General features: G+C 36.0%; 3 protein-coding genes across 3 annotated transcripts; 1 reads left to right on the top strand and 2 right to left on the bottom strand.

Annotated features, from left to right (window-relative positions):
• Positions 1-27,981: 27,981 nt before the first annotated feature.
• Positions 27,982-38,475, bottom strand: LOC127121976 (uncharacterized). Its single transcript, XM_051052396.1, has 4 exons — positions 38,299-38,475; positions 37,430-38,136; positions 28,409-28,653; positions 27,982-27,986 (listed from the first exon to the last, which is right to left on the bottom strand). The coding sequence occupies exons 1-4, from the start codon at positions 38,473-38,475 to the stop codon at positions 27,982-27,984; spliced, it is 1,134 nt and encodes a 377-aa protein (XP_050908353.1).
• An 8,861-nt stretch (positions 38,476-47,336) lies between these two features.
• LOC127118200 (uncharacterized) lies at positions 47,337-48,185 on the top strand. Its single transcript, XM_051048356.1, has one exon. The coding sequence runs from the start codon at positions 47,507-47,509 to the stop codon at positions 48,101-48,103; it is 597 nt and encodes a 198-aa protein (XP_050904313.1). The 5' UTR covers positions 47,337-47,506; the 3' UTR covers positions 48,104-48,185.
• Positions 48,186-50,995: 2,810 nt separating this feature from the next.
• Positions 50,996-54,970, bottom strand: LOC127118198 (26S proteasome non-ATPase regulatory subunit 7 homolog A). Its single transcript, XM_051048355.1, has 10 exons — positions 54,597-54,970; positions 54,421-54,513; positions 54,221-54,302; positions 53,598-53,694; positions 53,349-53,424; positions 53,129-53,187; positions 52,854-52,976; positions 52,545-52,602; positions 52,370-52,455; positions 50,996-51,390 (listed from the first exon to the last, which is right to left on the bottom strand). The coding sequence occupies exons 1-10, from the start codon at positions 54,781-54,783 to the stop codon at positions 51,319-51,321; spliced, it is 933 nt and encodes a 310-aa protein (XP_050904312.1). The 5' UTR covers positions 54,784-54,970; the 3' UTR covers positions 50,996-51,318.
• Between the last annotated feature and the right edge of the window lie 17,119 nt (positions 54,971-72,089).

Here is a 72,089-nt window from a genome sequence, read left to right as displayed (position 1 = left end):
CATGTTAAATACACGAGTTCATGAAGTTGCAAAATCACAAATTCGGAGGTTGAAGATGAAGCTCTTCGCACGCTTCAGTGGGAAATTCAAATCCCTCATACAATCATGTTGCATCGCGTGTCCTAGCATTTGGATTCAAATTGTTTTTAATTTCTTTTTATTTCATTTTATTTTATTTTCTTCTAAAATTAATTTTAAATAGCTCCTTTAATATTTTATAGTCCAATTTCTTTTTCATAATTTCATAAAAATATTTTCTATAACATAAAATTTTTGAATAATTTTTAAAATCATTTTTGCATTTAATTCATATTTTCGCTTATTTTTCATTTAGTTTTCTTTAACTATTTTTATTTTATTCATTTTAAAACATTTTTTATCCCAAATTTTGAGGTCAAACTTCTCATATTTTTTCAGACCTCTCACATTTTTATTGAACATTTATTTGATGTTTTGACCCCTCTTTGACTTTATCTCTTTTATTTTGTTTTATTAATCAATTTTATTTCATTTTTAATCATTTTGTTTGATTTTTGATGATCACTTAATGTTTTGAATTGAATTGATTGCTTGGTTGATGATCTCTTCCACATCTCAAATCATTGATAGATGGACTTGAGGTTGATCAACCTTCTTGGATCCAAACTTTTGATAGATGATCATGAATCATTTTCAATACTTTGCATCAATGACAGGTTAACCCTCAATGCGCCATATTTTGAGTCCTTTTATTTGTGGATAGAATTATTCCTATGTGATTGCGTTGATTTTTCTTTTCACTCCTTATACTTTCATCTCTTCTTTTCTTTTTGATCATTGTGTGACATGTTGCTTGAGATTAACTTTGTGTTGATTCTCTAACTTGTTTGACACGTACATTGTTATTGACCGGACTCATATAGGCATGGCTTCTACGTAAGCCTACTTATGATTACTTAACATAGCGCTAAATTATACTGACACAATTAATTGACCATTAACTCCTAAAATTAATTCTTGCTCTTTACATTATTATCATTTAATTCAAGTTATTTAGTTTATATCATTTACTTTTATGTCATTTACTTTTATGTCATTTACTTAATGCACTTTAATTTTATGTCTCATTAATCATCATATCACTTTATACTTTATTCATCTGTTGTTTCTTATCTTGTTTAATTGATTTGCTTGTTAATCTTAATGAATCAAAACGTGATAAATTAACTTGGACTAAATCTTAACCATATGCTTGACTTGGAGTGTTGAAGACCTTTGGGACTTTGGACTTTGACTTAGGTCTAGACCATTTGTTTGACCTGGAGTGACCTTGGACCCATGGACCTTGTGCACTTTGACTTGCTTTGCTCTTGAGTTAGTGTTCTTATTCATATATTTTTATTCATATTCTTTAAGCCTCTTACACTCATCTGCTTAGGTTTATCACACTTTTTACACACACATGGCTTTATCTTGGGCAACCTAACAATGAGACATAGGATAATACACTTTGCACCCATATGACTTTCTATTAGGATACCTAACAATGAGACCTTAGGCTAGTTTTGTATGATCATGCATCTTTGTTTGTTCATCAATCCTTTTCCCTTGATTTGGCTTGATCAAATTCACATTTGATATACTAAATCCCTTCATTTGTTACATCTCTCCATTTGTCTTTGTCAAGTGACCATAAGTCCCTTGGTCACTTGATGGGAGTTGTCTTTGTTACTTTGGAGCCTTAACCTCCCTAAAAGTTCAAGACCCTCAATGGATCATAACTTTCCTCAGCAGTCAATCATCTGACTCATCCCACAAGCATCCTTGAGTCTGCTTCAACAACCTGTCAGTCTTTGACTAGGCTTGCATGCCATAAGCCTTAAGCAATAGAGAATGATGAGAGAGGAGCTTCTCTACACTTGTCTAGAATATCTCTGAGCACGGGAGGAATGACCCAATTTTTTATAATATTTATTTCTATTCATAAACTTTAGTGCAATTCTAGTCAATTCACTATCAAGTCTGTAACTTGCCTCGTGGCCCCTTTTCCCTCATTTTGGTTTAAACACCATTATGATCATCTTTTGGGATACACATCCATGGTCATTCCCCTTTCTTGGTTTAAACACCACAATTTTAGGATACACCTTCATGGTCATTCCCCTTTCTTGGTTTAAACACCACAATTTTTGGATACACCTTCATGGTCATTCCCCTTTCTTAGTTTAAACACCACAATTTTGGGACACACCTTCATGGTCATTCCCCTTTCTTGGTTTAAACACCATAATTTTGGGATATACCTTCATGTTCATTCCTGTAACGCTCCGATTTTATTTAAATTATTTTTCATAATTTAATTATGTGATAGTTGTGGTTGTGTTGTTTTGATGTGTTGTGTACCCTTGGTGTGGGGTAGTTGCCTTAGAAATTAAGGTGTTGGGGAGTGTGTGAGCAAAAGTGTAGAAAGGGTGGTATGGTGAGTAAAACTAATTAATATTATATGAATATTAATTTAATTATTTAATTTGAGTGGATTATTATTATTATTAATAAAATAGTGGTAATATAATAAGTTAATAAAATAATAGGAATTATAATAGAAATAGAAAAGGGAACTGGGATAGAAACTCAGAGAACGTGAATTTTGGGAAAAAAGAGGGGAAGCTGAGAAAGGGAGAAGAAGAGGCTAGGGCTCAAGGGAAAAATTCACCATTGTTGAAGGTCAAGGAAGTTATTGCTAGAAAATTTAAGGTAATGGTGGGGTTCTGATTATCTAAGGATTAACATGATGATGGTGGGTAGATTATGTCATGTAGGTTTTGTGTTTTCTTCTCTATGTTCATGATCATGGTGATATTGTTAATTGTTGAATTGTGTGAATGATGAATTGTTGTTATTAGAATCATGAAATTTGATTGAATTGTTGGTTGTCAATGTTGTGTGAATTGATGTTGTTTCGGGTCAGAGTCGGAACTGAGTTATGAAGGTTTTCGGTGTAAATAAGTTGGGGTTTTGAATTTTGGAAAAGTAATTTTCATGTTAAAATGTGATATAAACAATTTTGGAGAAAAATGGGGTTTTGGGATGATTTTTTGATGATTTCTATTTTGGAAAATTTGCAGAAAAGTGCTTCTGCAATAGTGTAATCGGTTACCAGAATTGGAGTAACCGGTTACACTGCTCAAAAACACGTTTCTGGGTAAAATTTGAGGGGTGTAACCGGTTATAGATTTTTGGTAACCGGTTACCCTGTGTAACAGAGGCCACGCAGGGATGGAATTGAGGGGTGTGATCGGTTAGTAGTTTGAGTGTAACCAGTTACCGTGTGCGTGTTAGCAGTAGGTTGCACTACTGGTGTAGTGTAACCGGTTACTGGTCTTGGGGTAACCGGTTACACTAGGATCAATTTCTTAAAAACTTTAAAAATTCATAACTTATGTTCCGAGTGTCAGATTCGAGTGTCGTTTGAAGCGTCGGAAAGCTTAAAGGCGTGTATTGTCATTTAAAATTGGTTTCAGTACCTGAAAATGAATATTTTTCTGTGTGATGGTGTTGATATCCATTTAAATGTTTATGTGATGGTGTGACATAACCTTAAATGCATTTGCTGATGATTGTTATCTTGTATGTTGATATTATTGAGTTGTATAACATGTGTTTGATACATGATAGCCAATATTGGATGTGTACATTGACTATGGAGGTGGGTCATTATGCATGATGTTGTGGTTGCATGTATTGTATGTTGCATGCATTCATGTTATTGGACAAACGGTCAGTTGTTGGTGAGCCTCAAATCCAATTGTGTGGATTGGGCAGGTAACTGATTTTAGGGGTGATGGAATCAGTGAGACGTTATCAAAGGTGATGGTAAGGAATTGATGACTTTGATCCTAGATGAGGATCGAAGTGATGAATCTGAGTGTTCGCGTATTGGTACCACGTGCATTGAGTCGAGTTGTTTAGTCTCATTGCATTGTATATTGGTTGCATTTGATATTGTGTGGGTGGTTGATTATGTTGTTGTTATGTTGGATGGTTGTTATTATGTGTGAATAGCCATGGTGTGGATTATGTGGAATTGTGTTATTGGAATGGGTGATGTGCATGTGATAATATGATGCTTACTTATTATCATGATTTCCTTTATATAATTATAATATCTCACCCCTTCTGTCTGAATGTTTCCTCCACGTGGATAATGTAATTCCCCAAACTGCTTTCAAGATTATCGACTGAACCCACAAACTAACACGGGTCTTTTCAGCATATTTTATCCCCACTCACATGATTTCTGAGAAACTTCTTAGAATGTCACCCATCCAAATACTACTCCAAGTCAAGCACGCTTAACTATGGAGTTCTTATATTTTAGGCTACCAAAAAGAAGATGCATCTTGTTAGTATGGATAGTACCAATCAATCCTTATAAGCCTTCTTTCAACCATGTAGTCTCATACCTACACAGCCTCATGATCCCTCTCATTCCGATGTGAATTCAATTTTTCCCTAGAAGCTGCTAGGAGTGTCTCATTGCCATGCCTCGTGCACCGACAACCACTCCCTCGCCCTCAGGTGTTACATGTAACCATTATCCTCCTTCTTTGGCCTCAGGTGTTACATGCCCACCAGCTTCTGCTTGGTTCGTCCTTGAACCAAATCGTACTAGGAGAGGTATGGATATGATACCATTTGTAACGCCTCAGACTGCTTTCAGGATTATCGACTGACCCCACAAACCAACACGGGTCTTTTTAGCAGGCTTTATCCTTACTCACACGTTTTTCGAAAAACTTCCCAGAAGGTCACCCATCCAAATACTACTTCAAGTCAAGCACGTTTAACTATGGAGTTCTTATATGTTAGGTTACCGAATATAAGATGCATCTTCTTTTCGGTAGTCTAACCAATAAGAACTCCATAGTTAAGTGTGTTTGACTTGGAGTAGTATTTGGATGGGTGACCTTCTGGGAAGTTTCCTGAAAAGCGTGGGAGTGAGGACAAAATATGCTGAAAAGACTCGTGTTGGTTTGTGGGGTTAGTCGATAATCCTGAAAGCAGTTTGGGGTGTTACACTGTGATCTGGAATTCTTCCTCACATGAGGCCTCCTTTGCCTCCCCACCGATACCGCATTGGTTTCTCCCTCCTTCTTCTTAGAGAAACTCCCTCCATACTTATTTCTTTTAGATGCTTCTTCTTTAGACAAACGACCCTCTCGTACACCCTCTTCTAAATGCATTCCCATGTTCACCATTTCAGTGAAGTCAGTGGGAGCACTGGCAATCATATGCTCGTAATAGAATGAACTCGGAGTCTTAAGGAAGATCTTCGTCATTTCCTTCTCCTCCAATGGTGGAATGATTTGAGCAACAAGCTCTCTCTACCTTTGCGCTTACTCTTTAAACATCTCATTATCCTTCTGAGACATGGACCTTAACTAATCACGATCGGGAGCCATATCTATGTTGTACTTGTACTGCTTGACGAAGGCCTCGCCTAAGTCATTGAAAGTACGGATACTAGCATTGTCTAAACCCATATACCAACGGAGCGCGGCACCGGTCAGACTATCTTGAAAATAGTGGATGAGCAATTGATCATTGTCTGTCTGAGTAGACATCTTGCGGGCGTACATTACAATATGGCTCAAAGGACAAGTATTTCCCTTATACTTCTAAAAGTCAGGACCTTGAATTTGACAGGGATTTTTACATTGGGCACTAAGCATAGTTCAGCAGCACTCTTCCCAAACAGATCTTTACCCCTCAGGGTCTTCAATTCATTTCTCAGCTCTAGAAATTGGTCTTTCATTTCATCCATTTTCTGGTGCACATCAGGGCCCTCAGACGGCTCGGAATGATAAATGGTCTCTTCCACACGCGGCATAATATGCACAACTGGAGGAGGAGGAGACATGATCGGTCTAGATGCTGGCATAGGAGCAAAAGTTGGAGCGTAACCTTTAGGCATAAAATTCAGAGGCATTCCCCACGGGAATCCGACAGGCATAGCTGGTGCAGGCTAGCTGGCAGGAATCACAGTTATTAACGTTGATACGACCTCTGAGATGACAGTCCTTTGAGGAGTTGTAGGAGTTAGCGTCAGTTGACTCTGAGCAGCAATGAATGACTCCATAAGAGCGGTGAGTCTGGCAACTTCTTCCTTGAGTTCTAGGTTCTCTTGTTCCAAATGATTCATTCTTCGTTGATGATTAGCGTGAGTATCGTATTGATGAGTCAACTTGTTTGATACAAAGATGAAGAACAATGAGACATCTGGCTAGAAGGCAAGAAACCTACTATGAAAATGATGCATGAAATGCAATGTTTTTTATTTAATTTTTAGGGAACATACAAAGCCTTACTTGCAAACATCTCATTAATAATAATAACCAATAATAACATTTAGAATTGACCATAAAATCTCTTTTTCATTCATAAAATTTTGGAAGGATTACACTAAGTACAATTTCAAAAACCAAAAAGGATCCCTAACAACTGAATCAGCTGAACTAGCCAAGGGTGTGTACTTCCTTCAAATGCGTCTGATTTTTGACTCATAAGTGGTCTTCATCAGAGCTTTCTCGATGACGAGCTAATCGACAATCTTCTTTCAAGCACCGGAAGGCTGAGGAGTACTAGAGGAAAATAAATCCTCTGGCTCTCTCTCTCTCTCTCTCTCTCTCTCTCTCTCTCTCTCTCTCTCTCTCTCTCTCTCTCTCTCTTCACTACACGCTCTTCAAGAATCTCTTTGAGTGCATCATTGTCTTTCAACTCAAGTTGCAACTCCACCTGCTTTCGATTCAAAGCATGGAACCGTTCTTCCCAAAGGTCCCTCTCTCTTGCTTCATCTTGGCGAGTGCGTCTTCCAACTCCTCTACATCTTGGTTAGGGAGAGTTTATGGCTTAGCCATAACCATATACATAGGTCTTTCATAGGCGTACGACATCTTAAGCTCCAAAGCTCTCTTCTTCACCCAACTAGTGTAAACTTCCAAATGTACACAAGTGTTCCTATGAACATTATGCCAAGCATGCACCATCCTACTCTTCAAATTTTGGGTATATTTACCCTCTTGATAGAAAAAACCTTCTAATTGAATGTTATTAGGTTTATCCTTCAAGGGGAACTCAAGATGACGACGAGCCAAAGCAGGGTTGTAGTTGATTCCTCCTTGTGTACCAATAAGAGGCACATTAGAGAATTCACCACAACTGTCAATAATCTCCAAGCCATCAAATGTGGAATCATACTAAGTAATATCATCATTAGTGAGAGACATAAGCCTCTGAGACCATCGTAGACATTGCCTGTTCTTCAAAAAGACTGGCGTCTACGGCAAGTGCGAAATAAACCACTTGTACAGAAGAGGGATGCAACACACAATGGTTCCACCACCCTTAGAATTCCTTAAATGTATATAGAAATATGTGTCACTCAACAAATTAGAAACAAGATTCCTAATCAAGAAGATTCTAATATTGTCGGTGTTAGGGAACAATGCTAAACCATAAATGAGCAAGACAAAGATGGCTTTAAAAGCATCCATACTACCAACTTGAGCAAAAGCAGTAGCTTTACCAATGAGAAACTCATAAGTTAGCCCTCAGATCCCTCCTTTCTTCGTCATATTAGCATCGATCTCGGATTTCTTCAAATGAAGAACATCAACTATGACTTGGGATTTAGGAATCTCCTCTAATCCACTAAAAGGCGCCTTGTTAGATATGTGCATACCCAAGAGATAGGCATACTCTTCCAACATAGGCATAAGCTGATAATCAGGAAAAGTGAAGCACCGATAGAGGGGATTATAAAACTGAACCAAGACACTCAAGAGTCCTTTCACAACTTCGGTAGATAGCACAGATAAAATCTTCCCATGGCGTTACTTGAAATCCAAGGGATCAACTACAAAGGACGATAACTTCCTTAACTCTTTCAAGTCTGGACATCTGAAACTGTACTTCTTAGTGTCCCTTCGTCCATAATCCATGGTCTGAAAATACTTGCAAATATGACCTTAGTTCCTTGAATTTTATTTCTGCGATGAATGTTATGATGCGCATGTATGCATGAATGCAACAATCACACACAAGGGATCACACACAAGGCAAACACAAACAAAGGTCAAGGGATGGATCAAGTTATCGTCAAGATCAAACATCCATTTTGGTGGATCATAGTTTTCACCTTATCAACACCCAAGTTCTATTGATATTGACGATAACTGATCGGATCAACCGAGAATCAAAGGGCTTGTTATGAGTCACGAGCGTGGATTCAAGTTAAGAACCATACTAAAGGAGTGTACTAAGGATAAAAACTTGTAGATGATGTTCTAAAAAATTCCCTGAGTCGAGATCCCATCTATCGGATACTATAGGTTAGGATGACTGACTCATTAACCCATAGTATTCTCAAGTGAAACTCGTCTGAGTGTAGCATCGCGTAACAACTATTATCAAGTCTACACTTGAACAGTCTCCGCACTACGTCCTAAATATGCCAAGTTTGGTTAAATGTTCTATGGTCCTCAGCTTCTCGGACTCCCAGGTCGGAAAAAGTAATGTCTATCCACGACTTACTCGTGTGACATCAGTAATTCTGAAGGGGTCTCCACTGAGTAGATGGATCTCAAGCCAAATCTTTAAGGACTACTCCGCACGAGTCGAACATGACTATACCATCCTCCTATCTTAATTGCATTCAAGTTCGGGTTAGAACTTATCTCACCATACAGAGATCGCCAAGCACAATAGACAGAGATTATCACAAAATAATATACACAAATATGCAAACATCAATAATCATCAAATATAATACACACAAAAAAGTAGGCTAAGCCCACTGGGGACTACTCCCCAACAGAGTCACCACTTTATTTCTGTAGCGGTAAATTCATGACCATTGAGCTATTGGTTAGCTCAGCGTCAATAAAACTAGAGTCGTCGCTGCGCTTTTATTATTTCCAAAGGAAAAGGGAAAAGTATGAACAAAACCCAAAGATAAGAAGTTTTTAAATCAAAACTAATAAAATGACAGAGATTAGAGGTAAGGGGGTTGGTTACACAGAGGGAAGGTATTAGCACCCAAAGTGTCCTAGGTACTCCTAGGGATCCCTTTTTGTGTGCAAGTATTTTAGTTGAAAAATATGTTTGCTATAAAATAGAATGAGGGGATGAGAAAAGAATTCATTATTTACAATTTTGTATTTGGCAATACCTTCGGTCTTATGCCTACGTACCAACATAAAAATGAGGGATCAAAACCTCGTAGTTCATGGTAAAAATTTCAAAAATTGGTGGATTAATTTTAACAAAAGCTTAAAGATCTTTTGTTATCAATGGGAGAGCACTCAACCAAACATCCACCGATAATGAGGGCTTTATAACATTTAAGAGGGAGGGCTTCAACCTGGATTTAATCAACAAGTATTCCATTATCCCCTAATAAATGGAAAGTCTTACAATCAATATATCATGGAATGGGAGAATTATATCTTAACCAAAGATAACTCAAATATAAATGCTCTTTTTTGAAAAAAGGTTAAAAGGAAAAGGCACAAAATGGCCAAAATGACTAGTTGAGGTTGTTAGTTCTTTTTTTGTCTTTTTGAAAATAGGGTCAATATGATTAAGTTCATTTACAAATTTGATTAAGAAAATATTTTGAAAATTAATGGCATAAGGCCAAGGTTTCTACTCATTAAAACAAATTTAAGTTAAAAACACAAGCAAAGAAGTTTTTAAAATGAGAGAAAGAGATTTTGAAATTAAAGAAGGAGGAGGATATGAAGGGACTATCCTAGACAAGATTTAAAAGTTTATAGTTGAAAATATCTAACCAATGAGAAGCATCCACAAGACAATAGTGTCATATAGAAACCTATTTCCTTTGGATTGTTAAGCAGAAAACAAAGCATAATCATCCAAGCAATTAATCAGAAGACCAATGGTATCAAATAAAGATAACCAAACATCCAAGCAAGCAGTCTTTGATTGTCTTTTAGATGTATCAGATGAAATATCCCTTGAAACATACTCAAAGAGAAAGCATCAAATGATATCAATAAGACCAAAATTGCAATTCAGACAAAGAGAGGAAGTGAATATAATAGATAAATCAAAGGAGTCTCTCTATCTTGTATCAGATGAATGACATTGGTTAAGAAATGGTCTCAAATTAATGGCATTGGCAAAGTTCTTCCATAACTCAAGGATGTTGCATACTCTAAGTCCATGAGGTTAACTCAAAGTCACAGACAGAGGTCCAACAGTCCACCAATATAATTTTTAGGGTTTTTGTTTTTATTAGGCATTTTAAGGTCCTAATACCACAAACAAAACAAATTTACAAGCACAAAATATGGCTCAAATGAGCAAAGTGAATATGAGTGAAACATAAACAATTTGCATGAATGTAAATGAAAATGAATGATAAAGTGTAAGAATTTAAATTGTATTAAATTAAATGGCATAAAAATAAAGTTAATTAAAATATGTTAGTCAATGTTAGTGGAAGAAGAAAATTATTTAAGTCATTCTTTGGAGAACACTCAACCATCCACTCATAAGCATGAAGATATGAACTTAGACATCATTTATGAGAAGGGCTCCAATTTGGATAAAATCAACAAGTATGCCACTAGCTCTCACAAATAGAAAAGAGGTAAAATCTTCACATAATACCATGAGGAATGGGAGACTTACAATCTCACTTACAAAAATGTTATTGCTTTTGGGACAAATTTAGCGCTATGTTAAGCAATCATAATTGGACTTATGTAGAAGTCACAACTATCTGAGGTTGGGCTAAAATAATATTGGGGTTAATACATGCTAGAGACAAGGTATCAATAGCAAGCTCCTAAAGCATACCACACACAAAAATAAGAGGTGATGGATCTATCTCAATCAAGCTCATGTTGATTCATCTGACACAAGGTCATTGATGAGTCAACTAGCATTTTGATCTATGATAAATCATTGGCCAATGAGAGATTGGGGAAGAAATGAGATGAATATGAGAAGATGAAGTGAAAAGGAAACCCCAAATTGATCAAGGGATGAACCTCACTTGATCAATATCATCCATTCATTTTGAGGGATGAAGTTCAAACTTCATCAACCCCCTAAATCCAATGGTATTAATCAAATTGAAGTCCAATTCAACTAAGATTAAGGCCAAATAGAAGTTAAGTCAACACAAAGTCAAAATAAAAGCTCAACAAATAATTAAAGCAATTAAACAATTTAAATCCAATTTTTAAATAAAGAAAAATACATTTTAAAAGGGGAAAAACCTCAAATCCCTTCAAATCACCAAAGAAATGGCCAAGGGATTTATCATAGCTCAAACAAGGTCAAAGGACCATTGACTATTTTTTTTGGCATTTTTTGAAAGTCATAAGTATTTAAAATCAATTAAAAACAAGTCAAAAATCAAGAAATTCACTAAAAATATCAAACTCAATCCAAAAATTAATTTTAATTCAGAAATGGGAAAAGGAAATTATTTGTGAAATTTTGGTGAAAGCCCCGTCTTTTTTGGATTAAAATTTAAATTATAATGAATTAAATGAGAAATTTTTATTTAAAAAATTAAATTGGAAAATTAATTAAATCGGAAAAACAAGGGCCATCAGATCTCCCTCATTAATTGAGGTGGCAGATCTGATGGCCAACGTGCGCTATCCACCATAGTCCACAGTCAATGCGCATGTACAAGTGGTATTCATGTTGGATGGATAAGCTTAAAACGTAGCCACATGATCAGACGGTTTGGACAATGCCAACGCACCACCGAAGCCCTAACTCTGGTCATCTTCTTCGGCCAGTTCACCGGAATAGTCAGGATCAAAGTGTCACCAAAATAAATGGATCATACACTATTTTGAAGAGAAAATCACGAGGAAGTTTGTGAAAAATTTAAGAGGAGAAGTTTGTGAAAATTCACCTTCGGGTAGTGACTTTGAAGCTGGATCTTGATGCAATTTCACTTGGCCTTGCTTCCTCTTGCTTGCAGGAGATGATTAGGATCAAAAGGGATGTGAACCTTGGAATTCTAGTTCACAAACAAAAGTTGAACTAGAAGCTTGATTTCAATGAAATTCTCAAGGTATTCTTTCAATTGTGGCGATAGGATTGCTGGGCAGAGCTTGGAAAAGGATCCTCCTTGAATCTAAGGCAATGGAGTTCAATTTATAGGCAATGTAATATTATTTCTACACCTTTCAAATTTGAATCCAAAAATAATAATTGATGTGCATGGATGCATGGGCATGTGTTCAGGCCCAAATGATCATGTAATCCACTCCAAATTTATGCACAAAAGATGCTGAGATCATAACATGGAACCATGCAAAGTAGTTTAACATTTAAGTTCAAAAGTTTCCAAATTGGGCCATGCAAAGAAACTATGCACAACCCTTTCAATTTTGATACAAATGGAATGACCTTAGACTCTTTGGAAATTTACCATCACGGGGAACAACTTTGATGTTGGGACTTTTTCCATTTGAATCATGTAACATGATGAATTCTTGCCTTGAAGTTGGGGGAATCAAACATACTTGAAAATTTTCAAAGTTAAAAGTCAAATGACCCCTTTTTCCACTTTGAATAACTTTGGCTATGAGTTTCAAATAACTTTAGTTCCTTCTTCAAAGTTGTATCTCTTTCAATCATCTTCAATTTGGTCACAAATTTGACACCATTTGGATCGAGCATGATAGAGTTATGGATTTTAGAAGTTGAGGAAAATTGCTTGTTCAATGATGAGGACCAAAATGGACCTATAATGTTTCCTCATGGCACATGACCTTGCAAGTGTAATTTGACCTTTCTCAAATAAGAAAAGTTGGAGAAGACATTTTTAATTTAATCGTGCAACTTGCATCATATTTATATCATAAATATTTAGGAATTTATGGTTCTTGGAATTTGACCTTCTATCTAGAGCACATACAAAATGACCTATAATATTTCACCATAAAAAATGACTTTCCAAGCAAAATCAGATCTTCATGCCGACATGAAAGATGTTTGGAATGTCATAAATAGTAACATTTCTCTTGGAATCATTTTCATATGACAAAAATTGTACGAGATAGGGTCTAGGGAACCCTAGATTTGACTAGTTAACTTTTCTGGTCAACCTCCTTGAACCAACTTGTAAACTTGAAGTTATTTTGATCTTAGAGGCTCACGAAGGATCATATATGCTTATGATGACTTACAATGTAGTATCCCTTGATATCTTTGACTAAATGTTGAAGAAACTTGTTAAGGAAGGCACACAAGATAACTAGATGAATTAGGGCTTCCTTAACAAACAAGCTTCAAACTCTTGATAAATTCTTGATCAAAATGTAAAATAAAAAGCATGGGACCCATATATGATGCTTTGAACCAATGTGAACCTTTTCTTGTTTGATCTTTTGCATTAAGGGTCTCAAACTCTAGTTGTGAGCTTGATGGGGCACAGGTGGATACACACACTACCTACAAAAGAAACAAAGATACACTAGACATATTTTTGGTATTTTGTTAGTAAACAAAGAAAATACTTGTTGATCTCTCCCAATGCAAACCCAATGAATGGTAGGTGAGGAGGATACCAAGGTATGATCCCAATGCGAATGCCAAGTTATGAGATGGCATGAGGGATCTTAGGGTTCAAAATTGGGGTCTTACAACTTCGTACTCCTTTTTGTCATCATTGTAAAATTTTCTATTTAAACCCACTTCATTCACATTTTCACACTACACGCACAATTCTCCCACACTTTCAAGTTTTCAAACTTTAAACAACCTTCTCTCTCTCTCTCTCTCTCTCTCTCTCTCTCTCTCTCTCTCTCTCTCTCTCTCTCTCTCTCTACAACTGTTCTTCATCTTCATCTTCTTCAAATGGCTGAACATCAAAAGCAACAATCTTTAAGTCCCTCAAAAGCAACTGGAAGTGGCAACACCATTTTGGAATGGATTCCCAAGTTAACCCTTCATACACCAGTCAATGAACTGATGGTGTTATGTGAAACAATTGTCGATTTCAAAAACCTAAAGGAAAACGGTTTTGATTTCACGGAGACCTTGGAACTCCAAGGATGGCAATCCTTCTTTGAGAGACTCATAGGCCCAGTTTACCCTGTATTGGTGAAGCAGTTTTGGGTTCATGCAACTGATGAGAAGGAAACCATCAGTTCCTATGTCATGAATAGGAAGATAGTCATAGCTGAGAAGTCCATAGCAGATCTCATTGCTCATGATGGTAAAGGGAAGAGGATTCACAATGCGAAGATCACTGCAAAGAAAGAAGATGTCATCTCTCCTGTTATCTTAAAGGAAGAAACCAACTTTTCTGATGAAAAAAGTCCTAGTGCTAAGGACTTAACAAGTAACCTAAGAGCTTGGTTCAAGATTATTTTGGATTACATTCACCACAGGCCAAGTACAAACAGCTCTGACTACATCAACACACGTTAGAAATTCATGTTATTCTTTATGGAGAAGGGTGTCAAGATGGGACAACCTTCAATTCTATTTAAGTTCATGAGGGATTCTATCAGAGAATCCAGAACTGGTGGCTCTTCCAAGAAGACAAAGAGCAAATTCATTCCGAATGGCAGATTGATTTTTGATATTCTTATGGAAAGTAGGATGGTGAATGACTTTCTGGTCAGTGGTTTGACAGAAGAACTGGTGAAGGATGCTGGAAAAGTCTTCAAAGGGAAGAATCTGAAGAGTATGCTTCTCATCTCCAAAATTCAAAGACCAGATTTCATTCTGACCAAGGATGGTATCTGTGGTACAAGGAAGCCCATTGATGACTACCCACTCTTCACCAAAGTTGATCCTCCACAGGCTCGGATTGCTTACTTGGAAAGTTGTCTGAAGGATGGACTTGAACCTTTGGTTGATCCTTTTAACATTCTAGAAATTTACCCTGATTTTTATGGAAAGAGAAAGAAGGAGTTTAGAGGAGAAGCATCTTCTAGGGCTCAGAAGAAGAAGAAGATTGTTATCTTTCAGGATGAAGATGAGGTGCCTCTAAGTGAGCGTTAGAAGGCAATGATTCTGAAGGATACTTCTGGAGCCATCCAGTCTTCAAGAGTTTCTGGTAAGCTTCCTTCTGAGAGAACTCCTTTAAATCCTGATTCAATCTCTTCTGAAAGGATCTTACCAATCCCTCTTCCATCTCAATCCTCTGTGTCTGAACCAATCTCAATTCCACCACCATAATCAAACCCACTAATATCAAACACAATCATAGAAATTCCACCACGAATATCAAATCCCATAATAGAAACTCTTGTTACATAAAGTCCCATCACAAAAACTCCTTTAGTTCCAGCTCTTGTTTTAGAACAACAACAGATATCACCACCATCATTTCCTCCACAGTTACAAATTTCATCCATCTCACCAGCACCCAATGTTAATGCTCCCCAACCAACTAATCCAAATTTTACAACACCTAGAACATCTCCTGTAAGAAGTGTTTTTGATGGCACTCCTGAAGGAATGTTCAATTTTGAACCAGAAATCACCTCACCTGAATCACCTCCTGTTATTCAACCAACACATCCTTATATTTGTGGTCCTGACTTTGATGAGTCCAGAATCAACCTCATAATAAAATACCCGAAACTAACAACAAAATCCTCCCTTGACTTTCTTAAGGTTCTGAAGGATTTTGAATCTGAATCTAAAAGACGTTTGGAGAAAGCAATGATTGTCAGTCACTCTTCTACAAATTCTGCTGCAAGTGATTCAGCATGGGAAGCTTATAGAAGTTGGATGAACTCCAAGATTTCCAAGTTGAAGGATCTTGGGTACACTCTTGTTGAAAGAAAAATTTGTTATGGGTCCATGCCCTTAATGGAACTGTGGAAGCAAAGAATTTCCAAACTATGCCTTCCTGCTCCAGAAATCCAGGAAGCCTCTCCAGAAGCTATGGAAAAAGAAAAATTTGCTCTGGAAACAGAGATCGTTCAACACATTGAGTCTACTCCAGAACCTGTTGCTGCTTCTGAACCTCAAGATTATGCTATGGAAGAAGTTGTTAATCAGATAGTCGTCTCATAAGCTTCTACCTCTCAGCCTATCCCTATTGCTCTTCTAAGGACAATCGAGGAGATCAAGGCTGATAATGCTAGGGTTAATGAGCGTCTGGGCAAGCAAGATCTTATGTTTCAACTGATTCTCTCAAGGCTTCCTCCTCCTCCTCCACCTCCTCCCCAGAACCCTTAGTTTTTATTTTTTTTACCTTCTTAAAAAAAATTGTTGTACTCTGCACTTCCTGTTGGAATTTTAATCAATGAAAAGTGTTTTGTTTCTCTTTATTTATTTATTGTCTTTTATCTTTTTGATTGATGACAAAGGGGGAGAAAACATAACGTTCTAAAGGGGAATAATTAAGTGTTTATTTTGATATCTAATTTCCTCAAGTAAAACCCAAATATTGCTTAATGCCTCTGATAATAAATTAAGGTAGAGAAAAACAAGAAAGGGGGTTTGAATTGTTTTCACTGAAAAATAAAAACTTTTATCAACGCTACATACACCAAGGTAATAACAAACAACACAGAAGTTTATCCTAGTTCTCTTGAAAATCAAATCTACTCCAGTCCACCCGGCTAAGGTGATTTCGCCTTCAATAAGGACTTAATCAAATAATCTAGAAAGATTACAACAATCATCTAAGAGTTCAATAATCTCTAAGCCCTCTCAAGTCTACAGACTTCACAAGTCACTTGAGGAATTACCACAACTATTGAGAGTTACAAGAATGTGTTTGTTGCTTCTAGATAAGCAAGATGTACACAATTAAAACAGATGATCAAAGATCACACAATGAGCAATAACTCGTGTGTGACAACTGAATTTTAAAATGATAAGAATTTGGTGTATGATTCAAGGTGTATATTATAATTCTTGTGTGATAGCTTCGTGTATTGATATGATGATAGTGAGGCCTTTTTATATTGCTTGGAGATGATATTGTTGGAGAGAATATTGATGATGATATCTTTGTCAATAATAGGACTTCATGGCATTAACTTTCTTGTCCTTTCCATAGTAGTCTTGGAGTGTATTCAATTTTATCCATATAGAGATTCTACCATACTTAGAATACTTTTTTGTTAAGTTTCTGGTTTTGATTGGTCAGATGACCTATTGGGCGTGAATCAGAGTGCATGGGAATCAGAGTCTTTTGCAGATCTTGTATTCTTCAGATAGTTGCTAGTTGAGTCTTATTCAAATGGTTCTTTGACTGATCTTCAGATAGAGCGTCTTCAGAGTCTACAAATGTACATTCATCAGAATCTTTGTATTCTTCATAGTCTTCAGATTCTGTATGATTTTCTTGAATATGCTTATGTTCATCATCAAATATGATTTATTTAATTCTGAGTCAATTGTTCTAGACTTTGTCAGATATTATTTTATCAAATTCATTTTACGTTAGAGTCCTGCACACTTAGAAAAAATTTAGGGTACCAAATTGTTTCATTCTTTGTTATCATTAAAACTTAGAGATAAATTGCAGAACCAAAATCTTGTTCTAACAATCTCCCCCTTTTTTATGATGACAAAAACTTCAGACTATTGATGAAACAATGATACTTCACAAGATGGAGAGGAAAATAAATTAGATTCAGATACAGTATGACTCCCCCTGAGATTAGCAAGCTCCCCCTAAATCTGATACTTAGAGAGTTTAGAGTTTCTTACTAGAGTTTCTTATGTTGCTTAGCTTGTTTCTCAGATATTAATTTTGATACATCCTGTAAGAAAACTTAGACTACACAATTTATTTTAAAGTATTAGAATGTAAGCAGTGCATTATGAAAGTTAGATATTTATTTCATCAGAAGGTTGTTTATTTATTTCTCCCCCTTTTTTGTCTGACTCAAAAAGAACAAAGTAAGAGAAAAACATGTAGAGCAAAACAAAGTTCATTAGATAGTATGAGGGAAGTACATATAAGAAGGCCTTAGAGGAAAAAGTACTTAGAGCATAAAGAAAAACAAAACAGAAATCCTAGGGTGCCTAAGGGTTTGGAGGAGGCGGCATCCTCTGAAGTAGCCGGGTGAGAAGGTTCTCGATGCTGGAGTTTACTGAATCTTGCTTGTCGAGTCTGGCTCTCACAATTTGTTGTTCCTTCTGAAGTTCTTCTATAGTCTGGATCACCAACGGAGAAATGTCAGATGTCGATGACTCACCTCGAGTCAGAGCAACTTCAGTAGACTTTGCAACTTCAACTGCAGCTATGTGTGTTGTTTCTTCAGCGCCAGCTTTAGCTTTAGCTTCAGCTTCTATAGCAGCAGCCTCAGCGGTAGCTTTTTCCTCAACTTTCTTTCTGGCCTTCTCTTCAGCTTCCAGCCTAGCCTTTTCTTCAGCTTCCTTTTGTGCTTTCTCTTCAGCTTTCTTGACCAAACGTGTCTTTAGTCTTTCCTCGGCTCCTCTAATGTAGTCATTCCTGACTTGTTCAGAGAGTCCTTTCAACTTAAAGACTTCAGATGTCATCCATCTTAGAAATCCATTCCAGTGAGTCCTTCCTTCAGAAGGATTTTCATTTAGACTGGATTGTTCAGATAGCTCTCTGAGCCTCACAGCTGAGCTTTCTGAAAATAAAGCAAATACCTCTTCCAGGTTTGGAAATGTTAGTTATGGTTCAGAGGTTGGATTTATGGGTTCAAATGGAGTTTGAGTGGTTTCAGAGGGTTCAGTGTGAGGTTCAGAGGATGGTAAAGTTATTGAGGGTGCTAAAGGAGGTGCGAAGAGAGAAGGTGAGGGTTCATAGGTTTCTGGGACAAATGAAGTCTGTCCAGAGTTTATTTTGGCTTGAAGTTGGGCTAAAGTGGGAGAGGAAGGTTCAGGAACTTCTGGATGATTAGTGTCAGAAGAAAGGTTATAGTATGGAGGAGATGAGGGAGGTGAAATGGGTTCGTTTAGAAGTAGGGCCTCAGATACAGGAAGTTTATGGTTGTGAGGTCGAATTTTTGTACAGGGTGTGAGGATGTGTTGGTTTCACAGTTATGGGGTTCCAAGGGAGTTGGAATCGAGATAGTGGGTTCAGAGGGAGAATATGTGTGTGTGTGGGGGGGGGTTGAGGTAAGGAAGAAGATATTTTCTTAGACCCAGAAGATAAAGGAGATTCAAAAGGAAACGACTTACTTGGAGCGGAGGAGCTCAGAGGCACAGGCGATGGAGTTGCTGAAGGTTCTCCCAGCTTCAGAGTCTTCTTCTTCTTCTTTAACTTCTCAAAGGGATCTCTTCCTCTTCATGAAATTTGGTGGTTGTTCTATTAGCCAGTCCATAGAGAACTCTAAGATGTCAACATCTTGAGATGCCAGGTCTTGAAGGTAATGATAAATAACCTCTGGGGGATCTATCTTAGAGAAAAGATATAACCCATTTGGTATCTTCCTCTGATCCTTAAGACTCTATCAATGACCCCCATGCTCTTCAGATATTTGGCATTTAGAGGCTTGCCAACACCCACAGTTACATCTTTCATCATGTTGATGGAGATCAGGTGGTCCAGCATCCCACTTTCTATCAGGACGTCAGCGATGAGCCTCCCTAGAAGAATGTGGTTTCTGGGCTTCATGTGGTTTCTTGTATCTTTAACTGAACCCCTCAGATATTTGAAGAGTAATGAGGGCAGATTCAGCTTTAATCCTTTATGAAGGCAATACAGGATGCACTTTTGATATGTGTTTATGTAGTCTGATGAGTTTGAAGATGGACGATGGTGGATGGTTCCCAGAATAATCTTCAACCAGACTCTCAGATTATGGTGAAGTTCCTTATTCTTGGAGGTTTTCCCTTTTGGGTTCTGGTTGAATATAGTGGGGACTATCTCCTGGGACATGTATTTTTCTCTAGGGTTGATGTTGTTGATCCTTCTGCCCCTAATCTTTTCCATGTCCATAAGCTTGGCTATGGACTTATGTGTGATGACCATCTTTACCCTCAAGAGGTAGGAGACAATGCAGTGGTCATCACGGTCTGTAAATATCCAGAATTCCTTAACAAGGAAGGTGTAAATTGGACCGTAGAGTCTCTTGAAGTAATTTCCCCAACCTTGTTTCTCTAGTTCTTCAGTAAGATCAATGTCGTTATGCTTCAAGTTGTTAAAATACTCTAGCGATTCACATAAAACTTTCAGCTTCTCAAATGGTGTGGCAAGGTTTATGTGAGGTGGATTGTCAAGAACGTGGGGTTCTTTGTAGTAGTTTGTGTGGCAGCTTGTTGTAGAGATTCAGCATGTTGTTCAGTAGCGTTCATTTGCTGAGAATAATTGTAAACCTGTTGTTGTTGAGAATCCATTTGGAATTTGAAGAAAATGAAGATTGTTGTTGTTGATGAAGGTTGTTGAAGTTGCAGAGATTTTTTTAGTGAAAAGGGTTTGAATAGGTTATGAGTGAAAAGTGTGGAAAATATATATACATAACCAATTTTCATGCAAAAAGACAGCGTAATAAAAGAGTGGGGAACACATATAATAATTATTCCAGAAATTTGAGTTGACACACTTGCAGAGTGTTAAATGCAGCTAATGATGGTTGTTTAATCTCAAGAATATGCACACTGCTCGAGAAGATCTCAACAGTTTGGCTCTTGAGTTCTGAGCTAAATAGTTGTCTAGAAGATCCAAGGCCACACGTTTTAGAAACCACATGGTGATGTTTCTGACATCAAGAATACCAGAAGGTTTCTGATTCAGAAGGATTCAAATCCAGATAACATCTAACTGGTAGAAGTATTGGAACCAGAACCAGATGACCAACAATTGATTAAGTCATGGCTTATTTTAGCAAATCAAAAGAGAAGCACGAGTTCAGAATCATTCTAGGCAATCTTCCATGTTTAAATGTTTCAGAATGAAGGAAAACCTATCTTCAGCCAAGGGTTTTGTGAAGATATCAGCCCATTGCTGGTCTGTATCTATGAATTTTAAACTTATTACCCCTTTCTGAACATAGTCTCTAATAAAATGATGTTTAATTTCTATGTGCTTTGCTCTTGAATGCAAAATAGGATTCTTACTTAAACATATGGCAGCAATATTCTCAGAAAAGATAGGGATGTTAATCTCATATATCTGAAAGTCCTTAAGCTGATTCTTCATCCAGAGCATCTGAGTGCTGCATAATGAAGCTGAAATGTATTTTGCTTATGCAGTTGAGAGTGCAATGGTTGATTTTCTTTTGCTAGCCCATGAAATGAGGTTTCTCACCAGAAACTGACAGTTCCCAAATGTGATTTTGCATTCCAGTCTGTATTCAGTGTAATCTGCATCACAATACCCAGAAAACCTATACTCTGATGTTTTCTTGTACCTCAGGCCCAAGTTAGGTGTTTCTTTCAAATACCTTAGGATTCTCTTAACAGCAATTAAGTGAGATTCCCTTGGATCTAACTGGAATCTGGCACAGAAACACACACTGAATAATATATCTGGACACATAGCAGTCAGATAGAGAAGAGAACATATCATACAACGATAGAGTTTCTGACAAACCTTTTGACTTACCTCTTCTTTCTCCATATTACAAGTGGGGTGCATGGGAGTCTTTGATGGTTTGCTTTCTGACATTTCAAATTTCTTTAGAATGTTTTTTATGTATTTGCTTTAATATACGTAAGTAGCGTCTGATGTTTGATTGATTTGAATCCCCATAAAGAACTTTAGTTCTTGCATCAGACTCATTTCGAATTCAGCCTGCATTAGCTCAGAAAATTCTTGATAGACATAGGAGTTAGCAGAACCAAAAATCATGTCATCAAAGTATATCTGACAGATCATAAGGACGTTTCTGATGTTTTTACAGAAGAGAGTGGAATCGACTTTTCCTCTGATAAAATCATTTTCCAAAAGAAAATAATTTAGTCTTTCATACCAAGCTCTGGGAGCTTGTTTCATACCATAAAGAGATTTTTTCGTTTTAAAAACATGTTATGGACATTTTGAGTTTTCAAAACCCGAAGGATGATGAACATACACCTCTTCAGAAATATATCCATTCAAAAATGCACTTTTGGCATCCATATGATATAATTTGATGGAGTAATTTATAGTAAAAGATACAAGTAGACGAATGAATTCTAACTTGGAAACTAGAGCAAAGGTTTCATTGTAGTCAATACCTGCTTGTTGACTGTAACCTTGTGCCACCAGTCGTGCTTTGTTTCTAACCACTTCACCTTTTTCATTGAGTGTGTTTCTCTAAACCCATTTGGTTCTAATCACGTGGGTTCCCTTGGGTCTTGGTACAAGATCCCAGACATTGTTCTTTGTAAATTGATCAAGTTTTTCTTTCATTTCCAGAATCCATTCTTTGTCTTGAAGAGCTCCTTCATAGGATGTTGGCTCTATCAGAGATACTAGTCTCAGAAGTGTTTCTTCAGAAACTTTGAATGTTGATCTTGTTCTGACAGGTTCATTCTTGTTTCCCATAATCAATTCTTCAGAAACATTTTGTCTATTTCTTGATCTTTTCTGATTGATTGTGACATCAGGTGCTTCTAACGTTTTCTGCTTCTTCAGATTCTTTAGTCTTTTCGTTAGAACCTACAAGTTTTATCTCCAAATCTGCAAAATTCCCAACTAGCTTTGACATTTCAGAGTCAAGCTTGAAGGTTGAGAAAAACAAGAAAGGGGGTTTGAATTGTTTTGGAAATAAAAACTTTTTCAGAAATCAAAACACACACAGAATTTTATATTGGTTCGCTTGAAATTCAAAGTTACTCCAGTCCACCCGGCCAAGGTGATTTCGCCTTCAAAAAGGACTTAATCCACTAATCTTGAAAGATTACACAACCAATCGTCTAAGAGAATAATCTCTTAGCCCTCTCAAGTATTCAGACTGCGCAGAGTCACTTGAGGAAATAGTTTAAGCAAAAGTAAATTGTAATGTAAAGTGCTTCTAACAAAAAGCGTGTATTACAGAAAATATGAGAGCAATAGTTTTTCACGTAAGAGCAGCAGCTCGTGAAAAAAAGAGAGAATGAATGAGATTTTTGTGTGTCTCAGGTGTGTTCTCTAGTGAGGTAATTTGTCCTTTATATAGTCGTTGTGAAGGATCGTTGGAGTGATGACAGAATCTTGGTCATTGAAGAATAATTAATGTCATTACTCTCTTTGTTTCTTTCTAAAACCATTTTGTCCGCCTCATTATTCCTTTCTTTAAATATTTTCTTTCCATAATGAGATTCTTTTCGGTTACGCGTTCTGGACTGGTGAGTCTGTGCCAAAGTCTTGATATATCAGAGTTTGTCTTCAGAGGATGATTATGTCTGACTTCATCAGAGCTTCTCAGTGCTCTAGAATTCTTAAGTATCAGAGTCTAGATTCAGTAATCTTTTAACGGAGCTTCTGACTTCTAAGTGTTAAGCTGGTATTTGCGTTGGTCAGAGTCAGAACCTTCTAAACGTATCCTTTCTGAGTGGCATCTGATCATCAAATATTTTGTATCTGATTATGGTCAGAATCCTGCGTAAGTGTTCAGAGTCCTGCACACTAAGAAAAAATCTCGTTAGAGTACCATTTTTGTTTCATCCTTTGTTATCATCAAAATCTTAGAGATATATTGTAGAACCAACTTCGTTCTTACAAAGCTTATCATCAAATCTGACATGTATTGATTCTTCCATAATTTGTGTTTTTGTATTGTATACTTTATAGCCTTTAGAGCGTTATGAGTATCCCAGCATAATACACTTTTGTGCTTTATAGTCAAACTTGTTCAGATTATCTTTAGTATTTAGGATAAAACAAGAACATCCAAAAGGATGAAAATACAAAATGTTGTGTTTTCTTCCCTTACATAGTCCATAAGGAGTCTTCTCCAGAATAGGTCTAATAGAGATTCTATTCTGAATATAACATGTTGTATTCACAGCTTCAACCCATAAGTGCTTAGCTACATTTGCTTCATTGATCATGATTCTGGCTATTTCTTGGAGAGTCCTATTCTTCCTTTCTACAACTCCATTTTATTATGGAGTTCTAGGATAGTATAAATCATGGGATATTCCATTATAGTCAAAAATCTCTTCAAAAAATTTGTTTTCAAATTCGCCATCATGATCACTTCTGACTCTGATGATTTTAGAGTCAAATTCATTTTGCATTTTTGAGCAGAAACTAGTGAACACAGAATGTGACTCATTCTTGTGTCTTAAGAATTTTACCCAAGTCCAATGATTATAATCATCAACAATGACAAGTCCATACTTCTTACCAACAGGTCCAAACAAGTCAATGTGTAGAAGTTCTAGAGGCTTAGAGGTAGAAACAACATTTTTATTTTTGAAAGTTGTTTTAGAAAAAATTTCTTTCTGACATGCCTCACAGAGAGCATCTAAGGAAAACTTCAGCTTAGGTAGACCTCTGACTAACTCAAGTTTGATTAGCTGAGAAGTCCTCCTCATGCTAATGTGACCCAAGCGTCTATGCCACACCCATTGCTCTTCATTTACAGACATTAAACATTTTACATTTTGATCTTTTAGATCTGAAAGCTTAATTTTGTAAATGTTGTTCTTCCTCTTACCAGTGAAAAGGACTGTGTCATTTTTTTGATTAATAGCTTTGCACGTTTTTTGATTAAAGATTATATCATAACCGTTATCAGTTAATTAACTTATGGATAACAAGTTACGCATTAATCCTTCAACATAAAGGAAATCAGGAATAGTGGGAAGAGATTCATTACCAACTATTCCAGATCCTCTGATTCTTCCTTTCTTATTTCCTATGAAGCCTCTGAAGCCAGCGTCTTTAAGTTCCAAGCTTTGGAACATATGCTTTCTTCCCGTCATGTGTCGCGAGCATCCAGAGTCCAGGTACCATGATTGGTGTTTTAACTATGTTGCACAGGATATCTGCAACATATACTATTTTATCTTTTGGTACCCATAATCTTTTGGCTACTTTATGATTAGTTTTCCCAGATTTTCTGGAAACTTTGGGTTTTCTAGCATTATTAAACTTTTGTGTATGTGCATGTGTGTAATGATAAGAAAAAGGAGATTAGGTTTGTCTTCTGCATAAGGTATTAACTCATCTTCATCAGAATCATATCCAATTCCTCTTTTCTTATTGTGACTAACATCATAAATTATAGAAGCCATTTTGCTTCTTTCAAGCCCATTGTTCAGAAATTTCTGAAAAGTTTTTTCATATTTATATATGATGGTGTCAGAAGTTGTAGAGCTTTGGAAAAAGTTTCTTCAAGTTTTAAACATTTTTTGGTTGAAAATTCATTTTCTTTTTCAAGGATAAAATTGTTTTCTTTAAGCTCAGATACTTCTTTTTCAAGCTTATCACACTCTTCAACAGTTTCTTCATGAACCCTTTTTAGGTTCTTGAATTTCTATCGAAGCTTCTGATAAGAGCTTAGAGATTCTGATAAACAGGCTTCCAGATCAAACGAGAAAAATCAGAAAATACCTCCTTAGAGTTATATTCCTTTTCGGATAAGCTTTCAGATATGGTAGCCATGAATACAACATTTGCATGTTCCTCCTCAGAGTCAGATTCTAAAGTGTCAGATTCTGAGTCATCCCAGGTTGCCATGAGTCCCTTCTTAGTTTTGAAGGAGTTTTTATTGAATCCTTCTTTTTTGGAACTGTCTTTCTTGAGCTTTGGACATTCATTTTTGTAGTGTCCAGGTTCTTTACATTCATAACAGGTTACCTCTTTGTTTGGTCAGCCTCTAGAAGTTGACTCTAGATGATCTCCCTTCTGTCTGGATCTTCTGAAGTTGTTATTTCTTTTTCTCCAGAGTTGTTTGATTCTTCTAGATGAGAGAGATAACTCTTCTTCATCATCAGGGTCTTCCTTTTCAGAGTCGTCGTCTTCTTCTTCTTCATCTTGAAAGGCTTTATTCCTTTTTGGCTTTCTTCTTTCTGATCTAGACTTCAGAGCCATCGATTTGCTTTTATGTTGAGGTTCATCTTCCTCTATCTCTATCTCATGACTCCTGAGGGAGTTGATTAGTTCTTCAAGGCTTATGTTGTTTAAATCCTTGGATAACTTTAAAGCAATAACCATAGGCCTCCACTTCTTTGGAAGACTTATGATTATCTTTTTGTCATGATATGCATTTGTGTATCCATTGTCCAGAACCTTGAGTTCTGCAACTAAAGTTTGGAATCTAGAAAACATTATCTCAACAGCTTCATCATCTTCCATTTTTAGAGGTTCGTATTTTTGGATTAAGGCTAGAGCCTTAGTCTCTTTGAATTTATTATTGCGTTCGTGAGTCATCTTGAAGGAATCAAAGATTTATTTACCTGTTTCCCTGTTGGTGATCTTTTCGTACTCATTATCGGATATTGCATTCAACTGAATAGTTTTGGATTTGTGGGGATTCTTGAAGTCACGCTTCTGATCATCATTCTTTTTTCTTTTTGCAATGACGATACCAAGAGCAGATATGGGTGGTTCATAACCATTTGTTACAATGTCCCATATGTCAGCATCGTAGCCTAGGAAGAAGCTTTCAATTTTGTCCTTCCAATAATCAAATTTCTCTCCATCTAATAATGGAGGTTTAGCGTTGTAGTTATCTCTTCCGTTGGTGTTAGCCATGATGTTTTTCTCACGCTGGATCTCTCTACACTGTTAAGTGTTTGATCCAAAAGTCAATAACAGAGCCTAAACTCTGATACCAATTGAAGGTAGAGAAAAACAAGAAAGGAGGCTTTGAATTGTTTTCACTGAAAAATAAAAACTTTTATCAACGCTACACACACCAAGGTAATAACAAACAACACAGAAGTTTATCCCGGTTCGCTTGAAAATCAAAGCTACTCCAGTCCACCCGGCCAAGGTGACTTCGCCTTCAATAAGGACTTAATCCAATAATCTAGAAAGATTACAACAATCGTCTAAGAGTTCAACAATCTCTTAGCCCTCTCAAGTCTAGAGACTTCACAAGTCACTTGAGGAATTACCGTAACTATTGAGAATTACAAGAATGTGTTTGGTGCTTATAGATAAACAAGATGAACACAACTAAAATAGATGATCAAAGATTACACAATGAGCAACAACTCGTGTGTGACAACTGAGTTTTACAATGAAAAGAATTTGGTGTATGATTCAAGGTGTATATTATAATTCTTGTGTGATAGCTTCGTGTATTGGTATGCTGATAGTGAGGCTTTTTTATATTGCTTGGAGATGATACCGTTGGAGAGAATATTGATGATGATATCTTTGTCAATAATAGGACTTCATGACATTAACTTTCTTATCCTTTCCATAGCAGTCTTGGAGTGTCTTCAATTTTATCCATATAGATATTCATACCATACTTAGAATACTTCTTTGTTAAGTTTCTGATTTTGATTGGTCAGATGATTTGTTGGGCGTGAATCAGATTGAGCGGAAATCAGAGTCTTTTCACAGATCTTGTATTCTTTAGATAGTTGCTAGTTGAGTCTTCTTCAGATGGTTCTTTGACTGATCTTCAGATAAAGCGTCTTCAGAGTCTACAAATGTACATTTATTAGAGTCTTTGGATTTTGTATGATTTTCTTGGATATGCGTATGTTCAGTGACAGATATGATTTATTTAATTCTGAGTCAGTTGTTCTAGAATTTGTCAGATATTGTTTTATCAGATTCATATTATGTTAGAGTCCTGCACACTTAGAAAATTTATTAGGGTACCAAATTTTTTCATTCTTTGTTATCATTAAAACTTAGAGATAAATTGCATAACCAAAATCTTGTTCTAACAATCTCCCCCTTTTTGATAATGACAAAAGCTTCAGACTATTGATGAAACAATGATACTTTACAAGATGGAGAGGAAAATAAATTAGATCCAGATATAGTATGACGCCCCCTAAGATTAGCAAGCTCTCCTTAAATCTGATACTTAGAGAGTTTAGAGTTTCTTACCAGAGCTTCTTGTGTTGCTTAGCCTGTTTCTCAGATATTAATTTTGATACATCCTGTAAGAAAACTTAGACTGCATAATTTATTTTAAAGTATTAGAATGTAAGCAGTGCATTATCAGAGTTAGATATTTATTTCATCAGAAGGCAGTTTATTTACTTCTCCCCCTTTTTTTGTGAGACTCAAAAAGAACAAAGTAAGAGAAAAACATGTAGAGATAAACAAAGTTCATTAGATAGTATGAGAGAAGTACATATAATAAGGCCTTAGAGGAAAAAGTACTTAGAGCACAAAGAAATACAAAATAGAAAGCCTATGGTGCCTAAGGGTTTGGAGGAGGAGGCATCCTCTGAAGTAGCCGGGTGAGAAGGTTCTAGATGCTGGAGTTGACTGAATCTTGCTTGTCGAGTTTGGATCCCACAAGTTGTTGTTCCTTTTGAAGTTCTTCCAAAGTCTAGAGCACCAACAGATAAATGTCAGATGTCGATGACTCACCTCGAGTCAGAGCAACTTCAGTAGACTTTGCAGGTTCCTCTACAGGTATGTGTGCTGCTTCTTCAGCGTCAGCTTTAGCTTCTACAGCAGCAGCCTCAGCGGCAACTTTTTCCTCAGCTTCCTTTCTGGCCTTCTCTTCAGCTTCCAGCCTAGCCTTTTCTTCAGCTTCCTTTTGTGCTTTCTCTTCATCTTCCTTGACCAGATGTGCCTCTAGTCTTTCCTCAGCTCCTCTGATGTAGTCATTCCTGACTTATTTAGAGAGTCCCTTCAACTTAAATACTTCATATGTCATCCATCTGAGAAATCCATTCAAGTGAGCCCTTACTTCAGAAGGGGTGTCATTTAGACTGGATTGTTTAGATAGCTCTCTGAGCCTCACAGTTGAGCTTTCTGAGAATATAGCAAATACCTCTTCCAGGGTTGGAAAGGTTGGTTGAGGTTCGGAGGTTGAATTTATGGGTTCAGATGGAGTTTAAGTGGTTTCAGAGGGTTCAGTGTGAGGTTCAGAGGATGGTAGAGTGATTGAGGGTGCCGAAGGAGGTGCGGAGAGAGAAGGTGAGGGTTCATAGGTTTCTGGGACAGATAAAGTCTGTTCAGAGTTTGTTTTAGCTTGAAGTTGGGATAAATTAAGAGAGGAAGGGTCAGGAACTTCTGGTTGATCAGTGGCAGAAGAAAGGTTATGGTATGGAGGAGATGAGGAAGGTGAAATGGGTTCGTTTAGAAGTAAGGCCTCAGATACGGGAAGTGTTGTAGTAGTGAGGTCAAATTTTTGTAGAGGGGGTGAGGACGTGTTGATTTCAAAGTTATGGGGTTCTGAGGGAGTTGGAATGGAGATAATGGGTTCAAAAGTAGAATATGTGGGGGTGGTTGAGGTAAGGAATAATATATTTGTTTATACCCGGAAGATAAAGGAGCTTCAGAAGGAAAATACTTACTTGGAGCGGAGGAGCTCAGAGGCACAAGCGATGGAATTGCCTAAGGTTCTCCCAGCTTCAGAGTCTTATTCTTCTTCTTTAACTTCTCAAAGGGCTCTCTCTTCCTCTTCATGAAATTTGGTGGTTGTTGTGGTAGCCAGTCCATAGAGAACTCTGAGATGTCAACACCTTGAGATGCCAGGTCTTGAAGGTAATGAGCAATAACCTCTGGGGGATCTATCTTAGAGAAAAGATACAACCCAATTGGTATCTTACTTTCAAAGCTTCCCAGGAGGTGTCCAACATTGGTTTGACTAAGACTCTGCCAATGACCCCCATGCTCTTCAGATTTTTGGCATTCAGAGGCTTGCCAACATCCACGGTTACATATTTCATCATGTTGGTGGAGATCATGTGGTCCACCATCCCACTTTCTATCAGGACGTCAGAGATTAGCCTCCCTAGAAGAATGTAGTTTATGGGCTTCATGTGGTTTCTTGTATCTCTGACTGAATCCCTCAGATATTTGAAGAGTAATGAGGGAAGATTCAGCTTTAATCCTTTCTGAAGACAATACAGGATACACTTCTGATATGTGTTTATGTAGTCTGATGGGTTTGAAGCTAGACGATAGTGGATGGTTCCCAGAATAATCTTCAACCATACCCTCAGATTCTGGTGAATCTCCTTGTTCTTAGAGGTTTTCCCTTCTGGATTCTGATTGAATATAGTAGGGGCTATCTCCTGGGACATGTATTTTACTCTAGGGTTGATGTTGTAGATCCTTCTGCCCCCAGTCTTTTCCATGTTCAGAAGCTTGGCTATGGACTTATCTGTGATGACCATTTTTACCCCCAGGACGTAGGAGAAAATGTAATGGTCATCGCAGTATACAAATCTCCATAATTCCTTAACAACGAAGCCGTAGACTGGACCGTAGAGTCTCTTGAATTAATTTCCCCATCCTTGTTTCTCTAGTTATTCAGTGAGATCAAATGTCGTTATGCTTCAAGTTGTCAAAATCCACTAGTGATTCTATTAAAACTTTCAGCTTCTCAAATGGCGTGGCAAGGTTTATGTGAGGGGGGCGGTCAAGAACAAGGGGTTCTTTGTAGGCAGTTTGGAATTTAGAAAAAATTATCTCAACAGCTTCATCATCTTCCATTTTGAAGGCTTCATATTTTTGTATTTAGGTCAGAGCCTTAGTCTCTTTGACTTGATTATTGGCTTCATGAGTCATCTTTAAGGAATCAAAGATTACTTTACCTGTTTCCCTGTTTGTGATCTTTTCGTACTCATTGTAGGATATTGCATTCAACAAAATAGTCCTGGCTTTGTGGGGATTCTTGAAGTCACGCTTCTGATCATCATTCATTTTGCTTCTTGAAATGATGATACCAAGAGCAGATATGGGTGGTTCATAACGATTTGTTACAATGTCCCATAGGTCAGCGTCGTAGCCTAGGAAGAAGCTTTCAATTTTGTCCTTCCAATAATCAAATTTCTCTCCATCAAACACTAGAGGTTTAGCATTGTAGCTATCTCTTTCATTGGTGTTAGCCCTGATGTTTTTCTCACGTTGGATCTCTTTACACTATTAAGTGTTTGATCCAAAAATCAATAATAGAGTCTAAGCTCCGATACCAATTGAAGGTAGAGAAAAACAAGAAAGGGGGGTTTGAATTATTTTCACTAAAAAATAAAAACTTTTATCAATGCTACACACACCAAGGTAATAACAAAAAACACAGAAGTTTATCCTTGTTCGCTTGGAAATCAAAGCTACTCCAGTCCACTCGGCCAAGGTGATTTCGCCTTCAATAAGGACTTAATCCAATAATCTAGAAAGATTACAACAATCGTCTAAGAGTTCAACAATCTCTTAGCCCTCTCAAGTCTATAGACTTCACAAGTCCCTTGAGGAATTACCACAACTATTGAGAATTACAAGAATGTGTTTGGTGCTTCTAGATAAGCAAGATGAACATAATTAAACAGATAATCAAAGATCACACAATGAGCAACAACTCGTGTGTGACAACTGAATTTTACAATTACAAGAATTTGGTGTATGATTCAAGGTGTATATTAGAATTCTTGTGTGATAGCTTCGTGTATTGGTATGATGATAGTAAGGCCTTTTTATATTGCTTGGAGACGATACCGTTGGAGAGAATATTGATGATGATATATTTGTCAATAATGGGACTTCATGACATAAACTTTCTTGTCCTTTTCATAGCAGTCTTGGAGTGAATTCAATTTTATCCATATAGAGATTCATACCATACTTAGAATACTTCTTTGTTAAGTTTCTAATTTTGATTCGTCAAATGATCTGTTGGGCGTGAATCGAGTGAGCGAAAATCAGAGTCTTTTCGCAGATCTTGTATTCTTCAGATAGTTGCTAGTTGAGTCTTCTTCGGATGGTTCTTTGACTGATCTTCAGATAGAGCGTCTTCAGAGTCTACAGATGTACATTCATCAGAGTCTTTGGATTCTTCATAGTCTTCGGATTCTGTATGATTTTCTTGGATATGCTTATGTTCATCGTCAGATATGATTTATTTAATTTTGAGTCAGTTGTTCTTGACTTTGTCAAATATTGTTTTATCAGATTCATTTTATGTTAGAGTCCTGCACACTAAGAAAATTTATTAGGGTACCAAAATGTTTCATTCTTTGTTATCATCAAAACTTAGAGATAAATTCCAGAACCAAAATCTTGATCTAACAAGAAATACTTCAGGAAAAAAAGTTTGTTAAGTGTTTTGCAGGGTTATTTCTCAAGAATCAGAATGGTTCTGAATATGCTCTTTATGAAAAATAATGGATTTGAAATTCAGATAAGAGAGACCTTTTGAAGGTTTTGAAGAAGAGTTTCTGAAGAAAAGATTCTGAGGTAAAGCCTATCATAATGATGATGTTATCAACCAGTTCTCTGGACAACATCAACTAACTCCTGAAGATAAACCAGATTTTGACTGAATATTCACTCTAGTACTTCAAAAGGTAAATCAGGAAAGTCTTCTTTCATTCTGATTTTATCTTTATAGGATTATACATCTCAAGGGGAGCTTTGTGCTTCTGTAAGATGTATTATTCTATGATTACCATGTACAAAATTGTTCATCAAAATACATGTTTTGTCATCATCAAAAATGGGGAGATCGTTAGAACAAGATTTGGTTCTGCATCTATACCTTGAGTTTTGATGATAACAATAGTGTATTTGTGTGAGAACAATTTTGGTATCCTAATGGTTTGTTATTGTGTAGCTTTAACAACCAGTTCTAATTCTAATCATATGATATGCAACATCATCAGTTTCTAAACTTTGCTTTCCAAATCCGCTTCTGCGCCTACTATTAGAAGTTCTAAAAGACATCAATATCATTGCTGCAATGTTCTTTCTGCTTCTATGTTATTTCACTCATGAGAAGCTTCTGAGGAGACACGATGTTGTTGTTGCAATGTTCTCTTAGTTCTTGCTTCTGGATGTGACTCTAATCACCTAACTTCTGAAGAATGGCAAGCTTCTAAAGTTGTGTTATGTAGCTGAAGATTCTGAAGATCTCAAGATAGATGATTGAAGTTATCAAGATTCTGACTGAGGATTTTGAAGACTCTGAAGATACTAAAGACCTCAAGCCAGACTACTGACGTCGTCAAGGTTCTGACCCAAGGTTATGAAGTTTCTGAATCCAGCTCTTTGTTTCTTCATTTCATGCTTCATCAAGTTTTTATCAGAAGCCAATGAATTTGAAGATAAGATCAAAATGGGAACGTGATCAAATAGTATATGATACAAAATGAACAACCTTTCCACTACCTAATTCTGTGGACAAGGACAGTATTATACATCACATTTGTCACTATTTTGTGGGTGAAAGGACAGTACGCATTATCATTCCTTTCCCATCCAATAGTGGACATCCGCTCAAGAAGCTTTCCCTATTTTTACCTCCAACAGTCACATGCTTATGTTATATAAGCATGCACTGGAGACTCGAAGAAAAGGATGGCACACACACTTTTGACAAGCTATATTTCTTTGAGAAAATTTACCGTTCTTTGTATACAGTTTTCTTTAAGTGTTTGATTTTCATTTGTGTAAGTCTGCTTGTATAAAAGCATCTTGTAACACATATAAAATATTTTTCAAACTATTTGTTTGATTCCTTAAGAAGGTTATCCTTGAGAAGATAAAGAAAGTTGTTCTTTGTGATTCCTTGAGGAGACTAAGATTTAGTTGGATCCTTGAGAAGACAAATAAGGTTATTATTTGTGTTTATTGTAATTTGTTGATTATAGTGAATTAAGTCCTTGTGTATAAGGAAAATCACCTTGGCAGGTGGACTGAATTAACTTTGAGTTTCAAGCGAACCAAGATAAAAATCCTTGTGTTTTTATCTCTTCATTATTAACTTGTTAGTGGTATTTTTGTTTTGGAAAAAGCCTTTGCTTGTAAAACCCAATTCAAACCCCCCATTTCTTGTGTTTTTCACACCTTTAACCTTTTGTTAGGAATTCCCCTTCTTTTTTCTATTACTAAGGAGTCGTTGCTACCTTTGGTGTGAGAAAGAACCATATCCCCAGCGAAGTCATCCTTCACCCTCATCTTCTTCTTAACTTTTTGTTGAGAAGTTTCTCATTGTCTTTCGCATGAGAAGTCACATTTACCTTTAGGTGCTTTCTTGGCCTTTTGTTGTGATTGTCTCATATGCCTCGTGCATGAGAAAACTATCATACCCTTTGGCAAGTATCCTCTACCTTTTGTAACAGGAAGCTTAACCATTTCTCAGACAGCTTGCTTGCCTTTCGCAAGAATGTCTCTTTGCCTTTTACAGAAGATTTCAGTCTTAGTTATATACCCTATGTTACTTGTCTTTTGCAAGTACAGATGTTTACTTCGTGGAATCCTGCAGGAATATCTCAATCACCACTGCATGTCAAAACTTGTTAGTGGAGACAGAAAAAGAAAAAAGAGGAAAAAGAGAGGAAAAAAATAAAAGAAAAAGAGAAAGACAAAAAAAATTACGCACTACATAGAATTAGCATATTACATATGTCATACATATCTAACCTCTCATAAATACCCATTTACCAAATAACATTTCAATCCCCGATAGTTGCCTTGTACAAAGATCAGTTTGTTCATCCCATATACCAGTGAAGAAATTCATTGAAACCTATCTTCAGATTATAGTCATTTAATTCAGGGGCAAATTTTCCGATATTTTAGTATTTAATTCCCTCCTACCTTGAGTGTCTGGAAGCCATTGCTATCCATACATTCAGGTCCGAGAAAATTAAATATGGGCAACTGTCATACCCCAAAATTCACCCTACCCTTCACAATGTTCATCTAGGTTACTAACCCTAATCATTTGCATATCCTTATAAGCATTCATTTCATCTGCATAAGCATGGTTCAACACAAGAGGACAAGTGACTTGGATTCATGGCTTTGTGCTTACACCTAGTGAAAACTAGGGTTCATCAGCAACTTGAGGTGGATCAATCAATCAAACCCTAATTTGAGGGTAGCTCTTGATGCTTATGTATTGTGTCCATCATTAGTGATTCAACTTTGGCTTCTTAGTGAAGCAAACCCCTAATTCTTGGAATATGGTTGTAAGCATCATTAAGATCATTTCAAATCCCTAAAACCCTTGTTTCTGATTATGGCATTATCATTTATGGTGTGTGCATTCAAGGATTGAGGATTAATTTTATTCATCTGGTCCATTATGGATGGTTCATGTGCTTGGAAGATTCATGGTCTTGATTCCTTGATTCAAGATCTTCTGCTTGGTTGGTTTTCATTGGTTCAATATTATGCAATAGCGCAAGTCATTTGATTTAGGGGCATTATGGTCCATATTCAATTGTCAATAAAAAATACGCATTTCTACATGCGTTGACTTTTGGTCAATTGTTGACTTTTTGGTCAACCAATTGACCAAAGTCAATCATCTACCTTTAAGTTCTTAATCACAAAACCATGTTCATTATAAAGTCCATTTTCAATCTTGATTCATTTTTACATTTTAAGCAACTTTGAACCATGTTCATTTCAAACCATAACCCATGATTCATTTTTTACATCAAAACCATTTCCATATTATGTCCGTTTTCGAATCAAGTTCATACATAATTTCAAACCACATTTCAATTACATTAAACCAACATATTCCTACATTCCAATTCCAATTACATAAACCATTCAAACTTTCCCTTTTATGTCCAACACAAATTTATTCTATTTCAATTACATATTATTTTCATTTAACCAAATTAAAATTACAATCAAGCTACATTGATCCGAATCCCAAACTCACATATTCAAGTTCAACATTTGGAGGGTAATCTTTTTCATTACTTGGAAGAAACAAGTATCATTACAAGCCAATTTTTTTGACATATGATGGTTCGTTATAGACTTTTTTCCCGCCCTGCCCCTTTCCTGAAATCTTTTTCCCAATATACCCCAGTCTGGAAAAAAAATCTCAATCTACCCCCTTTTTCCTAGTAAACTCGTCACTCCAATGGACGAGGGCCTGAAGGCCCAATTCGTGTAGTTAGGGCTTGGCCAATGAATGGCCGAGGGCATGAAGAAGCAATTTTTTTTTATTTTTTAATATTATAAATAATTTATTAAATAGTAATAATAATTAATATAATTGATTTTTAATTATTAATTCTATATTTAATTAATATAATTGATTTATTTAAAAATAATAATAACTTTTTATAAAAAAATATTTAAAATAAAATGTAAATAATAATAGTTTTTCATGATAATAAAAAAATTGTGATATTATTTTTTTTTAAATATTAATAATAAAAATGATTAATTTTTAGAATATTAATAATAGAAATAATTTGTGTCTTATATATTAATAATAAAATTGATATGTTTCCCTCCAAAATGTCAATAATTTTTTGGGAATGATATCTTTCCCGCCAAAATTTTTTTGTGTTTGTACTGTCTCGGTCAATGATTGGCCGAGTATTCAAGTATTAATTTTTGTATAAATAGCAGAACTTGTAGAAATGTAACTCAGATCACCAAATCCTTTCTTTAGGTCATAATGTTTGTTTGTGGTCTTGTATTTTATGGACACGGTGAAAAAATGAGTGTTTGCCTTGATCCGCAATGGAAATTCAGAACACTGATTTCAGCCATCCACACTGGCTTCCGACAGTTGGGCGGGCGTCGTATGAAGGTGAGGAAAGTAGAGTATCGTTGTCCATACATAACGTTGACTGATGCAAGCCCCGATGGTACGTACATGTATTACCTGGATCGTATAGAAAATGATGAAGATGTCCAGTGTATGTTTTCGGCACATAGTGGTGAAGTTAATAGAGGAGTTGAAGGTCCACTTGTGTTGGTTGTTGTTGTTGATTAGTTTTTTAATTACCAGTTGTGTTGGTTGTTGTTGTTGTTTAGTTAATGTGGTCGTACTTTGTAACCATAACCCTTTGATTAACAAATGTATTTCATAAATGTTTGTTCCCAAAAGACATTAGAAATACACAATGGTTTATATATATAACGTGCATAGTAGTTAATAAATAAATAAAAAAACATAATCATCAGAACGGATATTTAAAACGACAACATAATCATCTGGAAGGTCGTTGGGATGGTCCTGCAACATTAGGACATTTCCTACGCATGTGTCCTATTTCACGGCAAATTCCACACCTTCTCTTTTCCTTCTCAACGTCGTCCATCTCGGTTCTAATCCTGGTGCTGTTTGGGCGCCCTTTCTTCCTCCTTCTCATAGAGTCGTCGTGGCAAAGAGTAAATCCTTCATATTATGGCCAATTCTCCTCATGGGGAAGTCCTAGGAAACTCTCCTGATAGACCTTGAAGACGTTAAGAATTTTGAAGACGTCTGGAATGTGAATGGAATAGTCCTGGCGTATGCTCGAACATGCTGCGATTACATGGGAGCAAGGTAAGTGAAATGCCTGAAATTTCCCACAGTCACAGTGTTGTTTCCTCAGATCAACACTGAACGTTCTGATTGGTCGATCATCGTTATGATTAATCTTCTCTTGGACCATGAAATAAAATCTCTCTCGATCGAACTGCATGACGTTGTGCGTGTTAGCTTTGATGACTTCCTCAGCCATCCCCTTGTTGCAGTTATCAGTGAAAACCTGCCCATAGGCTAACATTTTTGTCCACTGATGGCCTCTTCTACCAAATAGTGATCCTAAACGATAGTACGTAGATTTGACCAATGCAGTGATTGGAAGGTTTCGGGTTTCTTTTAGCACCGAGTTCATTGCTTCTGCTAGGTTAGTTGTCATGTGACCCCAGCGTTGCCCTCTGTCAAATGCCCTAGCCCACTTCTCGCGAGGGATGTTGTCTATCCATGATAAAGCTTCGTTGTTTGTTCTTCGGATTTCCCTCCGATAGTAGTTAAATGTTGCCTCTGTTAACGCATAACCCATGTTAACAACTATTTTCCGCAGATCCTTGTCTTTAATCTCCCGCATGAAGTTTTGCGCGATATGTCTAATGCAATAGACGTGTGATGAAGAAGGAAACTGCCATCCATTTTCCGGGTTGTTGTATGCACTCTTTATCAATTCATGCCTGTCTGATATTAGGCATAGATTTGCTTGGGGGGTAACATGCATTCTCAAATTCTTAAGAAAGAAACTCCAGGATTCCTTTGTCTCACTTTCAACCAATGCGAACGCTATCGGAAATATGTTCCCGTTCCCATCCTGTGCCACAGCCATCAGCAGAGTCCATATGTACTTGCCATACAACCAAGTTCCATCAACCTGCACAATTGGTTTACAATACGCGAAACCACGTATACATGGTCTAAACGCCCAAAACAGATGATGAAATATCCTTTGGTCACCCAAGTATGAACCATCATTTGAAATCACTGGTAGGGATTGTAATTCTATAATGGTACATGGTAGATATGTTTTCATTACCAGTATCCACTGCGGAAGATCGTTGTAAGATGTCTCCCAATTTCCATACAGCGACTCAATTGCCTTACACTTTGCAATCCATGCCTTTTTGTATGATATGATATATCGGTATTTCTCAACGACATGAGCGATGATAACCTTCACCTTAAGAGAAGCGTCCCGATTTACAAGCTCCATTATGCTCTTGCTAATCATTTCTGAACTGAGTTTTGTATGGTCTTGTGACATGGAAGTGGTTGTGCACGTATGAGGCCCACTAGACTTACCAACTCTCCACCTTGAGTTGCCCTTGCGCAAAGAGACCCTGCATTTGAAATTGCATGTTGAATTTCTACATTTGATGACAAAACGTACATTGTCAGATTTAACCACAGAAAAATCTAGACTACGTTTTATATGTCAATGTTGCAACGCCAAAACACACTCTTCTTTATCTTCATACTCGATGCCCTCCTCTATTTCGTCAGAATTGTGAGTTGGTATGAAACTGCCGAAAATGGAGATTGGTTCAGCATCATCCAAACTTATGTTTTGCATGTGCGCAGGTGGGTTGTACAAACTAATTGGTTGCGCTCTTAGTGCAATGGCCGATGTGTCGAATATGTCCCCATTGCCATCGTCATCGCTAACACCAAATAGATCTTCAAATCGAACCTCCTCAAGATCATCCTCACTATTCTCGCCCACCTCTTCATTTGGTATGAAAGGTTCATTATTTTGAGTCGGCTCTTCGTCAATGGCTTGACTCATTCCATAGTCGTGTGACTGTACAGATTGCGTTGGATAACCGTGATTTTCGTTGTGAGTCGGTTGTTCCTCAACATCTTCATTGTCACTCAGTTGTTCTTCAAGATTATCGACTAGACGAACATATATCTCAATGCTGGGTAATTGAGATAATGTTACATGACATTGAAACATCAACCTGACATCTTCGCCGGTCTTAATCGGTGTCATTATGTGAAAGACGGTATTATCATCTCCATTAAATAATGGTTGACGATAAATGATGTCTTCAACATAACGTTGCAACTTCTTTTCAATACGGTCTTTTAAATGATGAAAGTCGGAGTTGATGTGGATTTTGAACATAGTTAAATTCGTATTGCTACTTTTTACTTTTAATTGCTACTTTTTTAATGCCAGATAAGAGTCACAATTTGTTGCATTCTTCTTGGTTACCTTTAGTAGGAGACCTTGAAAAATGTAATGCATACAGTTGGGGTTCTGCTTGTTTGGCGACGCTATATAGACATATGTGCAAGGCGGCCCATAGAGGAGTAAAGAGAATAGGAGGATGTGTTGTATTACTAACTGTATGGGCATTCACACACATACCCTTGTTAGCCCCGGTTAGTAACGAGGTTCCATCACATCCTTATGCATTAAGGTAATGATTTTCATTTAAATGCAATTTATATTTATCAAAATTATTTATACGTCACTTTAACGTATTTTTTTTAATATGCAAGATGGTGCAAACGAGGTATGAATTATGGAAATAATCCTCGTCATCATCTACGAGGGTACCGTGTTGCAATAGAACACATGGAAGAAAACGATGTAAGAATGCTTAATTATAATATTAAACTTATTTAAATTTATTTTATACATTCTAATATTAATAATAATATTAAACTTATTTAAATTTATTTTTTATACATTCTAATATTAATTATAATATTAAACTTATTTAAATTTATTTTATACATTCTAATAGTTATATTTCTTTTAACAGTTTATTTGGAGGCCGTACATACAATATCCAGTGCCTGATTATAATGACAGTCGTGTCTGGAGTGCAACAACATATATCATATGTTTCTATACCGTTGAGATGCATCAGACGGATCGAGTCAAACTCCAATTTGGATTTGAACAACAAATACCGTCTCCGCCAAGATGTCTAAGTGAACACCATAACATGACTATGGTCCAAGCTTGGGACACGCATTGGCAAGATTTAAATAAAGAAGAGTTGAAAGAATGGAAAAGAAGAAGGCATTTGGTGTTACAAGGAAACTCGGTAATTGGTGAGTCTAAGTCGGGTAGAGAATACATGAATTGGTTTTTATCAATTCCTTTTATGCACGTTGCTCCAACACAATTTTTTAATGATCCCCGTCAACGTGTAGCTTCTTCAACCCAACACACAACATCACCCCCACAACAACATAACCAACCATCATCCTCAGCTCAACAAACATACCAACACATCCAGACCACCCAACAATACACCATTTATTCCACCTCAACCCAACACCATAATCCTCAAACTCCATTCCCTCAAACAAACTACTTTTACAACCAACAATATCAACAACAAACCAACCTACGCCCACCCATACAATACACTCCAATTCCTCAACCCAACTTTGAATACTCAAACCCTCATTCTCAACCCCAACCTTCTAACACCACATACGCACATCCCACTCCCACATACAACCCTGATGATGTGTATTATCCTCCTATCCAACACACCCGACCCGAAACCTACACACAAACCACACATTCACTACCCAACTTTGACCTCATCGATGACCATTTAATGAGTATGCCTTCTTTTGGCGTTCAAGAACTCGACGTTATGGATATGCCTCCAAACACATCACAACAACATCAAAGTCAACAACATCAACAACAACAACAACAAGACGCCCTTGATGAATTGTCTTCCGACTCATCTCCGTCTCCCGTAAGACAAAGACAAGAAGACTTGGGCAAGGGAAAACGCAAAAAAGTTGGCACAAGATGTGGAACAGGCGGTCACTATAAATAAAATGTATTGCTTCCATTATATCAATAAAATGTATTTCTTCCATTGTAATTCTTAAAAAAACCAATTATTTCTATTATTAATATTCTAAAAATTAATCATTTTTATTATTAATATTTTAAAAATAATAATATCACAATTTTTTTTATTATCATGAAAAACTATTATTATTTACATTTTATTTTTTAAAAAAATTATAAAAAAATTATTTTTTTTTTTAAATAAATCAATTATATTAATTAAATATAGAATTAATAATTAAAAATCAATTATATTAATTATTATTACTATTTAATAAATTATTTATAATATTAAAAAAAATTATTTCTTCATGCCCTCGGCCATTCATTGGCCGAGCCCTAACTACACGAATTGGGCCTTCAGGCCCTCGTCCATTGGAGTGACGAGTTTCCTAGGAAAAAGGGGGTAGATTAGGAAAAAAATTCAGATTAGGGTATATTGGAAAAAAGATTTCAGACTAGGGTATATTGGGAAAAAGATTTCAGGAAAGGGACATTTGCAGAAGAAAAAAAAAAGTCTTCATTATACTGGCAATAAAAATTTTGTGAAATGATTCTTAGTACTAGCACCTCAAGGAGAAGTGATTCTGCTGTGAATTGAAACGACAGTCAATACAGGTTTCAATTGTTGCATTAATTGTCGCTGTTAAGGTCACCGTTCAAGAATCAAGATTGGCTTCAGTGGAAACGTCATTCGCGTGTGGTAGAGTAAGCTGTGACTGATGGATCATAAATGGCACCACCCAATCCGAAAGTTAAAGCGGCTTTCGCCGCAATGTCGAACCTTGGCATTCATGAATCTAAAGTGAAACCAGTATTGAAGAAACTGTTTTCAGCGTTTCAAATTCAAGAAACATGGCCTCTTCGAGTAGCAGCACACAACCACAAGTTCATCCCCAAACTCTTCACATTCAGGCACAAGATTAAGCTTTACAAACACAATAACAGTTACAGAACAAGCAGTGAAATGGATTTTCCAAATTCTCTTCTACTTACAACTGTTGTGGATTTCAGCCTCGGTGATTTTCGTCACCAGGTACGAAGGGTGGTGTTTCACTCTCCGCTGCCGCCGGCGATGAACCCCGACGCGCCGGAGGTTAATTTTACGGCGATGAAATTTTGAACAAAAGAGAGAAGGAGGCGCGAACGCGATGAAAGGAAATACCATCTGATGATGAGTTTGTTATTAACCTACTTTGTTTCATCTCATGTACTTTGGGCCTCTGAGCCCATACAAATGCGTTCCACCTTCTCTTCACACCATTTTTTTGCCAACTTCACACTCCCTAGGGCCAAGGCTGAAAGCCAATTGGCCCTGCCATTAGGCCTCCCTGCGCACTTTCCTCTTCGCACCCTGGTTGGTCTTGTTTTAATTATTTTGTTTGCTTTTTCTTTTCTTTTGATTTTGTTTCTTTTAATTGCTTATTAATTCTTAATTTTTCGCTTCTCTATTGCATTTTATTGAATTTTAATATCATTTTATTTGTTTGCAGTTTATTTTATTATGGAGAATTGCTTTAAAATTTGATGTTAATTTTCTTCTTTTTTTTGCAGTTTCGATTGATCATTGACTATTAATATCTAACCATTGACTTGTATTTTCTTTCACCTTGTTTTGATGGCTTGATTGATAAGTATTCCACACTTCAAATCATTTATAGATGGATATTTTGGTTGATTTAATATTTTTTGATTCAAACTTATTGATAAATGATCATTGGGTCATTTTCGATACTTTGAATCATTGATAGGTTGTCCCTTAATACGCCATATTTTGAGTCATTTGGTTTGTGGATAGATAATCTCAAGTAATCGATTTTTTTTTAAATTGACTTCTAACATCTAACTTCTAATATTTACATTACGCATCTAACTTTTAACATTTAAATTCTTGCAATTTATTTCTTTACTTTGTGTATTATAATTCTCATTCTTCATCATTATTGTTTTATTTTGTTATTCAAACTAAACTAAACAAAAACATGCTAAAATGGAAAAGACTAAAAAGATCTAATTTGAGGATTATTGGACTATGGACTTTATGTTTGACCTTAGCATTGGATATGGAGTTTATTATGGACTTTGTGTATGACCTAAGCTTGGAGACTTAGAATAGTTGTTTGTACCCTTGAACTTGGACTTTTGTGATTGAACTATGCAACTTGGAGTATTGTGGACTTGTAATCTTTTATTACAAGAGAACGTTCATGGCACTGCCTTAGGGAGACATGCTTTGTAATTCCATTATCCAATTGTTAGCTTAGGACATAATGCACACAAGGCTTTATCTTGGGCTACCTTACAACGAGACCATTTATTTCTCGCACAAATCCCTTGTATTTTTCATGTATCCCTCTCCCCACTTTGGTGTACATTTTACTCATTTTCCTTTGCCTTGTTGCTTGTTAGCCAACCTTAGGATATAGGATCATCATTATTTCATAAACAATAAACAAACCCTTGATCCAACATCAAGCGGTATTTTCTCAAATCAAATTCAAAACACAATAAGATACGATTAGGATGAGAATGGATGAGAATGGAGTTTTCCTACACTCATTTTGAGTATTTTGAACACAAGACGGTTGGCTTGATAGTTTGAGATATTCACATTTACCCATAGTATTTAGTGTAATCTGAAGTCATGAACAATCTCTTTTCAAAATATAAAATCAATATCAACTCATCAAACCTTTTGTTTGAGCCTTATAGCATCACTCTGAAAACCCCTTTTCAAGGTATAAAATCAACAAAACAAACAAATATTTTGTACCTCGAACTACGAGCTCTGATTTCTCACTTCAACAGGTGAGCATACGTAGGCACGAGGATCCAAATCCTTGGAGAGCACACTAATAAAAAATCAATTTCCACTCTGTAAACCCTAAGCAAGTAAGATAATGACACTCATTCAAGCATAGACATCTTAGATGGTTCCCATCGAGTATGATGGATGTGAGAGGTGCTAATACCTTCCCCTTGCATAACTGACTTCCGAACCTGTTCTTGGTTGCGATAACCATTCTTTTGGGATATTCTCGATATTTTCCATTTCCTTTGGAATAAATAAAGTCTGATGGCGACTCTGTATTTTTCGCGTAGCGACAATCATTTGTTGTTGTTTTACTTCATCTACTTCTTCAACAACTTTACCATAAAAATGTGTAGCTAAATCACTCTATTTATGGGATTAAATGTAATATATTATAACTCTTTTGTATCGTTCATGATCATTTGATTATATATATTTTTTGGTTATGCATTCAGATTCATACGTATTCTTGAGTTTAATACTTGTTATAACATGGTCAATTATAACCTAATATATGTATTTGAATTGCTATTGAGAAGTACCTTTTAAATCTAGAGAGAGAATACTCATATACGTATTAAATAATAAACTCTATAAATAGATTTAGCCTCAATATTCACATAAAGTGTTGATTCAAGATACAATTGTATTATTTAATTTGACCGAGAGATTATCAATTAAATAATAAATTGATTTCCCCTTGGACCAAGTAATCGTTATTGGAGGCCTACTTGCTCGGCTAAATTATGGGAAAAAAAGAAGAATTTACCCTTCTCTTAATAAGAGGAACAATTGCTTTTGTGAAATACTTATAGTGTCTTGATACATAGTTTGACACGTCCATACATGATCTAGGAGTTAAGATTGTTGATTTGGGTTGTATGATCCATGCCCTAAAAGTGTTGGGTTGGGTTGGACCGCTCACGTGCTCGCCACGTGAAACCACCTCGTGTCGTGTGATTCATAATCCCTCAAACAAGAAAGTCTAAGATTTGATATAATTAATACTCAGAGACATTAATTCCCTATCTTTTAAAAATATAATAGAGAAAAAAAATATTTTTTTTAAGTATGCCTTTTATTTTCTTAGTACGGTGAGAAAAAGAAAAAAAAAAAAAAAACAAAACAAAATTGTAAGCAAATGAAAAGCTTAAATTATCAAGAGTTATGAGAATGGAGTAATTTAAATTTCAATATCAATAGCTTAAGTGACATTACTAATCGCGTTTTAACATCTTGAGATACGTGATTTTACAGTTTGACTTCAATCAATTTAGGGCCTGTTTGAATCACTTCTCAAAAACTGTTTTTTAATTTTTAAAAAATAAAAACTAAAAAATTTGTTTGATCAACTATTTTTAACATAGTAGTTTTGAAAATTAGTTTTATTTTTTAATTTTAAAAACTGAAAAAGTAAAATTGATAAATATAGTTTCAATTTTCATTTTCAATTTTTGCTTAAAGAAAATCCAAAAAGTCAAAACTTACGGAAATCTGTAAATTTTTATTAATGATATTTTGGTAATTTTTTGATTTTTTTATTTATAACTTCAAAAGGATATTAATATTGTATGAGATTTTAAGGAAAAAAATCCATAATAATAACAATTATGATTTGTATAAATGTTTAGCATAAAACCATTACCAATAAATATTAATGGTTGATCATTTTAATTTTATTCATGCATTCAAGTTCTAATTTTTTTCTTTAAATAACTTAATTCTTCCAATTTTTTATATTTTCATTAATGAAATTATATATATATATATATATATATATATATATATATAATATATATAATATATATATATATATATATATATATATATATATATATATATATATATATTAATTTTAAAATATTTTATATATACATCCAACTAAATTACATCAAATAAATATACTAAAAATTAGTCTAATAATGTATCACTAGCATGTATTTTGATTCCATTAAAAAGTTTTAGATAATAAGAACATACAAATTATATATATGGTAAATTTATTTAAGATTATTTAAAAAAAAGTACGCCTCAAAAACCTAACCAAAAATATCTAAAATATATAACTGATAAAAGTATTTTACCAGAGGAAAATATGTATCATAAAAATAATTATTTGAAACTTTCAAAAACAAATATTTAAAATTAATAAATTTATAGTTATGATTTTTATTGAGTTTTAAAATATATGGAATTTTTCTATTTGAGACAACAAAAATATAAGAATATATTCTTTTTATCAATAAAAATTAGGCTTAAATGCATTTTTGCTCTTCTTACTTTCAAAAAAATAAAATTTTGATCCCTCAGTTTAAAATTTGTATTTTGGTCCCCGACTTTGAATTTTTTTTAGTGTTTTGATGTGGAAGTGTTTAAGTGGATAAATTTTAGATGTCATATCAACAAAATTACTCTTAAAGTATGACGTCAATATTAAACTTATCAATCTAAGCACGATCACATTGACAAAATTGTGTCTCAAATGGAGTATGAGACTCAAACTCAAAAGCACAATAAAATTAAGACACCAAAAATATAATTTTAAAAATAGAGGAATTAAAACTTTTTATTTGAAAATAAAATGACCAATATTACATTTAAACATTATTTTTGTTAAATTATTATTCAATATATTAACATTTTAGTGAAAGACGGTGGTATAAGAAGTAGACATTCTGAGAGGATATTGATAGATTCATCAAGATAGTTATAAGTAGAATGACTCAACGATAAACTAGAGTGTTGGATCTTCGAGAAGAGACTGAAGCTGAATTTCTTGTTCAGAAAGAAGTTCGGGGTGAAGGAACCCACAAATATGAGTGACCTCCTCACTCAAGTCAAACCCTATATCAACTATGAAGATAAGTTCTTAGCTTAAGATGTTGGAAGCAGTCACACATATGAAGAAAGAATCAGAGTTTTTGGAAGCATCACTATAGGAAGGCATGAAGACAATAGGCGCCACGTGGGCGGAAGTAGAGAAGGGTATTGAGGACCCCGATCCAGATTTTCAAAGTATACTCAGTTGAACATGTTCAGAGAAAACATTCTACAAGAGTGCGCTAAGGCCTAGTTAAAGAACGTCAGAGGTAAGATATCCCAATAACGTAAAGTAGTTAGCACAAATCGATAAATTAAAATTTAATTATTAATTATAAAAAAAAATATTTTCAATATATATATTTGTTAATAAAAATGTTCTTAAAAAATAGACTACAAAGAGATTTTTTATTTTCTTATCTCTAAAACTGTTTTTGAAAATTTGCTTACCAAATGAATTTCTTATTTTCTCATTTCTAAAATAGTTTTGAAAAGTTAAATTATCAAACAAATTTTTTATTTATTCTCTTCTTAAAAAGACTTTTCTAAAACAATTGTATAAAATAATTTTTAAAAAGTAAAAAATAAAACTCATTCAAACGAGCCCTTAGTATTTTGAATTTTAAGATTTTCCTATTAGTGGGTATTGCACCACTTTTTGTTTCTTTTCCATTAACTTTTCAAGCTTAAGTTTTCACCTTTACAACCTCGTAATCAGGGTCTTGTTAAACGTGACTTATCAACAATTTATCTAGTTGGATATTGAGTTTAATCAATATGAAGAAGAAGGGTTTAATCTTGAAGCACCCAATCGCTCTTGTAACCATTCTGGTAACTGTCTGCTGCATTTTCATCGTTATTGTAACTTTTTTCAAGCTTCCTGAGGTTCAAAACAAGAGTAATCAGAAAATGGGGTTTTACCCAATTACCAGATCTAGAAAAGTATCCGTTCAAGATCTTAACTTGGGCAAGTTTGGTGAAATGATGATTGAAATGTTACCTCAAGATCTTGCTTTCACTGTTTTTGTTCCGTCCGAGGAAGCTTTTAGGCGTGATCTGCATTTGAGTGTGAATGATAGTTTGAAACAAGACAAGTTTAATGATACTTATGCAATTGTGAGTCGTGTGTTGGGTTTTTCTGCTGTTCCTCGTACAGTTTGGTCGGTTGATTTAAGGTTTGGTGAGGTTGTGAATTATGAGTCTTTGTCTGGGTTTTCTTTGTATGTTTCGAAAGATGTTGATGGGATGGTGATTGTTAATAGGATTAGGTCTGAAATTGTGGATGTTAGAAAAAAGGGGATTGTTGTTCATGTTTTGGATGGGGTTATTATGGATGCTGATTTTGAACAATCGGTTTCATCTGAGGAGGATTGAGTGTATTCAAGTTTTAACATTTCACTATTGTACATACATGATGCAAAGACATTTTTATCACATTGCCCCTTTTTTGAAATAATATTCCCAATATACCCCATTTTGAAAATAATTTATCAGAATACCCCACTTTATTTCTTTGACTCGCCCATTCAAAGGACGAGTTGCTGAAGAACGAAATATGAAGGTATTGACTCGTCCATTGGTTGGACGAGTATTAACATAAATATTTTTAGGTTTTTTTTTTTTGTTTTTTAAATTAATTTAATAAATCTAATTAATTAATTTTGTTTTTAAATATAATATTATGTCTCATTATTATAAGTAATTATAAATACAATTATTACCATTAATTATAATTATAAAATCAATTTTTTAATTTAATAAGGCATAATATTACAACAATTTTTATAATTATTTTGTTTATGTAATAAATAATAATAATTATATTAAAAAACAAAATTAATTCATTTAAAAACAATTATTATAATATCAATGAAATTATTATTACTTATTATAATTAATTATATGCCTCATTATATTATTTATAGTTTTATTATTAAAACAATTTTTTAATTTACAAAAATATAATTATTTAAAAAAATAATTTTTATTATTTAAATATAAAAATAATTAAGAAACTATTTAATAATAATCTTAATAATATAATTAAATTATAATATGAAATTTTTACTAGAGTGCCCCATTTTTGAAATAATTGTTTTTAAATAAATTAAACTATAACCCATTTTAATTGTAATAGTTAAATAATAATTGTAACATAATTGTATTAAAAAACAAAATTAATTCATTCAAAAACAATTATTATAATATCAATAAAATTATTATTACTTATTATAATTAATTATATGCCTCATTATAAAATTTATAGTTTTATTATTAAAACATTTTTTTAATATACAAAAATATTATTATTTAAAAAAATAATTTTGATTATTTAAATATAAAAATAATTTAAAAACTATTTAATAATAATCCTAATAATATAATTAAATTATAATATGGAATTTTTACTAGAGTGCCCCATTTTTGAAATAATTGTTTTTAAATAAATTAAACTATAACCCATTTTAATTGTAATAGTTAAATAATAATTGTAACATAATTGTATTTTAAAAAAATTAATTTATTTAAAAACAATTATTATAATATCAATAAAATTATTATTACTTATTATAATTAATTATAAGCCTCATTATAATATTTATAATTTTATTATTAAAACAATTTTTTAATTTACAAAAATATTATTATATAGAAAAATAATTTTTATTATTTAAATATAAAAATAATTAAAAAACTATTTAATAATAATCCTAATAATATAATTAAATTATAATATGGAATTTTTACTAGAGTGTCCCATTTTTGAAATAATTGTTTTTAAATAAATTAAACTATAACCCATTTTAATTGTAATAGTTAAATAATAATGGTAACATAAAAATTCCTCTATTTGTAGCACGATAGATATCTATATATGGAATTTAATTTAAAATTAAATTAAAACAAAATGAATTATAATAACAATTATTCTGAAATTAATTTAAAATGAATTAATTGTAAAACAATTGTTTTTAATTGAATTAATTTTGTTTTTAAATACAATTATTATTACTTATTACAAAAACAAAATAATTGTAAAACTTGTTGTAATATTATGTCTCATTAAATTTTAAAAAAAATGTTTTAATAATTATAATTAATTGTAATAATTGTATTTATAATTAATTGTATTTAAAATTGTATTTAAAAATTAATTTTGTTTTAATTTTATGTCTCATTAATTCAAAATTGTGGTAATATTATGTCTTTAAATTAATTAATTTTGTTTACAATTAATTAATTCCAAATTGTGGTAATATTATGTTTTTAAATTATTACCAAAATTATTAAAAACAATCTTATGAAATAATAATTGTTTTTAAATGAATTAATTTTGTTTTTTAATACAATTATTATTACTTATTACAGAAACAAAATAATTATAAAAATTGTTGTAATATTATGCCTTATTAAATTAAAAAATTGATTTAATAATTGTAATTAATGGTAATAATTGTATTTATAATTACTTATAATAATGAGACATAATATTATATTTAAAAACAAAATTAATTAATTAGATTTATTTAATTAATTTAAAAAACAAAAAAAAAAATAATCTTCATTCCCTCGGCCATTCATTGGCCGAGTTCATGACCGAGTTCATGAAAGAAAAAATATTTATGTTAGTACTCGTCCAATCAATGGACGAGTCAATACCTTCATATTTCGTTCTTCAACTCGTCCTTTGAATGGGCGAGTCAAAGAAAAAAAGTGGGGTATTCTGGGAAATTATTTTCAAAATGGGATATATTGGGAATATTGTTTCAAAAAAGGGGTAATGTGATAAAAAAGTCTGATGCAAAAGTTTATGCATTATCGTTTTGTTCCTTGATCCTTAGGCGATTAAAAGTAGTAAAAGCAAATGGTTTTCATTTTTTTTCCTGTAGATGTAATTTACTTCATGGGTAATGTTAGTGTTCTGTTCACTCCATGCTTAGCTCTTATATATACATTACAAAAATCGATGCTTTTCAGCTCATGTTACATCTATATAGGACTAGTTTTCATAAATCCTTATTCCGTGAATTAACTCATGATCAAAGTTATCAATCAAGAGCTAATGAAGTAACACCACGTTCCTATTTGACATTAAAAAGGTTAATGAAGTGCAAACTTGATTTTTAAACCAAATCAAAGAATCATTGTGATAATCTGGATCTCCAAAATCAATTTTATTTCATTAGTTATTTTTTCTGCTAAAGTATTAAAATTAGTGTGGAGTTGTAGTTATCAGTTCAGCAGATAGGGATCAACAAAACTATGGAAATAAAAATCAAGTCTGATGTGATACATTTGTGAAAATAGTAAAATTAGGAATTTTCTTTTAACAGTTGAGTGAAGCTACCGGATAATCAGAGACAAAAAGGAGCAATAGAATTAAAATACATAGTAAACCACAGGCAGAAACAACAACATCCCCTAGGGTTAAAAGATCATTTGCCATATAACATGTATTTGATTAACCCATGCAGGAATACGCAAGAGAGTCCAGAAAGACGTTGTCTTGGTCCAAGCAGGAATTAAAGGACTGCTTGTATTAAATAACTGTGCCTTATGAACTCCAAGTATCACAACCCTCTCAAATCTCAACTTCCTGCTGTACTTGGTACAGGCTCTGATTTTGAGTCTTCTTCCCTTTCATGTTCTTTGTTGAGCATCTAAAATGATAATTCAGATGTTAAGAAACATAAATCACATTAATCAAGGAACAATTCCAAACAAATCAACACAAATTACTTAACTAAACCTCAAGGAACAAAGCATGGTAAAACCCCTAATAAATATGAATATTTTTGTAACTGAAAATGTTGAAAACAACTGTTTATATACATGACAGATATATAATGTAAATACTAAATAGAATTCAATCCTATCACAATTCCTAAAGATACTAACAAATTAATTAGAATAAATATGATGATAACCGAGAGAATCTTATCTTTAATGAAATGACAATCGACTTCTATATGTTTTATCCTCTCGTGAAAAACAGGATTGGAAGTGGTGTAAAGTTGATTGATTATCGCACACAAGTTCCATTTGACCACAACAACCACAACCAAGCAAGCTCACTTGTAGCATGAGCCACCATATTAAAAAATCTTGGAATTTGTGGTAGTCTAACTCAACCTTTAAAAACCCATCTGCGTGAGGAGTGTCCCACTTATAACTATATGTTCAAGCCATATATTTCTGTTTGAGGTATTTGGGACTCAAAATGCACCCCCTCATGCGCAACATTAATGGGCTTGGTACAAGAATATAAATGGTGGGTGGTCCAGTAGCAAAACCTAATAGCATATGACCCAACAGATCTTAAAGTAGACTCTGATACGATACCATATTGAATATGAATATTTCTCGTGTTAATGAAAAAGGTTGAAAACTATTTATATACATGAAATATAATCTAAATAGGACTATAATCATATCATAATTCCTACTAAAGATACTAACAAATCAATTATAATAAACATCAATATCTCAACAAACCCTAAACAAGGACTATAAATTGATTTTTGATCTATATCTAAACTTGTTACTGTAGCAATATAATAACAACCCTCAAGTATAAATCCAAAATCAGAACACAACAATGACAAATACTATCAGCATTTTTCAGGAGTGTAATCTAACCTTGTTGTTAATCAAGTTGTGGAGTGCAATTACACTTCTGATGAGGGACGATAGGTATATTACTAGCATCATATCATTAGTTTTCACTGCACAATGAAGATAAGGATCAACAATCCAAAAGGGAGATCGTATAACACTATTACATTCAAAGTTAACATTAATTAAAATTCTTAACCTGCAAAAGCCTTGATCAAATCAGTGACATTAAGATTTGGCAGCAGGTTGAATACGTCCTAACAAAATAAAATGCAATATGTCAACCGCAACAACAGAGTAAGCCCACCAAAAAAACACTATAGGAAGCAAAAATCTGATCATTTCAAGTGATTTTTTTGAAGTCGCTAAAGTCATGTGACTGATTTAAAATCCAGTTTTGAATTAAACTAAGTGAAGCTGAAAGGCAAAGAACATAAATCAACCTAAATTCCTGGACCATTTGATAACAGCCAGAGAATCAGTGGTTACAACGATTATGGAAACCAACCTGCAAATGGTAAAGGATCTCATGGTTTAAGGGAAGCTTTCCATCAATGACAAGGTCAAGGTAACTTCTTATCTCTTTGAGTCTTGCATCCAAACCCTTCAAGGCTGTGAGTTTTGCACTTACCTACATGATAAACAACATTGTCGGTGTTTATCCTCAAAAAAAATTATCTAACATACTTGTCTAGAAAGACACCACAGAGGGGCAGAACAGGACAACAAAACCAAACCCAACTAGAAATTAATCAATGTATAACAAGTATGAACAAAAGGCACCTCTGTTGCAAGGGTGCTAATGGTTGTATCCTTTACATCTCTAAGCAAGTGCTCAACTCCTGCACAAAAGTAATAAGAATATAAACTTATAGGATAAATGTTTAAACTATGAGAACCTAGTGGATAGGATTCAAAGAAATTCAGCATTAATTAAAAATTATTAAAAAGATACAAAAGAAGGCAAAAAGAATATGCAGCAGCTCTGCATTCCATGACATACCTATTTCCTCAACTTCATGAGCAGCAATTTCAGATTGCACATGCACAAAGACCTTTTGGCTTTTCTGAGTGGCATTCTACATTCAAAACATACCATCAATCAGTTCCTACATCTAAAGATTAAATTTTAAGCAAACCTTAACTCCTTCCACCACATAAATCAGAATGGTTGCCATACTCACAAGACGCAATATTAATAAAATCCGTAGTACATATTTTCAAGAAAGATAAAAGGGTATTTCGGTCCAACCTCTTTAACCTCTTCAACAGCATAGTAAGCTTTAGTAGGAATTCCTAGCTCCTTAGGTTCGACATCAATTATAACCAAAACAGGATTTGGAACATAGCTGCAACAATCCATAAATTGATATGAATATTAATAAAAAAGTCTACAAACAACATCTATAACTTTTTTCTTGATCATGCTCACAACCAATTATTAACTTAGTTTAAAAGAAAATGTCATGTAGATGATCTTAATTACTCATTTGAATATAACTATGCTACAGTAGATACCCGTGAGAACTTGGATGAGATGGTAAAGGATCGCTTCCAACTTAACCAGAGGTATGGGATTCGAACCCGGCTCTGGACACGCGGCAGTGTTAAATTCTTAGGATAGCTATATCGCCATTTTGATCCTCTGAGTCTCAAGGGATTAGCCTCAGCAGTTGCTCGCAAAGCATACCCGGTTTCTACCCCGAAGAAAGAAAAAAAACTACGTAGTATGCTAGCGGAGAGGGACCTCACTCAATAAAACTGTACTACTCATAGAGTCGTAACTATAGAAAAAGGAAAATACACTGAATCATAAGCTCCTAATTGCAGCAACAAACACAAAAATGAAACCCATTTTAGGGTTAAGAAACATACTCATTGAATAAACCATGAATGTCAAGGTCATTTTCTCGCAGTTTTGGTCCAGTACTATACCACCCTACAACGTGCTCCTTAGCTGGAAAAAAATGTTAGAAGAAATCAATAATAATTATTGTGAATATTTAAATTTAACTACAATAAGAAAATTAACAACAAAAAAGGGGAAATAGTTGAAGTAACGAAATCTTGTATACCATTGATTCTCTTAAACATGGAGAACATTGATTCATGATAGTTATGATCGAGAAACCAAATGCTAGGATCCTTTTCGTCTTCTTCAAAAGGCACTGTTGAAAGAAAACAATTGAGAATCCACTAACAATTGAGTTTGTTATTGTAATGTAATGAAAATTGAAATTGAAAAACGAACCGGCGTAGCTGTTGGTGATATCAACGGTGCCTTTGAAGGAGGAACCGAGCAAGACGCCGACGACGCGTTTGCGAGTGTCTTTGGCGACTCTGTTGTAGTTATCGACTATGCTAAGCAAAACTAAAGGGTGAACTACGACTTTTTCTATGGCTCTCCATGAAATTTGTTGCGTTTTTATCACATCCATTGTTGTTGTTGTTGTGATTTTTCAGTGCTTGAAACCCTAATTTTTGTTCTCTAGGAATTGAGGAATGAAAAATAGAAATTCTTTAGTGTGTTTGTTTGTTTCTTCTTCCTGATTCCGATCTCACCTAAACCCTCTCTACTGAAACTAGAACTCCGTCGGTTTTCGTTTTGGGCTCTATACTGTCTCAACGGTGTCTATGGCCCAACCGATTAGCCCAAATTATATTGGACCCGTGAATAGAAAATAGATTATCTATTTTAAGGGGATTCTCTTTACATCCCCATGTTTTTCTTAAAAAAACATGTAAAACCTCGTAATTGTTGCTTTTCAAAAGGAAGCTTTCAGATGCACCGTGTTTGAAACGTGTGTTTTGTATGACGAGTTAAGGTTTTAGACTTGTATTCTCTATTCGGTCTGTCTCACCCCATTTTTGTATGGATTTTGTGCATGTCGGTCCCGTCCGACTCTATTTTTTGGCGTGGATAAGCTAAGGTTTCTGGTTCGCCACCTCTACTATGCATGTCCCCTCCCTTTTTTTTAATGGTTGAATTTAGCTAGTCAGTGGACGTAGAGGTGCCCTTAGAATGGTCACTATCAGTCGATAGTGTCTCTAACATAAAAGGAAGTGACCCTAAAATAGTCTTAGAAGGGCATGGCGACATACTGATCGAACAAACATTGAAGTTTAAATTAAAAGTCAGTAACTGCATGGTTCTCGCCCTAGAAATTGGTGCCTTCAGGCTAAAGGAAAAAAGCGAATCCTAGTTAGTCCCCAACCAAGTCGACGAAAAGTATTATACCAAAGAGCCATAACTCATAAGATATCTCCATAAGATACAAAATATATCAACATATTTTACATCATTTGAAGTAGAAGATGTTCCCGGGGAAAAACTTTAGAGGAAACCTTATGCCCAAACTCGCCAGTTCGAAGACGTTGGGGTTTAATCGGATAGTAATATAAGAGAACATCGTCACCCCTAGTATTGAGGTGGGAGAAATCTACACCCTAGAAGTCACCCCCGAGTCAAGTTGAATGTCTCCCATATTGTGCTACCTACAAGAGAATGAACTCCCTCAAGACAAAGGCAGAGCAAAGAATGTTTGGAAGCATGTTGCAAAGTACATTCTTCTCGCTGAAAATTTTTATAAGATAGGAAGAGCCTCCCTAATGCTATGATATTTATGGGAGCATAAGACCGCCTTAGTCTTCGTTGAGGTCCACCAAGGGCCTGTAGCAGTCATATTGACAATAGAGCTCTCGTCACAAGCTACTTATGGCGGGATATTATTGTCCCATCTTGCTTAAAGATAGTGTGGCTTTCGTTAAGAAGTGTGATCAATGTCAGAGACACGCTGACCTTCATCGCGCTCCGACGAAACTTCTTCATTCCATGACATCGCCTTGACCTTTTAACCAATAGGGGTGCACATCTGAGGCCCATTCCCCCTATTAAAGTTTTTTTATTATAGGAGTCGATTACTTCACAAAGTGGATAGAGGCAGGAGTTGTCGCCAAAATCATAACAGAAATAGTTTGTCATTTCTACTGGCAGAAGATCATTTGCATTTTTGAACTGCCCCGCATTATCTTCTATGTCAATGGAACCTGCAGTGTTATATTTACAGATGTCCTAAACCCGGACACCTTCGCCGAGAAGTCATGTCGCCCGAGGAATGACCTAGAGTCCCGCCTCGTAGTATTCTTGACGTACGAGTCAAGAAAGAGTGAGTCTTCATTAACTCTTAAGAGATACAGTGTTAATAACCTACCTTGATAAGAAGGGAATGATTAACGCCACTAAGGGGGACTCAAAACCCTATGTCCTAGAGACCTCTACGAATACATCTCTTTCCAATGATAAAGGACATAGCATAAGTAACTCATATTCTCTACACCCTAAAGAGCGCAAAACTCATTATAATCTTAATATACAACCATAGATGATTACACGTTTGCTACCAAACAACATCGGGCATCATCAGAGTCTCTCACCTTACATGAAAGAGTCTCCTAAATCACCTCAAAACACCACCGTACATGGCTTCCTGTCGTCATATGCACAAGCCCTTATTATCAAATCATGTTATAAACCTACTAAGGCGTTTGAGTCTTTCTGTCCTTGCAGTGGAACATGCACACATGTACTTTTTAGTCAGTACAATGGCGCCCACCATGGGGCCCCAGTAAAACTAACATGTGCCACACCATATATCACCACCATCACCCTTCGTGATGTAACCCTTCAATCCTAAATTAGCTACATTCAACTATGGTCAATAGAATAGCTTCATCCCCTACGCCAGTAATAGCGGTGATACCGACGCCCTGGTGGAGATGTGTGCGCCATGGACGAATTACACCATAATAACTAGACTTTGAAAGACAACGTCGACATATCAAACAACGCTAACAAGATATCAACCTCATAGAGGAAATGGAAATGTTAGACCCCTAACCATTCTTAGACAAAATATGGGGGGCGCATGTCCCTAAATGTTTCAAACCTCTTTCCTTGGCCAAGTTAGATGGGCATAATAATCTCTACGAACACATAGCTTCCATCAATACACATATGGTCATTATAGGAGCACCTGACTCCCTAAAGTGTAAGTTATTATCTGACAATTTTAAGGATTTCGCCCTCGTATGGTATATGGGTTTACCTCGTGCTTCTATCAACAACTATTAAAAACTGGTAAAGAAACTAGTACGCCAATTTTCTGCCAGCCACCACAGAAAGATGTCCACTACTAGTTTGTTTAACATACACCAGAGTACACCTGAGTCATTGAGGGACTATCTTACCCGCTTCAATAAGGACACCATCAGGTTCGTACCTCAAAACCAAGAAATGATCGTGGGAGCGTTCCAAAATGGAATCGAGGTGGGACACTTCAAAGGTTCTCTCGCCAAAAAGCCAGTGTTATCGTTGGCAGAAGTGGTCACCAGAGGAAATGTTACATAAAGAGCGAGGAAAGAAATGCTGAAAAGAATGCAAATGGCATCAAGGAGCGTGTTCCCAATGTTGAGAGCTCGCACCATCAGAGAAAGAGCAATTATACCTCGCTCATAAAGGAAGAATCAACATTCAAAGTGGTAGGTAAGGCAACAGAGAACTTCACACCTTTGAACACTAGCCATGAGAAAATCTAGCAGAAAATATTTCACTTGAATACATCCTTACGCCGCTTGCTCCTAAGGCGGATGTGATGGGTTCTGAACCAGGAAGATGGTGCAAGTTCCATAAGGTAAAGAGATATCACAATGAGGACTAGTATCATCTCAAAAATGAAATTTAGAGATTAATACATGAGGGGCACCTCGAGAAATATGTAAAGGGTGACTCTTTCATCTCATTAGACAAATATAGCTCGCGTGGGCGAGACGATGTTAGGAACCTCGGGACAACAAAGCCAAAGACTTACACCTATGTGAGGACAACAAAGTCATACATCACACATTCAACACTATAGAAGGAGGGTTCGTCGGGGGCGAGGAAACTAGCTCTGCCAGGATAAGGTACGTTTGTAAGATCTTAAATATAGAAAACCTTCCAGAAGCCAAGACAAAAGGCGAGCTCCCCACACTAGAAGCCACAATCACCTTCTCGGAGAAATATGTAGTTGGCATCCACCATCATAACGAATACCCCATGGTCATAGCCATCAAATGTGAAGACTAGCAGATTAAAAAGGTTCTCGTCGACCAAGGGAGCTCTGCAGACATATTATACTGGGAGGCATTTGAAAGACTTTGCCTCAATCCAGAAGACTTAAATCCCTTTAAGGGATCACTTGTTAGATTCTCAGGAGAACATATGTTTGGACTTGATACCTCACACACAATAGGGGGTGATTTGTGTGGTTTAGAAAAACGCAGTTTTGAAAAAACTTCGAGAAATAAAATGAAAGTTTAAATTATTTTTTTAAAACTTAGCTGTGAAAAGTAAAATGTGGAAAATAATTTGCGAAAATAAAAAGAGTAAAGGGAAGAAGGAGAACACCAAGAATTTTACATGTTCAGTTAAAAACGACTTAGTCTTGTCTCCAATAATTGATCTTGAGAGTTTCCAATAAATAACGAGAGCTTTTAGTAGGAAAGACTCACGAACCCCCTTATACAAGGAATGGTGGTTGATCTTCAACCAAGAAATACAAAACGATAGATATGGTTGTTTGCGTCTTTTCTTCATAATTATCTTAGGAGTGAAGTGTCCAATCTTCCTTCCCAGTGGTGGATTGAAGTGGTTAGTCTTCTTTCCATAAGCAAGAACCTTGGAGCAATTAGTCTTCAAGATCCTAAATCTTTGAGCTCAAAAACTTGGTTTTACACGGGATAACGAATAACCAGTGAGATTTTAACACATGGATCATCCCAAACATGTGAAGCTTTTAATATAGGGTTGAGCTTTAACCTATCTTGGTTTTAATATCGAGCTGACCAAGAACATAGGAGATTTTAACATGGGTTAATCTCCAACCTAAACTAGGACTGAATCACATAATCCCAAACAAAAGCTTTTTACGGGTTTAGCTTATAACCCAAACAAATCCCTAAATGGATAATATTCAACCAAGACATATACAAAATATTCCAATGGTGAATTTACAATTCTACCTGTTCCAAAATTGCAAATACATCATCACTCACAAAAGGACGGTTTTCACAAAAGCACTTAGGCTAAAACATTAGTGAGAGAAAATTAAAAAAAAGTTTAGAGAGAGTGTGAGATATGAAAGTGTCAAAATATGATTCTAGATGGTTTGGAATGAGAAATGGAACCTTTACTTATATGCATGAGGTTGGCTCAAAAAGAAATTTCCATTTAATGTATTTTAAGACAATCTAATTGATTAGAGCCTTTATCTAATTGATTAAATGGTTCAAATAATCATTTGTAAGTTCTCAAAAGGAAAGTTAAGATATCTAACTGTTGCACAAAATCAAGGCACCTTTAAAATAGCTTGGGCCTTAAGTTTACACATTTCTAATCGATTGGACAAATGTTCTAACCGAATAGAAAAGTTAAAAAAAATTCCTATAGCTATTTTGATTGCTCCTAATTCATCTGTCACAACTTCCAGGTGTTTTTCAAAATATTTTCTTTTGGAAAGAATTTTAAAAATAGTTTAGTATGTGTGTGATTTAGTCATATGCTTTTACGACAAATTCCTTTTGCCTTACAATCGTTCACTCATTACTAAATTTGGAGATCACCATATTACTTCAAGACTTTGTCGGATATTACTCTTTATGTTGACACATGCTAGAGTGGCTTGAGATGAGACTTTAGTTGTAATATTTTTTTGCCATTATCGAATAGTCAAGTTTATCAAACCCTAAAGATAGGTTTGCATATTTATCCATTTAATCATTCATGCTTGACTTATCATTAGTTATCATCTTCAAAAGTTGATGTCCTTATTAAAATCACATCACCTATAAAACAAGGTTTCACACATATACATCTAAAGGGATACATCACCTTGAGGATCACCTTTGGAGAAGAAGATCAGGCTAAAGAAATAGAGGTTAGGTATCTGGTTATCGATCCCCCCTCTTCATATAATATTATTATAGGGTGACCAGTGTAACACCCTTCTAAAATACCCCAAATATTTAATTAAATTAACAAGTATATATCAGAGTGGATATGCAATTAAGGGTGTCACACAATCACTTCACACCATTCACCAAAATTCTGGTCATGCTCAATTATTATTCAAAATAAAACATTGCATAATTCGCAGCGGATAGAAATCAAATCAATCATGCAAAACATGTAACACATTACATGTAAACTGGTTCAACAACCAACAATAAAACAATTAAAACATCCCATCCCGATGTTACATCTACCAGAGCATGACCCACTAAGGAACTATACTAGACTCCAAGCACTAGCTTCTACTCAATCACTGCTCGTTACCTGAAAAATAGTTGTAAGGGTGAGTTCCTCAATCGATATAATAAGAATTATAAAATATCATGTAATGTTAAGTAAATAACACATTTCATCACCCTAATCATATCACAACTTCAGCAACGACAACATCAACTCATGATCATACACATACTCAACACAACCACAAAACACACGTATAATATTGGAATACATCCATTCATATTATACGCCATACATACATTATGCAATGAGACTCCATGCATGCGGTACCGACTATTCGTGAACATATAGTTCAACTTCACCGACCAAATCCAGGTACGGCTACCAAGCTCACTAGTCCCACTCATTTGAGACCTAGTGACTCACATCACTAATTCCTCACCATGGGAATTAGCTACCACCCCAAGGGCCATGCTATGCACGCTAAATCACCTAGCATGCAAACATCAACAACAGTCCAAAATGACTAACATCACTAATTCCTCACCATGGGAATTAGCTACCACCATAAAGGCCACATTATGCTATGCCAACTCACCTAGCATGCAACATCAACAACAATCCACAATGGACATATGCTCACACTCTAAGCCATAAAACAGTCCATCCACAATTACATACATAATATATACATTCACAACATTATGCATATTTTCACACATCATCAGCATATTTATCACATAATCATATCATGTCATGCCAAATAATTCAATCACAGTATTAGCACACTCTGCTAATACCTATCCTACTCAAAACAACGGGAAATAATCCCTACTAGATCACACACCGATATAGGCCAATCACCAATTATGTTCACAACATTAAAATATCAATTTTTCCAATTTCCAACAGTGTTAACCGGTTAACGCCCTGGGTTAACCGGTTAACGCAACATAGAACACGCTTTCTGGCAAAACTCAACAGTGTTAACCGGTTAACGCCCTGGGTTAACCGGTTAACGCAAACAGAACAACAATTTTCACAAATCACAACAGTGTTAACCGGTTAACACCCTGGGTTAACCGGTTAACGCAAGACAGAAAGTTGTTCCTACGCTAACACGAAGCAGAATGCAGAATTCTCCGCATTTTCCGCCGTTGGAGGACTTCCGGACCTCCGATTTCAATTCCGTAAAAAGCTACACTTTCGGGAAATCAAGACTCATCCAATTACAGAGTCAATTTCAGCTTTAACACAACTTATCCAACACAATTTTTCCGCATTCAACATCCCAATTAGGGTCAAATCAATGGCTTATTACTACCCATCACATGTTAACCCATAATACCCATTAAACGACGATAAACCCCCCTTACCTGAGTTAATCCGGCGAATCTTTAAGCTTCAAGCTTTTCTCTTCTCCAACCTCCTTCCTCTTGCTCTGTCTCTTTGCCCTTTTCCTCTTTTCAGCCGCTTCTCTGCTTTTCACGTGAAACCCTTTCTTTACCAAATGGGACTCTTTTTCTTATTTCCAACTTATATATATTTTCCAATAATTATTATTCCAATAATTATAATAATAATAATCCAATAATTCCAATTATTTAATTAAATTAATAAATATAATATTAACTTAAATTAAATAATTATCTTATTTTTATCGGGGTGTTACAACTCTCCCCCACTAAAAGAGTTTTCGTCCTCGAAAACATGCCTCAAGCGAATAACTCCGGATAAAACTCCTTCATCTGACTCTCAAGTTCCCAAGTCACATTGCCACCTGCTGGTCCTCCCCAAGCTACCTTTACCAAAGCAATCTCTTTACCCCGCAACTGCTTCAACTCTCGATCCTCGATCCTCATAGGTGATGTTTCAACAGTCAGGTTATCTCTCACCTGTACATCATCTATTTGGACTACATGCGACAGATCAGGAATGTACCTCCTCAACTGAGACACATGAAAAACCTCATGCAAATTCGCAAGTGACGGCGGTAAAGCGATACGATAGGCTACCTCCCCTATCCTCTCCAAAATCTGATAAGGACCAATAAATCGAGGTGTCAACTTCTTCGACTTCAAAGCTCGACCAACCCCAGTTATCGGAGTAACACGAAGAAACACATGATCTCCCTCTTGAAACTCAAGTGACTTCCTCCTCTTGTCGTGATAACTCTTCTGACGACTCTGAGCAATCCTCATCTTCTCCTGAATCATCTTAATCTTTTCCGTAGTTTGTTGAACAATCTCCGGTCCAACCACAGCACTCTCACCGGACTCATACCAACATAAAGGTGTCCGACATCTCCTACCATACAAAGCTTCAAACGGTGCCATACCAATGCTCGAATGAAAACTATTGTTGTAGGTAAACTCAATCAAAGGTAAATAACTATCCCAAGCACCTCCCTTTTCCAAAACACAAGCCCTCAAAAGATCCTCCAGTGACTGAATCGTCCTCTCAGTCTGACCATCAGTCTGCGGATGATATGCAGAACTCAATCTCAGCTTAGTTCCCAAAGCCCTCTGCAAACCTTCCCAGAACTTCGATGTAAATCTAGGATCTCTGTCCGAAACAATACTCGATGGAATACCATGCAAACTTACGATTTTCTCAATATACAACTCAGTTAATCTCTCTAACGGATAATCCATTCTGATCGGAATGAAATGAGCCGATTTTGTCAATCTGTCAACAATCACCCAAATGGCTTCAAAATTCTTACTTGTCCTCGGTAAACCAGAAACAAAATCCATAATGATACTGTCCCACTTCCACTCTGGAATAGCCAACGGTTGCATTAGCCCAGACGGCTTCTGATGTTCAATCTTTGACTTCTGACAAGTCAAACAAGAATAAACAAAACTCGCAATTTCTTTTTTTCATTCCCGGCCACCAAAATAACCTTTTCAAATCATGATACATCTTCGTAGCTCCAGGATGAATACTCAGGCCACTACGATGTCCTTCCTCAAGAATACTCTTCTTAAGTTCGATAACATCCGGAATACACACCCGATTACCAAATTTCAAAACACCATTCTCATCAACTCTGAATTCACCACCTTGACCTTGATTCACTAGAGTCAACTTATCAACCAAAAGCACATCGGATTTCTGACCCCCTCTAATCTCATCCAGAATACCACTCGTTAACTTCAACATTCCCAATTTAACACTATTGTGAGTACTCTCACACACCAAACTCAAGTCTCTAAACTGCTCAATTAAATCCAATTCCTTAACCATTAACATAGACATATGCAATAATTTCCGACTCAATGCATCAGCCACTACGTTTGCTTTACCCGGATGGTAATTCAAACCAAAGTCATAATCCTTCAGAAACTCTAACCATCTCCTCTGTCTCATATTCAGCTCTTTCTGATCAAACAGATACTTTAAACTTTTATGGTCACTGAAAACCTCAAATCTTGACCCGTACAAGTAATGCCTCCATAACTTCAGAACAAACACCACAGCTGACAACTCTAAATCGTGCGTCGGATAGTTCCTCTCATGAACCTTCAGTTGTCTCGAAGCATAAGCTACAACCTGCTTATTCTGCATCAACACACCACCCAAACCCAACAATGAAGCATCACAGAAAACCTCAAATAGTTCTGACGGACTCGGTAATATCAGAACAGGAGCATTTTGCTGAACACACTCGCACCAACCAACTGATCCATCAAATCATCAATCCTCGGCAAAGGATACCGATTCTTGATCGTCACTTTATTCAGTTGCCTGTAGTCCACACACAACCTCATAGTACCCTCTTTCTTCTTAACCAATAACACTGGTGCACCCCACGGTGACACACTCGGACGAATAAATTTCTTATCCAACAGATCTTCCAACTGACTCTTCAATTCAGTTAACTCAACAGCAGACATACGGTACGGAGCCATCGATATCGGCCTAGTACCAGGTACCAAATCAATCGAGAACTCAACTTCACGCTCTGGCGGTAATTCATTCACTTCTTCAGGAAACACATCAGGAAAATCACACACCACGGCTAGATCGCAAATCACCAATTTATCTTTAGCCTCCAAAGTCGCTAACAACATAAACAACTCTGCCCCATCTGTTACTTCCTCATTCACCTGCCTTGCTGATAGAAACAAACTCCTTTCTTCCCCAATCTCAGGAAAGATCACAGTCTTATCAAAACAGTTGATATAAACTCGGTTAAACACCAACCAGTTCATACCCAGGATAACATCAATCTGCACTAATGGAAGACACACTAGGTCCATCCCAAAGTCTCTACCAAAAATACTCAAAGGACAATTTAAACAAACTGAAGTAGTAGTTACTGAACCCTTCGCAGGAGTATCAATCACCGTACTTCCATGCATCTCAGATATCTCTAACTTAAGTTTCACAGCACAATCCAAAGATATAAAGGAATGAGTCGCACCTGTGTCAATAATAGCTACAAGAGGAAAGCCATTAATATAACACGTACCTCGGATCAAACGATCATCTGCAGAAGTCTCAGAACCCGATAAAGCAAAGACCTTGCCTCCCGACTGGTTCTCTCTCTTCGGCTTAGGACACTGTGGACTGATATGACCCACCTCTCCACAGTTGAAACAAGTCACAGTCTTCAACCGGCACTCTGCAGCCAAGTGACCACCTTTTCCGCACTTGAAACACTTCTTCTCATTACTGGTACATTCATGGACACGATGTCCAGCCTGACCACATCTGTAACACTTAGCAGGAACACTAGAGTCTCCCCCACTAGACCTCTTCATCCCACTCTGTCTCTGAAAACCTTTGCCAACTGCATACGGTTTTCCACGGTCATTCTGATTCTTGCCTTTCCTATCAACCCTCTGCTGATAGCTTTCCGCTCTGGCCTTGGTATCCTGTTCAAAAAATTCTGCAACAGTCAACCAAATTAGAAAACACTCTAATCTGCTGATACCCAATAGCCTGCTTGATCTCGGGACGTAACCCGTTCTCAAACTTCACACATTTTGAAAATTCTCCAGTAGCCTCATCATAGGGAGTGTAATACTTCGACAGCTCTGTGAACTTAGCAGCATACTCAGTAACAGACCGATTGCCCTGCTTCAATTCTAAGAACTCTATCTCTCTCCTTCCTCTGATATCCTCTGGAAAGTACTTCCTCAGGAATCTCTCTCTGAACACCGCCCAAGTGATCTCAGCACTCCCAGCAGCTTCCAACTCAGTGCGGGCAGCAACCCACCAATCATCCGCTTCCTCTGACAGCATATGCGTACCGAACCTGACCTTCTGGTTATCGGCACACCCCGTCACTCGGAAGATCCTCTCTATCTCCTTCAACCACTTCTGAGCACCATCTGGATCGTATGCTCCCTTGAACATTGGAGGATTGTTCTTCTGGAACTCACTCAGTTGACGAGCAGCTCCCATTCCCACAACATTCGAATTCCCTCCAAGTACTCCAGCTAGCATACCCAGAGCCTCAGCAATCGCAGCATCGACTCTACCTCTTCCAGCCATCTCTATTCTGAGAACCCAACAAGATAAAACAATAAGTACTGATAGGGTTACACAACGCCTATCCCGTACAGGGAAACAGAATAATTACGACTCGACTCGATCGACTATGCTCTGATACCACTAATGTAACACCCTTCTAAAATACCCCAAATATTTAATTAAATTAACAAGTATATATCAGAGTGGATATGCAATTAAGGGTGTCACACAATCACTTCACACCATTCACCAAAATTCTGGTCATGCTCAATTATTATTCAAAATAAAACATTGCATAATTCGCAGCGGATAGAAATCAAATCAATCATGCAAAACATGTAACACATTACATGTAAACTGGTTCAACAACCAACAATAAAACAATTAAAACATCCCATCCCGATGTTACATCTACCAGAGCATGACCCACTAAGGAACTATACTAGACTCCAAGCACTAGCTTCTACTCAATCACTGCTCGTTACCTGAAAAATAGTTGTAAGGGTGAGTTCCTCAATCGATATAATAAGAATTATAAAATATCATGTAATGTTAAGTAAATAACACATTTCATCACCCTAATCATATCACAACTTCAGCAACGACAACATCAACTCATGATCATACACATACTCAACACAACCACAAAACACACGTATAATATTGGAATACATCCATTCATATTATACGCCATACATACATTATGCAATGAGACTCCATGCATGCGGTACCGACTATTCGTGAACATATAGTTCAACTTCACCGACCAAATCCAGGTACGGCTACCAAGCTCACTAGTCTCACTCATTTGAGACCTAGTGACTCACATCACTAATTCCTCACCATGGGAATTAGCTACCACCCCAAGGGCCATGCTATGCACGCTAAATCACCTAGCATGCAAACATCAACAACAGTCCAAAATGACTAACATCACTAATTCCTCACCATGGGAATTAACTACCACCATAAAGGCCACATTATGCTATGCCAACTCACCTAGCATGCAACATCAACAACAATCCACAATGGACATATGCTCACACTCTAAGCCATAAAACAGTCCATCCACAATTACATACATAATATATACATTCACAACATTATGCATATTTTCACACATCATCAGCATATTTATCACATAATCATATCATGTCATGCCAAATAATTCAATCACAGTATTAGCACACTCTACTAATACCTATCCTACTCAAAACAACGGGAAATAATCCCTACTAGATCACACACCGATATAGGCCAATCACCAATTATGTTCACAACATTAAAATATCAATTTTTCCAATTTCCAACAGTGTTAACCGGTTAACGCCCTGGGTTAACCGGTTAACGCAACATAGAACACGCTTTCTGGCAAAACTCAACAGTGTTAACCGGTTAACGCCCTGGGTTAACCGGTTAACGCAAACAGAACAACAATTTTCACAAATCACAACAGTGTTAACCGGTTAACACCCTGGGTTAACCGGTTAACGCAAGACAGAAAGTTGTTCCTGCGCTAACACGAAGCAGAATGCAGAATTCTCCGCATTTTCCGCCGTTGGAGGACTTCCGGACCTCCGATTTCAATTCCGTAAAAAGCTACACTTTCGGGAAATCAAGACTCATCCAATTACAGAGTCAATTTCAGCTTTAACACAACTTATCCAACACAATTTTTCCGCATTCAACATCCCAATTAGGGTCAAATCAATGGCTTATTACTACCCATCACATGTTAACCCATAATACCCATTAAACGACGATAAACCCCCCTTACCTGAGTTAATCCGGCGAATCTTTAAGCTTCAAGCTTTTCTCTTCTCCAACCTCCTTCCTCTTGCTCTGTCTCTTTGCCCTTTTCCTCTTTTCAGCCGCTTCTCTGCTTTTCACGTGAAACCCTTTCTTTACCAAATGGGACTCTTTTTCTTATTTCCAACTTATATATATTTTCCAATAATTATTATTCCAATAATTATAATAATAATAATCCAATAATTCCAATTATTTAATTAAATTAATAAATATAATATTAACTTAAATTAAATAATTATCTTATTTTTATCGGGGTGTTACAACCAGCCTTTAACCGGCTAAGTTCCACCTTGTATACTCTGTATTTGTGCATGAAGTACCCGCTCCTCGATGGGAGAGTATGGGTTATCGAAGAAGATCAAAAGATCTCCATAAAATATTTATGCAGAAAGTGTCAGGTTGAAGAGGATCCTCACCCAAGGCAGAAGGTCCAGAAAGATAAGCTTGGGAATAAAGCTACCAGAGGAATTCCACAAAGGTGAGGAAACCTCCTTCTCAACCTCTAAGAAGACTGAAGGCTAAAGATTCTGGCGATATACCCCGTGAAGCCCTCAACATAGTGTCGCAGCCTGAAAAATACAGGGGTGCGAAAAAAACAACCGGCGAGAAAGAAATGACAGAAGAGTCGCCACCGTGCGTTATTTATCCCAAAGGAGGGAAAGGAAACGCTCGAAGTAAACCTGAAGAGAAGGAAAGGAAAAGACAAGGTCTCGCAACCAAATCTTGGGTTCGGGAGTCGATTATGCGAAGGGAAGGTATTAGCACCCTTACGCATCCGTAGTACTCTACGGGATCCACTCTTGTTTGTTTCTTGTCTAAAGGGTGTGTGTTTATCTAATGTACTATTTACTAAAAGAAAGGGTCAAAGAAAATGACTCGCACAGATGTCGCATCCCCTGCATACGTATCTCATCTGGAATGAGAATCAGAGTCTTCGTAGCTCGGCTACCTATGGGTGAAAGAGATGTGTGCTCGCTAAGACATCGCGTCTTATGCCTACATATCTCATCGGGAATGAGAATCAGAGCATAATGTAGTTCGGCTAACTACGGGAACAAAGGTCTCGATTGCAACTAGGGCAAGAGAAAGGGAAGGTCTCGATCGCAACGAGGGCGAGAGAAAGGATCGCAACGAGGGCGAAAGCAAACAAGGATTAGTTGTTAGTCGTTAGTCAAACTCGGCAAGACATCGCATCTTGTGCCTACGTATCTCATCTGAACATGAGAATCAGAGTTGCCGTAGTTCGGCTACATAGGGACGCCAAACAAAACACACGCAGGAAACCGACTGCCAATCGCTGGACTTATGTCAGACTCCACACAAACAGGCAAACATGGAAACCGAATGCCAATCGCTGGACTTACATCGGACTCCGAACCAACAAACACACACAGGAAACCAACTGCCAATCGCTGGACTTATGTCAGACTCCTACACACACACAGGGTTTAACCGGACGCTGAATCGTCAGAAGCAACAACAAAGTTGAACAAACAAGCTAACAGGGAGTCTGGTACTCGAGCCTGCTAGCTGTCAAGCAAACACACACAAAGAAAAGGAAAAGAGTGCCCGGAGAGATCTCGTACGACCTCCTGCCTACATACCTCATCTGGTATGAGGATCAGAGCAACGTAGTTCCCCTACATAGGGAATAAGGGTCTATGGCGATGCATGAAGCAATCGACTTACAAGGTTGATGGCGATGCATAAAGCAATCGTCTTACAAGGTTGATGGCGATGCATAAAGCAATCGACTTACAAAAGGGTGGATGAATACGTGCTGGTTCTGTTAGGTTTTGAAAAAATGATTACTCGACGTTGGATCGAGGTTTTGATCTTGTTTTGAAATGGTTATCGAATGTTCATTTTAATTCTTGTATTAACAGATGAATAAAGAATGAAAGAATAAATATTATACATTTCATGGGAGAGGGATACATTTGTTATGAATGGGGATTCAAAGTATTGGAATAATTAAATCGGGTCCAAACAATAAATAATGCAATGTATAAGTGTAAGTGCAAAGGAACCGGCTCATTGTAAGAAAGCCCAAGAGTAAGCTATGTGAGGTCGATGGCGATGCTTAAAAAGCAATCGACTTACAAGGGTGTGAAAAATGGGCTCGATATTAAATCGAGAAAAACATGATTTTTATAGTTTTAAAATGGTTTTTGAATTAAATTAGAAGACAACAACTTAACAAAATGAACATATGAGTGTAATAAAGGCATAAACATAAGAATAAATGAAAATGCTAAAGAAAAATAAAATAACAAAAAGAAATAAAATGCAAAGGAAAATGCTACACATGAGTATTGAACCCACCCCACTCAAGAATATGAACACTGCCCTTCTCCACCAGACCACTTATGATCATCTGCTACTGTGATACTATGTTAAATATATAAACCGAGATAAAAAATAAATAAAAAAAGATTAAGGACAATAACAGAAAATACTAACATATAAAACCTTTTTATGTTTTTGTTTATTTCTATTAAAACAAATTAAATTAAATAAATTAAAAAAAGAAAAAAAATAACGAAATGGAGACGACGAAACAGGAACTCGTCTTCCTCTCTTCTCCCCCACCTCACGAACTCAACCTTCCCCAACAATGGCAATCTCACGAACTCGCCCCTCTCGTCCCTCTTATGACATCACCCATCAACGAAACCCTCTCACGCTCTCAAACTCAGCGAATCAAACTCTCTCAACTCTCACAAATATTTTCAATCAACAAGCATATGGGAAGGATAAAGAGAAAGAAAGAGAGGTTCTTACAAAGTGTCACTGCGGTGGTGGTGAAGGATGCGCAGAAGCTGGCCTCCAGGTAAACGATTTTGGGGTTTTTAGGGTTTTTTCTCAGATTTTCGCCTCCACCTCCCTGTTGTTAGTTCCTCTCTTTTTTGGATTAGGGTTTATAGTCTCTTTTCCGCCTCCAAGTTCTCTGTTGTCCATTTCCTCTCTGATTCGCTCTCTATTTATCCTCTGTAAATTAGGGTTTGGGATTTGGTCTGTGCTGTTCAAAAGGAGTAAATCTGCAAAGCACTTTGGATGCTCAGAAATTGGATTGACCTTTTTGATGCTAGGTTCGAAAGTGGTAATCTGAACCTTCGCTTTCTTCCTTGAATTATCTCTATTCCAATTTGGGAATTTTTCTGACTTTTGAATTTTACTGCTGGCTAATTAACTTTATCTTTTTACTTCACTTGTTTTGCTGCAACATGCTTGAATTGGCCTTGCATTGCTCTGCTGGATCCCTTTGTTCAGTTCATCAGGTGGTAAGTGGCTAAGCATGGTTTTTCTTATGTGAGGCTCATGTTGGTTTTGGCCACTGCAGGATACAGGACCAATGCATTTGCTTCCAAATTCATGCCTCAAGGATAGCCATTACAATAGGATAGCAAGTCCTGTAAATCCAATGTGTTGGTAGCTCCATTTGGATTGTTGTAGCCTAAAGTGGTGCTGCACAGGGCCAAGGCTTTGATGGATTGCAAGGCATGGGTTCAGTTTATGGGTATGCAGTAGGATGTTGGCTTGTCTACAGGTATTGGTTGTGATTGAGTTTCAAGGTAATCACCTTGGTTCAGCTTGGTCTGCTACAAGGTATGTCTTGATCAGTTGTGTGGTGAAATCTCCATGACCTTGCACTTGTTTGGTTGCTTGTAAAGGTTTGTTTTAGGCTCATGAACTTGGTTGGTTAAATGCAGTGGCTTGCTGATGATTTGCCAAGGCATGTTGTTGCTTGTTGTACATGAATCAAGTAGGATGGTTGCTTTACTGCAATGTTTGTCTGGTTGCTTCAATGCTGTCATAGTGTGAGGTATGATCTAACCCACTTATAATCTTATCTATGGTTTATGGCATTCACTATGGTTGTGAGCTAGTTTGGTGTTGCAGCATGATGAGCCATGTGCATTACTCACCCCTGAATGATGTAACTGCTTTGTTTTGTCTATTCTACTGTAGGTAAGTCCTCTGCAAACCTGGATTTGTTCTAAGTCTAATGTTATGCCCTGCTCTGCACCATTTCTGGCATGTTACACCTCAAAGGGCAGCATTTGGTACTGCCAAGGTTTACAACAGGTGGTCACAACTCCACCATGTTTTGGCTTGGTCTGTCATGAGCCACATTCAAATTTCGCAGCATGGCATTAT

This window comes from Lathyrus oleraceus, chromosome 2, assembly GCF_024323335.1.
Source record: "Lathyrus oleraceus cultivar Zhongwan6 chromosome 2, CAAS_Psat_ZW6_1.0, whole genome shotgun sequence".
Lineage (NCBI taxonomy): Eukaryota > Viridiplantae > Streptophyta > Magnoliopsida > Fabales > Fabaceae > Lathyrus > Lathyrus oleraceus.
This window is presented reverse-complemented; position numbering and strand designations above follow the sequence as displayed.

What these genes read in the sequence shown, in the direction of transcription:
- LOC127121976 (XM_051052396.1), bottom strand. Translation starts at nt 38,475, where the DNA reads ATGGAGCTTGTAAATCGGGACGCTTCTCTTAAGGTGAAGGTTATCATC. An exon ending in ATCTTCCGCAGTGGATACTG is followed by an intron (nt 38,137 to 38,298) that starts GTAATGAAAACA and finishes CCAATTGTGCAG; the next exon opens with GTTGATGGAACTTGGTTGTA. An exon ending in AACACGCACAACGTCATGCA is followed by an intron (nt 28,654 to 37,429) that starts GTTCGATCGAGA and finishes TAAATAAGTCAG; the next exon opens with GAATGACTACATCAGAGGAG.
- LOC127118200 (XM_051048356.1), top strand. Translation starts at nt 47,507, where the DNA reads ATGAAGAAGAAGGGTTTAATCTTGAAGCACCCAATCGCTCTTGTAACC.
- LOC127118198 (XM_051048355.1), bottom strand. Translation starts at nt 54,783, where the DNA reads ATGGATGTGATAAAAACGCAACAAATTTCATGGAGAGCCATAGAAAAA. An exon ending in AGATCCTTTACCATTTGCAG is followed by an intron (nt 52,603 to 52,853) that starts GTTGGTTTCCAT and finishes TTATTTTGTTAG; the next exon opens with GACGTATTCAACCTGCTGCC. An exon ending in ACAACTTGATTAACAACAAG is followed by an intron (nt 51,391 to 52,369) that starts GTTAGATTACAC and finishes TTATCATTTTAG; the next exon opens with ATGCTCAACAAAGAACATGA.